This window comes from Ostrea edulis, chromosome 6, assembly GCF_947568905.1.
Source record: "Ostrea edulis chromosome 6, xbOstEdul1.1, whole genome shotgun sequence".
In the NCBI taxonomy this organism is placed as follows: domain Eukaryota; kingdom Metazoa; phylum Mollusca; class Bivalvia; order Ostreida; family Ostreidae; genus Ostrea; species Ostrea edulis.
Window position 1 is genome coordinate 44,780,142 of NC_079169.1, and position 72,089 is coordinate 44,852,230.

Here is a 72,089-nt window from a genome sequence, read left to right on the forward strand (position 1 = left end):
CACTGATCGGTCCGCGGCAACACGAGACATCAGGGAATACGTTTTACCAATTAGAAGCGAAGGCATGCTATTACTAATATTTTGGTGTTTTTTCCCCTGCAGATTCTATAGATTTACACGGGCTTCACTGAGCCATAATAGCCCGCACTGTAAATACCCAGGAAGTTCACAAGTTTACAATTTATAATAATGAACGTAAACGTCTGCTACCAAAATAAAATAAGCATATTTCCTGAGATTCAGACAATAACCTGATAATACCTGTATCGTATAGTACATCATTACAAAGTGCCATGCTAAACAGAATGTGGGTTGGTTTTTTAAATATATGAGACACTACGAAAACCCTTTCAGCTTAATTTTAGTTAGATATATTTCTCGCGTTTAGATATGAAACTGTCGTTTTATATCAGATTACTCATCTATAAATTAATGCAACTTGACTTTGATTTTCTTGTTCAACTGTCCTACAAATAAGGTATTTTTCGTTTACACATATTAGATTTAGACAATTTAATCAGTCAAATGCATATTTTACACAAGAAGTGGATAATTCAGTCAGAAACGGGGCTTCATGTAACTTGCCGATTTCCTGTTTTACCTCAACAATGCTAAGCCTGGGATTTCTGCAGGGATGTATCTCTGATCCCCCCCCCCTTTTTTTTTTAAAGAAAAGAATATTGTATATGATTTGCAAAATTAATTTCGAAATTTAAAGATGAAAAAATGGACACAAATGTAAACTGTATGCTTTCTTGTTTTAAGACAGCTCCATCTTCATGCAACGTCATAAGTTTTCACAAAGTAATCTTTGTGCATTATTTACTGGGTACTACTTGATACTGAATAAAGTTTATATTCTCTATGAATAATTCAATTATCTATATCTAAAGAATAATTGTGAAAGGTAATCACTTCATGCTGGTATTTTCTCTTTTGCGTGCATATCATACTACAGTGACTTCCATGCAATCCTCAATCTGTTGTTTTCCATTTCAACCCGTTTTTATTCATTTTTATCATATTCTTAAATGAAATTATGCTATTTTTCTGATGTTGAAATATGCCTCTATGTATGTCTCACATCTTTTAAAAAAGGGCAACATACATGCTATCTTTAGTTATTGATTACATAAGCTACATTAATTAAGTGGAAATTAATTTTTTTTCTCTACTTTAAATCATTAATATTGATAAGTCACATGAGGGTGGAGCTACCTTAAATGTTTATCAAAATAAAAAGAGCATACAAGAAATATAAGACAATTCATTCCCAGAAAAAATACATTTTCAATTGAGAAAATTAAAGGATATCAGGAAGTTGCCATACGTATGTATACCCTGTAACGAATGACGTATTGCACGGGGCAGTAGGACTGTGAAGCCGTGGTACATATTCCAACATACTGGTGTGATATTGAACATGATGACAAAATAAAGCAAGGTGATTGGATTATATAGAATAGGGAAATCATTTTCATGTTTTCCCCTTGGCGCTATCTGGGGCAATGATAGAAAACTGATATGAAAAAATCCTGTTAAATAGTAGATTTAAGTCTTCTAAAAAGTTTAGCAAAAAGTATACATTTTCTTTCAATTCCTCTCTGACTTTTTCGTTTAAAACATCCAAGAAAAACCATAACGTCAACCTCTGATGGAAATTATGCAATCAATATACGTTGCATTTTATCTCTAAACTCTTCAATTACACGTTCAAACGCGATTTTTTTTCCTCTCATACTATATCGAGTCTAATATAAAATTTCGTAAGGTAATGCAAAATTGAACTTCAAGGTCACAAACTAGGAACACGACACATCGGCTTGAGGAATTTACCCATAAAAGCTTCAAAAGTTGTGTGAACACAAGGTTTAAGATCCATGGTACCCACACATCTGCATGAAATGATCACCGATAAATGTCAAATATCAAGATACAAAAAAAAGTAACATCCCGGACACAATTTATGGCAGGTATCGATACAAATCATTCTCTTGAAGTCTCTAAATATCTTGATTGCCTTTCGTAAGTAGGTAAAGGATGTTAACTCATTCGTTGTTTATGTATCTACACAAAGTAAATACATGTATAGAATTCGTTACTTGATTTCAGATATATTCTCGTCATAATTCAATTAGAATATTAGTTCAAGAATCGTCATATCATTTATTTTCACGGAAAGTTAATCTCAATATATCAAGTAATATGAAGTCCTTTTTCTCCTAACACTTCCTTATATTCATGCGCCATTAATAATTATCAAGTAATATGAAGTCCTTATTCTCCTAACCATTCCTTGTATTCATGCGCGATTAATAATATTATTGTTTCCAATGACTTCATGAGTCTTTCATTAATATTATTTGACTAAATATTGAATATATTTTACCTAGCTTAATAACAAATCTTAAACTCAATGAAAGACATGCAGTGTCTGCTTTCATATCCACAGTCTTATCTTCTCCCAACTGTATTCAGTTGCAGACCTGCTATCGATGCCTGATTCTACAATACTTCCGCGTTCTCTCACAAATAATGCGTGTTTTCCATTGAAATTATTAAGAATTATATGTGCACGACAATGCTTTCATTTAACAAAACAACATACTCTGCCTGTCAACTATATTCAATCGCATATGAGGGTGGTAGTGAAGAGGTAAATCTGCAGGACGGGCCTGATGCCAAGGAGTAGCTCACTAAACTAGTCGACTAAAAAACTTGTGAAATATGCAGCGATCATCTATTTAAGTAATGTACACGTTCGACGTTGTTTATCTTGCGTGATCAAGAAAATACTAGAAAAGTTAGTTCACTAGCGAGGCGGTAGGAGTTCCCTTTATACTATGAACTGTCCGCTACTCTTTTCCCCTCAGGGTATTTCCATCCCGAAGGTTAGCATGAAAGGTTGAATATAACGAACAGTGACCAATCTCATACTCCTATAAGGAATACAAAATAAAGAGTTGAGCAAACATGGATCCCAGGACACACCAGAGGTGGGACCAGGTGCTTAGGAGTAGTAAGTATCCCCTGCCGACCGGTCACACCCCCACGAACCCTATATCTTCCTCAGGTAAACGGAGTAACCCATAGCCAAAATCAATGTGCCAAGAATAGCCTAACAATCGGCTTGAAATGTTGTCAGACAGCATTTGACCCAATGATAGCTTTAAGGTTATATTGGCAAACTAGATCATTATAACAACCGTAGAATTTTCGAAATGCTGACTTTAAATGAGACTGTTGAAATCCCTGTAACATGTTTGTCAGTAGCCTACCTCGATTCAAAAACTGATCATACGCAGAATAAACTCTTGTGTATCGAATCAGTTGAGAGATATAAACACCATATGCAGATAATGGAATATTGCTACATAAATATGGAAAGTTGACGATGGAAAAATCTGAAATCATCCCGTTTGTCATAAAGAGGAGTTGTTAGTTTGCCGTTAATATCCATTTTCAATAAAATATCTAGTACGAAGCAGATGTGGAGGACTCTGTGGTGTCTTTTATCTCGAGTTCACGGGAATATATCGAATCGACATATGAATAAAAATAATTATTGTTAATCGATAAACTATCGTCGATACATCTAAACGAGTTAAAGGCCACAGCAAGATATTTTTTCTTCTCATGTAGAAGCTTTTGAATAAATTCTGTTTCATAAGAATATAAAAACAGGTCAACTAACGAAGGAGCACAATTTGTGTCCATGGGATTTCCAACAGACTGTTGGAAGACCTGATCACCAGAAATTACGAAGATATTGTCAATGAGCAACTCCGGCATATTTCTTATATCAACTTCAGAGTACTTGTGCATGGAATCGGAGTGGTTTTTAGCAAAGCAATGTTTTGGATGACTGATCACTAGATACGAACGGGTTATCCCTGTTTTGTTTGGCACCTTTTCAGCAACGGTTACCGTTCATGCCCGTGCACAGGCAGCAAGTCCCAGAGCGCCGTACAGACTGTCTGAAGCTGGCCTCCCACCAAGCACCAAAGCCACTATTCTGCCACCATTGTAACGTACAGCGGTCATCCATCCAAGAACTAAACATGCTCGCCGTTGCTGAACTTGCGTGAAGAGAGAAACTCTATCACATCACTAGAAAATCTAGCTCACTTGCGAGGCAGTATAAGTTTCCAATATACTGTCCGCTACACTAAAGTTAAAAAAAAAACCCAGCAAATAACCAGTATGTATTATGAAACAAATATTTCTCACATCATTAATTTTACAATTTGATGGGGGGGGGGGAATCCTTTTTTCATATAACTGTTGGGCCATATAATGTTGCCTCTGTACAGTCGACGACAATTTATGCTGTCATTCACTTGCACATGGTACAAATTATCGCTGTGTATGTACACATGCATGTTGCAACATGGTGCAAGACGCTATTAGTATAGTCTTACGTTTGGATACGCTGTTTGATAGATACTTAAAGGTTATTAAAGTTTGCATTATAATTAGCAAATTAGAATATCGTGTTAGATTTTTCCCCCACACAAAAGCATCTGTAAATTCGAAGCGTTAGTTGCAGAAAGAACAGTCCTTCAGAAGAATGCATACCTAATATTTTGTTTTAAGAATCAACGTATTCCTTTCTCTGTGTGTAATTGTGGTTAATTGATACACCGACACTGGGGTGATATACAGGGGTGATAGACAGGTATTTCATGCCTAATATTGGAAAACAGGCAAAACTGTTATCTAGACGTATTGGAGAAGACCTGGAAAACTGTTGAGCGAGGCCGTAGGCCGATGACAACAGTTTCCCGGGTCATCTCCACTACAGAGGGACAACTGTTGACTGTTTCCCAATTAGGCATGGAATACCTGTTTTATTAGATATTCTACTATATATGTAGACACGTTAAAACGATATAGGTAAAATGAATACATTTTGACTTGTAGATTATCACAAACAGAATTAGAAAATCACTGGAAAATAGTTCATTCTATTTCAACCACAGCAAACAAATGAATTGTTTCATTTTGTTAATTTGTTTTGAAAAATGAAACGTACTTATTTCATTTTTGCTAATTAACAATTATTTAAATTTGTTAACATTAGTCTGTATTATTTGTTTTTCTCTTCTAAATCTGGCTTAGACAATGATTCTTTATGGAATACTTTCGCTTTCCCCTCCTTTTTAAGTTTCATCAACATCTCATTAAATATTTTGTTAGCCTTGGTCAACTCCGATGAATTTACTACTGTATATTGATCCCTATCTCCTCATACTGTTTTTATAGTCCATATTGAATTGACAAAAAGAATTTTTTACAAATATAATTCACCTTTTTTCCCATTCTGACGGCAAAGTGAAATGTTCGCAGAAATAATAGAGCACGTAATCGAACAATATTGCGTCACGTGACAAACTTCATAATCGGAAGGAATACGAATTATCAATTTATATAGTAGATTAGGTATTAATATTCTCTGTGTGTAATTGAAGCTAATTGATACACTAACACTGGAAGTGTTATTCAGACTAATTAATTTACGTGCATTTAGAAAATTAACCACGACCAGCCTACCTTATACACTGTGCAAGAGTCTATCGATCTTCGAAAACTTTAAAATCGCTAAGAACTGAAGAACCTGTCCAATCGATGCAGTTCTATATCCTACTAAAATACAAAGAACTCTCGTTTCCTTGAACGCCTATCATTCTCATCTTACGACTTCAGTTGATAATTCTAGCAGGTTGGCTTTTCTTCATAATCCCAGGCTACGAGCATGTCAATATAACTACTATGTGGCCATTACACGTATAGGAGGTCGGCACGCATTAGTTCCACAAGACGCGTAAGTAACGTTTTGCTTTCTTGTTCATAAATTAGTTTTTAAACCCTCTATTTTAAAATTTAAAAAAGATAAGAAATAAACTCTAAATACAACAGTAAATATATTAGTTTATTTGGACATTCAAAAACAAATCCATACAACTGTATTTAGAGTAGACAGTGTGTAACGATCGTAAAATTTTCAATTTTTATTTGCATATTTAAGCTAAAATACATGTACATGGTTTTCGTATACCTAATTCAAATAATTTGAGGAAGGCTTATATGCACTATAAGGTAAGCAATCCTTAAATAAGAGAAATAACTCTTATGTTGATAATTATCACGATACTTGTACGATATAAGAATCTCTGAAAATTGGACTGACAGTATATCAGTATTATTCGAATTGTAATCAAAATGTGATCTTCTTAGAATTTGAATAAATATTATAAGTTTTACCAAATACCCAGTATATGCACAGTGTCGGTATACTAAGTTCTGGGAATGGGAATAACCAGAAAATCTCAGCAAACACCACTTATATAGCGCACATTTTCATTTTTTTTTTTTTTTTTTTTTGCTCCAGAGGTTATATTTGTAATTATGACAATTTTAACATAATTATCCTGTTTTTAAAGCTTAGCGAGAAGCACTCCAAGAACCATGCAAAATACTTTGTCATTTTCAAAAGTTGTCATTCTGTTAATAATTTTCTTTCTAAAAAAAGTCTTTGTAGCCGATGTGTTCATTGTTCACATAATCATGCATGATCTAACAGTGAAAGCTAATTATTATCCGACGTAAAGCTGATTCGCTTCTAAAAGACTTCCACTAAATTCTGATTTTTTTTTAAATCAAGATAATCACAGTACCTATGCATAATGACTTGCTGTAATGTTGTGATAAGAGAAGCATCTTTTTTACATGGTATCACAGGCCTAATGGAATCGATATTGCTATTTTAATACATTTCTCACCCTGTCATCACATCCTTTGCTATTTCTGACAGCTTCACCTCCAATCCATATCACACCCGCCTGTAATTCGAGAGCTATATAAATAATACCTACTTTATCATATCTAAAATGAAAATAAAATCCCCTTTGAACACCATTATTCACACAGATCAATCGGTTGTAGTGGAATATAATGGCGTTGAGTGTTATTGACTTTTCACCTCAGTCAACATGCAGTTTACGATCGGGTTTCTAGGATAATTATACAACTTAAAATAAAATTCCCAATTTTTAATTTTCTTAATCATTCCACCTGAAAACTTTACCATGACCTCCAAATTGAAATCGATTATGCTGAATACAAGATAAGATCAATTTTAATGCCACGGAACTGGTCGGTCTCCACGTGAGTCATTACACGTGTAGTATATACCCATCTGTACTTCCATTTAATATGTAGGTAGAAGTATTAACTATGATATTTTTTTTTATTTAAAAGGTACTGAAAATTCTCCGTAAGAAATAGTATCAAAAATGATTCACTAAAATTTTATTTAAAAACATTCAATCATGTAAATCAAATCACAATCCTAAGTTTTAGTCAAATTTCAAATATCTGTATTCAATTCTAAAATATGGATCACGAAATAATAGTACAAAGGTCGACATACAGAATGACATGTATTTCAATACACACACACACACAGAGAGAGAGAGAGAGAGAGAGAGAGAGAGAGAGAGAGAGAGATTAAATATTTTGTCAGTATTGACCACCAAAAAGAATGCTAATTCATTACGTCGTTGATCGAGTGTTGATCTTTATTTTAACACACAGAAAACAGTTAGTACGTTACATTAGCGGGACAAAGAACAATTCGGGTATACACACAATTACTGATACTTTAATCGTACTCTGAAACCTTGTTGATTCTCGCTCAGTGACGCCAAATTATTTGGGTGGAATTAGTGGGGAAAATAATAAGCACTCGACTAGTATAGTACTAATTTCATTTACAAGCGTGCTTTGACAAAAATTATATGGATTCGTTTTGAGTGTTTGGGATTAAAGGTAACTGTGAAGATGTATGATATAGAAATCTATGTGTTGTTGATTAACACCGTTTCATTAAGCTACATAGTATTCGTTATTTATTTTTTTTTATTTTTTTTTACAGCTGTTTACGATATTTCAACCTTATATAAAACAAGTTTTAATCATTTACTGAAACTCACTAACATCTTACAGGCTATAAAAACCCAGTGGTGCTATTGAATGTTTAAATTGTTTTCATCTTCTGTGCTTATATGTGGGGATCCGGGTTGAAATAGGTCCTCAGTACCCCTTGCTTGTCGTAAGAGGCGATTACATGGGGCGGTCCTTCGGATGAGACCGCAAAACCGAGGTCCCGTATCACAGCAGGTGTGGCACGATAAAGATCCCTCCCTGGTCAAAGGCCATAAGCGCTGAGCATAGGCCTTAATATTACAGCCCTTCACCGGTAATAGTGACGTCTTCACACGAGTGAAAAATTATCGACAGGACTTAAACAATATAAAATCAATCAATCAATCAATAGTTTGTGGACCATAGAAGTTTTTATATTTGTCAACCATAGTGAACTTCGAGGATTTCATAATGATGTTCATATCCTCCAAAAATATCTTTGAATAATTAAAAAAAATATCATCGTTGACGATCAAAAATATCTTGCTTATCTTTTTTTTTTGTCTTCTTGCAAATGCTTGTATATTCATAACCTCTGCTGTGTGACAAATGAAGTTTCCAAATTTATGTATCCTCAAAAATAATTTGTTTACGGTGCTACCAGTGTATGCATAGTAATCCATGACAGGCACGTGGAATCAGAAAATTCCGAAGTTATCCGGATGTGTACGGACAGTTGTCAAAACATCTTGTAACACGAATTTATACATTTCATCTGCCTATTCATTTGATGATTTAGCTTCGCTGTCATCAACAACCATGTCAACAGGTATGAGGTCTATATCAATGAGTGTGTTCAATATGACTGATTGTGAAAATGAATAAAATTCAGGAATATAGTTGTCACTGTTATCAATTCATGGTTATGATGCATAGTTGTTGTTTTTTTATCACGAATTTGAATAATTGAATACTTTGGCCCTTTCAAAATATATTGGTTGAAAATAATCCACAATAATCCTTAAGGACTTTTTTTTTAAATTGAAGTCACGGATGTTTACTCTATGTTTTGCCTAATCATGCATGATTGAAAGAAAAGTACCGACATTGCTGCCACACATATAGTCAATATTTATTTATCAAATTGAATTATATGAAACAATTAGTATATCGTTTTTTATATTGCTTATGTTTTTATACTGGAAATATAAAGTCAGGATGAGACTGACGTATTTTGCGTTTTAACATCACAGTCAGAAGCCGCTTGAAGTCACCTGGATATTTTTTTTTAATTTAACAGTGTGTAATTCCGTAATATGTCATCTATGTGTTGGAAAGCCTAACTAAATGTATCGTTCTTGAACGATAGTCGATAGGGGGAAATTTTGTACGAGTTGAGATGTGTAATGGCGACTTGCATTTAAGTCACGTGACTCGAATGAAATATAGTACATACGTTTCTGCGAAATTTGCGGGATTGAGGTGGCAGGGTACTTTTTTTTGTTTGTTCTAAAACATGTGGGTAGGGGGTATACATCAAAGTCAGATTATGACAGACTAATGAAAAATCATATTTCCCTTTTATGTCAATACTTGTATTTCATATTGGTGTAGTAAATAGCATGACCCTAAATTACATGTAATCTATACATACTGGTGCTGGTGCACGAAACATGCTCTGAGCAGGTGTCCTTTTCTTGCTTTGATTTTCTCTCATTTGGGTTAATCTGCACCACCCCCACAGTACCAAGCGAAGGGATTTAGACACTGTGCATAATCAAGAACCATATCTGCCCTTCTTAAAAGTCTACCTTTCACATGGGACCATCCACCTTCCCTCTCAGCTACAGACCTTTTACTGGAACATGCATGTTTTCACCGGAATTTCTTCAGCAACTGACCACGTGTCTTAGTTTCGTATTTGGACTCGTCATGGTGACACCTACATGTTGTATATCAACATTTTTATGAAGCACTCAGCTACATTTGACATGTATCCTAAAATCATTGTTTACATTTTTACACATGTAATATCACTTCAAATATGGGATATTTCCATTTTCAAAGAAAGTTGCCTATAATGCGAAACTGTCCTCTGCTACCTGATGTGAATGTACTATTGATTTTTATATCAAGACGCATCGACTCGTTCGTGAAGCGGACGAGCGTATGGATGATCGAGACTAAAACAAATGTATTTCTAAATTAATGTAATACTAACTTAATTGAGGGTTGAAATTATTGTTAATATGTATTTTTTTTTTTAAATTGTAGCTGTCACTTTGTATTGCGGTTGTTTCGGGTTCAGTCTATTTTATTTATTACTTTTAACTATTTATTAATTCAAGAAAAGATGAAGATAACGAACATTGATCAATCTCATAACTCCTATAAGCTTAAGGAATACAAAATTAAGAGTTGGGCAAAAAACGGGCCCCTAGACATAACAAAGGTGGAATCAGGCGAAATACAAAAAGGTGTGCAGTGTTTTGTGGATTCAAGACTATTTTGTGGATTCACACAACTAGTAAAATATTCAAGTGGTCTTGGGGTGATAGAGGGAGTTGAGTCCAGACTCCAAACATATGTTAACCTTCTGCGGCCTGCCTGTGTCAAGTTGATTTCTTGTTCTCTCTTGTACACGTGTTACCATTACAGTGGTCCTTCCGCCTGCTCGCTATGAATTGATTGGATTTTGTTATTTATTAATCGACTGAATGGTATATGTTAATGGAAGTCCACAATGGTTTGTCATAGATCAGATTCGATTTGATATCCAATTCCAGGTTGACGGCACAGTAGAGGAATGCCATTCTTCCGGTATAGAATAGCTTTGACGGGCCTTTTCCGGTTGCTTGTTACCGTGCTAGCTGTTTATATTATCACACAGATGTTGGTGTTTTCTTCAGGTAATTGGAGTTTATTTCTAAATTGAAATCAACAATTTCTTGAAATAACTACCACTTTCATGAACTTAAAATTTCCCCACTTTTTATTTCAGTTTCTAGATCATCGACATATAAAAATAAGGTAAATATAACAACATTCTATATGCTTGTATTGGAAACAATAATGCCATGAAATACTTGATGGAGAGTAACACCACATAGAACTTATTGTGTGTTTACAATTTAACTTTCCTTAGATTCGGCAAATATGAATATCACTCAAACACAAGTATAACATTATTTTGTCGGTTAAGCAATGACATCTTTGCCAGCTGGGATTTCTGTTTTACACTTACTTACTAAGGAGATCAAGTCTTGCAATTGTCTAACAATGATGACAGTAAAATTCAATTCTTCAGGCATCCACTAGATTTCTCCAACAATATCCCCCCCGTTCAATTGTTGTCGAGGGGAAGTTTAATCTCCAAGAAGCCCATCTCAATCTGACTGCTAGCGAGGCACATTTGAACACCATGGACCCCCCTATACTGACTCCTAAGCTTCTTAAACTCTCTAGTCATGTCAGACACGAAGACAACGAAGTAGTAGATTTATTGGGTGTCCCTTCTTCCGAGCAAGGTAAGGTCCACTTCACATGAAGAAAATAAATAAATTTGTACATTCTCTATAGTACATGGGAAAAACATTCAAAATAATCCATTTTATATTAATATATTTTAGTCTATCTCACTATTGGGATTCGTCTGAATAGCACAAGTCAAAAAGACGTCAAACTAGCACAAGAAACCTTAAGTTCAGTTCTTAAGAAATCAGGAGTCCAGGACAGACGACATTATGTAATTGTCGTTTCCTTACCTTTCAACAAAGACCGGAAACACATTCTTCTGCAGGAGGTTCTAGACAGACGATACATGGATTTTGTGGACAGCGGAATGATTCAGGTCATCAGCCCTATGACTGATATTTACATTGATGAGTACTTATATACGAGATTACAGAGAACACGTAATCTTATCCCATACAATAATGCTAAATTCAACATCGACGAAGCCTTTATATATCTATACTCTAGAAACCTTTCAAAGTATTTTGTCGAAGTTCGTCCTGGTTCATCTTGCACGCCACATTTTTTCAAGACATTGAGATTTTACATCGATTCTCTAACCACAAAATGGGGCCAAATCCACTTTTCGGAAAATCCCGTGTATGGTAGACTATTTCGCACGGATTCTTTGCAAGAAATGGCAGACGATGCCCTTTACACGTATGACAGGTTTCTTCCAGAGCGACGATTGAACACCTATAAGACATACTTTCAGTATCCCCGACAATCTCTTTTCTCGTACGTGGAGACCGGTGAAAGTACCAACATCTCCTACTACAGCAGACGAGACGTAGTCAGCCAAATACTTCAAGCCAAATCCATCAACCCTGCGGCAAAAATATTTACAGATATGCGTCAATATGAAGACTTTGAACTCAAAAATGTATATGACAGAAACCCTTATACTTTCTTTTGGTCAAATGGATTTGACACAGGAAGTTACATCACTGTCTCCTTTCGCAAACCTCAACATATAAAGAGGATAGTAGTAAACACTGGAAGTTATATCAATACCGACAAATTACAATCCGGAATTCTAGTAGCTGGACAACACTTCGACAATCGAACGAACGCATGTAAAAATTTATCAAAGCAGTGGTTGTTTATTGACGGGTTTTTGGACATCGTTGAAGGCAGTTCCTTTAATGATATCAGTTGTGTATCGATAATCGTACAGTCCAGACAAGCTGATTGGCTGATGTTAAGGGATATTGTTGTTGAAGTTTTTCGGTGATAAGATTTTGTACGTAATAATGGTACTGTCCCTGATAAAATAATTTGATGATGTGATGTGTATACTTACGTGTGTTGTAACGAAAGAATAGGATGTTTAACACATTTTTTACATTCTATATGAATGTATTTATGTCGAACCGAGTAATTCATAAATTAGTCCACCAGTGTACTCTCACCCAAAGACAGGGTTTGCATGTGTAAAGTCATCCACCCGTGTTTACCGGTTGATCCAGGTCTCTAAACTTTTACATGGATACATTGAACTCGTGTGGATCTTATTAAATCAATGATACAATTAGCCTACATATACATGTACATGAAAGGCTGACAATAATAGTGTGTGTGTTCTTAAATTGGGGTAACTTTCAATTTAATCATGGATATTATATTGAATTGTTATATATATGTAGTATACATATTTACATGTATATGCTTCCAACATGACAATGCCTATTTAAAACATAATGAGAGCATTACTTATACTCAACCAAAGCGTGGGGAATTTTTTTCCCATTGAACAGTCAAATAAATGTAAAAACCTTTGTTTACCATTGTTTGAGAGAATGATATAACCCCCCCCCCTCTCTCTCTCTCTCTCTCTCTCTCTCTCTCTCTCTCTCTCTCCACGGTTTTATTTAGCAGAGTACATTGACACAGTTTTTAGGACACCCGAGTTTACTCAGGTGACCTATTGCAATTGGTTGTCGTGCGTTAACAATTTGACATTTTTAACTTCTTCTTGATAACTACCAGTCCCATTCTTTTCAAATTTAGTATGAAGCATCGTTGGGACAAGGGGGACATAAATTGTAAATTTCAGAACTCCAGCACCCCTGGGGCCCTAGGGGCGGGGCAAAATCTGCCTAAAATTTACCAATTTTCAAAAATCTTCTCAAGAACTGCACACGTGTAAGAAAAACTAAATGCATCGTGATGTAGACCAGGAAGACCTCTACCAAAATTGTAAATTTCATGATCCCTGGGGTAGGGGTTCTGACCCCAGGTCGGGGCCAAATTTGGTATATAATGTTTATGTGTAAAACACTTAAATAACATCTTCTTTAGTGCTATTGATACTAAATTGAATTCAATAGATATTTAGAAAAAACAGGTAGTCCTCTACCAAACTGTAAATTTTATGATCCCAGGGGTACGGGTTTGGGTATCAGGGTGGGGCCAAAATGGTCATGCTCGGTTATTAAATGTGTGAACAATAGACATTTTTAACTTCTTCTTGATAACTATCATTCCAATTCTTTTCAAATTTGGTATGAAGCATCTGTGCATGGACAAGGGGGACATAGATTACAGGATTCCTGCACCCCTGAGACCTTAGGGACGGGGCAAAAACTGCCCAAAATTGACCGATTTTCAAAAATGTTCTTCTCTACAACCGCATATGTTTTAGAAAAACTAAATGCCTAGTGATGTAGAGCAGGAAAGCCTCCACCAAAATTGTAAATTTCATGATCATGTTTGTATGCATGGGATGTGTGCCCACTATTCTTTGTATGTGTAGGATGTGTGCCCAATACTGTTTGTATGTATGAGATGTGTGCCCACTACTGTTTGTATGTGTGGAATGTGTGCCCACTACTGTTCGTGTCTGGGATGTGTGTAGTACTCCTACTGTTTGCATCAAAGATTGTATGTCCACTACTGTTTGTATGTGTGGAATGTGTGCCCACTATTTTTTTGTATGTGTAGGATGTGTGCCCAATACTGTTTGTATGTATGAGATATGTGCCCACTATTGTTTATATGTGTGGAATATGTGCCCACTACTGTTTGTATGTATGAGATGTGTGCCCACTATTGTTTGTATGTGTGGAATGTGTGCCCACTACTGTTCGTGTCTGGGATGTGTGTAGTACTCCTACTGTTTGCATCAAAGATTGTATGTCCACTACTGTTTGTATGTGTGGAATGTGTGCCCACTATTTTTTGTATGTGTGGGATATGTGCCCTCTACTGTTTGTGTCTGGGATGTATGTCCACTACTGTTTGGTTATTTCAATTTCTTTTAAAATATATTTGTCTAATTATACTCTTTTCCAAATGATATGTTTCTTGAAGATGTTGGTTGTAGATTTAAAAGATATTGAGAAATAAAGATTATAGTTTTCATAAATATTTTTATTTAAAATATCAGAACGTCTACATGTGTGTCTTCTTTGCATGTTTAATTAGATATTTATATCATTCATCAAATAACAAAGAAATTTGGATTTTGCGAACAAAACACTACCTTTATTATTCCGAAAAGATAAAACGCACCAAATGTCATATAGAATAACAGGCTCGTATCGCTCTTTCGATGGTGAAATCATACTTCATATGAGGTACTTTAACGAGCCCTTTAAAAAATGTTTAAGTATATAGAGCCAAAAACACGTCAGTCTATTATTTTGTACTGACAGTCCAATATTTTCTTTATGAGCCCGATATTTAAATATTGGAATTTGAAAATGGACCATACTGATCAGAAATGAACTCAAATATATTGAAATGATTTTTTCAATCCAAATATACTCAGTGTATCAGAAGAGCACATGTACGGATCGCCAGCAGTGGTACTTCTTCCTGGAAGCGCCACTCCTTTCACCAGTGACACCTTGTTCACCTTAGATTGTACATTGCTCACTCCTTTCATCTATTGCTGTACGTGTGTACGCCCAGACTGCGTTAGATTGTACATTGCTCACTCCTTTCATCTATTGCTGTACGTGTGTACGCCCAGACTGCGTTAGATTGTACATTAGATTGTACATTGCTCACTCCTTTCATCTATTGCTGTACGTGTGTACGCCCAGACTGCGTTAGATTGTACATTAGATTGTACATTGCTCACTCCTTTCATCTATTGCTGTACGTGTGTACGCCCAGACTGCGTTAGATTGTACATTAGATTGTACTTGCTCACTCCTTTCATCTATTGCTGTACGTGTGTACGCCCAGACTGCGTTAGATTGTACATTAGATTGTACATTGCTCACTCCTTTCATCTATTGCTGTACGTGTGTACGCCCAGACTGCGTTAGATTGTACATTAGATTGTACTTGCTCACTCCTTTCATCTATTACTGTACGTGTGTACGCCCAGACTGCGTTAGTTTGTACATTAGATTGTACATTGCTCACTCCTTTCATCTATTGTTGTACGTGTGTACGCCCAGACTGCGTTAGTTTGTACATTAGATTGTACATTGTTCACTCCTTTCATCTATTGTTGTACGTGATTTAACGACGCTTCGCTTCCGTGCCACAGCAGCCATAGGTGATTGATGTCGGTTTCCAAGTTTATGTCGGGACATTGAAGCGAGGCGTCGTTAAAAACCTATTACAGAAATTTATCGAGTCAAAAGAAGCGTTCAGTGAGCTCATGTTTGTCAACAATTACATATCCAAATCCAAACCGTCCCTTAATACCTTCGTGCAGTTCCACATTTTCTGCGATGTTCAGTTCTTTCCGGAGATTCATCTGAGCTGCGTCCTCTGTCATGTCTACAAATGATTTGCCTACACCTGACGACTTCCGCCCTGTTCTTCATGTTCCTCCATCTCAGTCTTGTGTTAACTCCGTAATATCCACAGAATATCTTTGGACGAATTTGGCTCCACTTTTTTGGCACGCTGTTTTTGGCTATATTTAGCTCTAAAACTTCATAGTTATTTCGGATTTCAAACATTTCGGTTGAGCATCACTGAAGAGACATTATTTGTCGAAATGCGCATCTGGTGCATCAAAATTGGTACCGTATAAGTTTTACATGGAAACGTGTTGTTCGGGCTTTCGTGCTTTATGGAATTTGATCACGTGACCAACCCGTATTTATATCCCGATAAATATTTTAAAATGATACCTTATTTCTTAAATAATGCAACATGTGTGTGGTTTACAATCTTTACATTTCACACATTCACAGTATGCCCTGATAATATCACTGCAGATGGAGTAGGTGGAAGGTGGCGTCTGTATGTTCCATCACGCCAATGTCGTTCTGACGAAGTCTGTCTTTCAGCTGCTGAATGTGCTGGTCCCTGCTGGCATTTCCTTTTCTTAGGTCTTACAATACCTCCGGCATCAAGTTGAATCATTTTGGCCTCATTGGCAGCCTGCTCTTTTTTAATTATCTGGATGAAGAGGAAGACATTTGGATGGGTCGTTGAAACATAACATTCAATTTGTAATTTGGACGGTCATCCTTGTTGTCTTCGAAGACCTGGAACCACACATTCTGCATGCTGTTTTCGGGGACCAGGGGAAGAACAGCCGCTCTCCTTACCAGTTGATGAAAATCTTCATCCTCTCTAACCACCAGTCCACTGGATGAAATTTTCTCCTTATGCAATGTGTAAAGTGATGGAAGTTAGCAGGAAACTGGCTCGGACTTCGTAATGAGCGGCAACCTCGAAGTCCAGGATCCAATGTTCTGGTGCCAGCACAAACTGTCTTTCATGGGGTGCATTCTTCAGGAGAGTAAAGAAGCGCTCGTATATGGCCTCAGTCTTGTTTGGCAGCAATCCAAACACAAGACAAAATACAGTTCCATTTACTTTGGCATGGCGAGCGTATAGTGTTGACATTAACATTCACGCATTTTCCTGTTAAGTTATATTTAACAAGTTTTTCCCCCCAAAATCCCATACGCCACACACTTTATCAAATGCAGCTTTAAAGTCAATAAAAGCACAATATAATCTATCAGACTGCCAGTATTGGACAAGTATTTGTCATGTTATCCAAATAAGCAAATTGCAAAGAAATTGTCATTGAAAAATAATCAGCACAATCTTGTTATGATAGAAACACAGCATATAATATCAAAGCACCTCCTTATCATGAAAGAGCCATAGTACAGTGTATAATTTTTAAAAAGCACACCCTTATCATGAAACACACCCACATAAGGCAGTTACGGCGTTCCATACCTTACTATTAAACAGGTGTATTTCAAATCTCAAAGATGTATTTGTATTAACTATACTACATTTTAACACCAAAAACACAACACTAACATACATTGCCTGACAGCCAGCCGTGGTTGCTGGACGCCCGTAATTTATTGTATTCTAAATACACAATTCGCAGAAAAACAAGGCGTTTTCCCATGTACAAAAATTAAGATAACCTTCCAACTCCATATACAAAATATGAGCAATACATAAATATCGATAATTTTAAATATACCTCAAATCCCCTCTATATAGCATCAGGGCCGGCCAGGAAAAAACTAGAAATAAAACGATGAAAATCGCAAAAAACTCTAGAAAACCTGTGTCCGTTGCCAAGTGCCGCTGGATGCAGGGGGTTGTGAACGGACCTCACAACTTATTTGTAAATGTTTAACTTTTGCATGGCATGGATGAAAACATAAGATTTAATTATCCATTAAGTTTCGTCTATCTCGTGACGAACGGCGGCTAGAAGTGAATACCTGAATTGCAGCTCGAAAACCTGTTTTTCTAACTCACATTCTATTGGCTAATAATGGATCATTCCATTCTACCTGTACAATATACTGTACCGTCAATACAACATTTTCCCGCTATTACTAACGAAACGCGGTAAAATAAAAGTATTAACTATACTACATTTTAACACCAAAAACATAACACTAACATACATTGCCTGACAGCCAGCCGTGGTTGCTCTAGAAAATACAAAGGGGTTGGAAAAAAAAACCAACCGACTGTGAAAGAAAAACTCCTATAACTCCAGTGATTTTGACACCAAAAGGCGTTTCCCCAAAGAATCCACTATATAGCCATCTTTGGCAGTGTCACTTTTCCATCTACGGTGCCTTTTCAAACATCTTTCATCAACGTTCGAATTCGCTGCCCTTAAAGAATGAATACCTATATTAACGTGTTCACCAAGTTTAACAAAGACAAAATATTGCTTCTAGCCGCAGTATAACTAAGTTTTTTGTTCTTATAAATTAATTTTCAAACACCTTTAGACCTAAAAATTGGTCTAAATAAGAAACATTGCTTGTCATCAATTGAACCCAGAAGATCTAAATATCTCAAATACATATTGACTGGACATGCAGACGTTGAACCTATAGCGATAAGAACTTCGCTCCTTTGTCTGTCTGATCTGTTTTGGATTTCTTAATAAACAACACTAAGTAATCATCACGTACAATCACATCATTAAATGTTAATGAGCTAACCTCATCGAACCTAGGGAAACCGGCAAAACAAAACAAAATCATTGTAATATTTCTTACAATTAACAAATCACTTTCATCAATAAATGTATCACAAAGTGCAAATAACACATAGGTGATAGGTTCTTTCGTCTGGATACTATGACTGGCTTTTCGTCTTGCAGCTTCTTGTACAGAATTAACAAATGAATTTTTCGTTGGATCAGTTAAACCCGCACAATCATGAGCCCACGTAATAGCGTATACCGCATTGTTCACGGGATGTTGAGATGCCCCCGACTGTAATAAATGTGTCAAATATAATGCTACGTGGATCGGACTTGCCCGCCCTGTGTCCTTGTGTTGTGATGAAAACCTCCCATCTTTTAAAAGCATTGAAGTAAGATTTGATAGTGTTTTACTTTTGCTGCACAAAATCCATTTGCTTAAGAATGAACACATATCTGCCAAATAACTTCCAGGTTCAACGCCATGCTTTTCTGCAGTCTTTTTAATGCTGTTCTGCAGATCTATTCCTGTAAATATATTTTACAATGTAATCAAAATCTAATTTTCAGAAAGAGTCTATTCCTGTAAATATATTTTACAATGTAATCAAAATCTAATTTTCAGAAAGAGCAAGTTAAACAGAAGACCCTTTTTTTTACCAAAGATTCCATTATTTCCTTTACCCCTGCAGATAGCATGCACATTTTGTATTCTCGAAAAATTCTTATTGTAAAATTTGAAATTTCCCTCCATATCGACCAACATTGGCCAATAGGGAGCGGACTTCCATTCCGGTATAACCAACGTGCAACTGCATTTATCATTCTCAATTTTCCTTACTACCTCCGGAATTAACTTTGGCGGTGGTACAATCCAGTTGACATCATATGTCCACACTTGAGAAAACACATCTACAGCGCCTGACCCCTCACACCAATATTTATGTTCCCCAAACAAAGTTTGGGAACATATTGTTTTTACTCTGTTTCTTATTATTATTATTAAGGTCTTCCGTCTCCTGCGGAAGACCTTACTATTATTGTTCGCGTTCTTCTTCTTCATTATTATTATTAAGGTCTTCCGTCTCCTGCGGAAGACCTTACTATTATTGTTCGCGTTCTTCTTCTTCATTATTATTATTAAGGTCTTCCGTCTCCTGCGGAAGACCTTACTATTATTGTTCGCGTTCTTCTTCTTCATTATTATTATTATTATTTTCCTTGGTAGTACACGCGTTTTTCTCAGCCATTTCTCGATCGATTTTCACGAAATTTTCAGGAAAGATGTCTTGTGATGACGAGACTTTGCTTGCAAAATTTCGTGCTTGACGTCACTTCCGGTCAGGAGTTATCTCTCTTTTAGTGACTTTTTGAAGGGCCTTGTTGTCCACGCATCTCCTCCGTTGTGATGACGAGACTTTGCTTGCAAAATTTCGTGCTTGACGTCACTTCCGGTCAGGAGTTATCTCTCTTTTAGTGACTTTTTGAAGGGCCTTGTTGTCCACGCATCTCCTCCGTTAGTTTTGAAGCTAGAGTCTGGAAATTTCTACACAAGATAGAGTAAACATTTTAAAAGATTTGTGGGGAATTCGATTTTACCGGAGGCGATTTGCCTAAACGCTCGCCTAGACCTGAAAAAATGGATGCCAAAATTTTTCGCCGATTTCGGCGATTTTTGACCTTTGATCTCCAATATCTTTTTTCTTGCAAATATTTTGTTAAGACATGTAGAACAAAAGTTGTGCACATTTACGAGATCTTTTCGAAAATATCAAGATTTAGGGGCTAGCCCCTTCAATTAGGGATCTAGAAGGGCTCAAAGTCTACATCAAATATCTCAAAAATCGTTCATATTTTGGTATAAGTCAAAGAACACAAAATGTTCATCTCAACAATCCAAATCTATTCATATAAAAATTTAGGTCATATGTTACGTAATAAGGGATTTTAAGGGCCAAAACCATAATTTTTTTACCCCTTGTATCTCGAAAACGACAAATATTTTGAAAAGCAATAAAGAACATAAGTTGTTCAGAATGATGATCTGAACAATATGCATATTTCGTTTTTACCCTATGTGGCCCCGTTAGGGAGCTACAGTTTGGCCCCTAAAAATTACTTCTAGAAATAACTCGAGAACGGTAAAGAATTTCTAAATACTTGTTGAACAAAAAATGTTTGAAATGTCATGACCTTTCTTACGATATCAAGCAAAAGGGGCTGACCCTTTAAATTAGGGGCCCAGAAGGGTCCAAAGGTTTATGAGAAGATCTCAGAAACTATTAATATTTTGTTATAAGTCATTGAAGCGGAAATGTTCATCTCAACGAGCTTGTTCTTATCAAATCAAAAAGTAGGTCATATGTTACGTAATAAGGGATTTTAAGGGCCAAAATCATAAATAATTGATGCCTCATATCTTGAAAACGACAAATATTTTGAAAAGCATTATTGAACAAAAGTTGTTCAGAATGATAATCTAAACAATATGTACATTTCGTTTTTTCCCTATGTGGCCCCGTTAGGGAGCTACAGTTTGGCCCCTAAATATTTCTTGTAGAGATAACTCGAGAACGGTAAAGAATTTCTAAATACTTGTTGAGCAAAAAATGTTTCAAATGACAAGGCCTTTCTTACGATATCAAGCAAAACGGGCTGGCCCTTTAAATTAGGGGTTCAGAAGGGTCCAAATGTTTTTGAGAATATCTCAGAAACTATTAATATTTTATGATAAGTTGTAGAAGCGGAAATGTTCATCTCAACGAGCTTGATCTTATCAAATCAAAAAGTAGGTCATATGTTACGTAATTAGAGATTTTAAGGGCCAAAATCGTAAATATTTGACGCCTCATATCTTTAAAACGACATATTTTTTGAAAAGCATTATTGAACAAAAGTTGTTCAATGTGTCATAACCTATCGATCAATATCAAAAAATGGGTCTGTGGGCCTCATGGCTCGCCTGTAGAGTCGATTTTTGTCAATATCAGTCGATTTCAAAAACTTGTAACTGGTAAATATTTTGTAAGGACATATTGAACAAAAGTTGTTCAGTTTATCGAGATCTATCGATTGATATCAAGAAATAGGCCTATGGTCCTAATGGCTCGCCTGTAGAGTCGATTTTTTGTCGATATCGGTCGATCTCAATAACTTTTTACAGGTAAATATTTTGTAAAGACATATAGAACTAAAGTTGTTGAGTCTATAGAGGGCTAACAAATGACATCAAGAAATAGGCCCGCGGGCCTTATGGCTCGCCTGGAGAGTCGAATTTCAAACGAATTTCACCGCAACTTTGCTTCAGAAGCTTATGATATGAAAAATTGATTATATCTAAAGTGTCTTAAAGTCGGAAACTAAATTGGGACTCATTTGTCTTTTTTTTTTTTTTTTTTTAACTCCGAGTGCATCAACAAATCGGACGGAAGACCTACTCGTTGCTCGCAACGAGATCGTGTCTAGTTATTATTATTATTTTTCTTTCTTTCTTCTTGGGACTTTTTTGTCCACGAGTGTTCTCAGAAACTACTAAAGGAATCAAGATGAAACCTTTTTAGGATGATAGTATAGTATATGTAGATGTGCGGAACGAATGTCATTTTGTCTGAAAACGCATGCATGTGCATGCACGTGCATTGAATTTTTTGTTGACAAACTTTGGAATGAGTCTAACTTTTTTATTTTTGAATGAAATCGATTGATATTTTTTATCGTAGGTATATCTTGACACTCTTAACTGTTTGGCATTGTCAAAATTTCAATTTTGCACGTGCATGCACGTGTGCTTCAATTTGATTGGATAATACAAAACCGTCTATAACTTTCATGTTAATAAAGAATATCTAATGATATTTACAGCATAGGTAGACATGACAACTACCTACAGATCGATGTGATAAAATTTGCAAACACGCATGCGCACGCACGTGCATTGTCTTTTGAAGGTTCAATTCTTTCAATGACCATAACTTTTTTGTTTTTTGTCAAAATCTTTTCAAACATGTATTGTATATGTATCTTGATATTCTTAACAAAAGTGTATAGTCATAATTACCATCCGGCACGTGCATGCACGTGTGCTAACTTCTGATTGGACGATTTTCAAATGGCCATAACTTTCTTATAAATGATGGAAACAATATGAAATTTATATTGTAAGTATATCTATCAAATGTCTATTGAATGACATCAACATTGATGCTGAGTCATACTCACGTGCGCGTGTATGCACGTGCATAGCTTTTCTTTCATTTTTTGGGTACTAAAATGGTCATAACTATTGAATTAAAAACTGAAATTAATTCAAATTTACCCTGAGGATCTATGATATGAATGTCTGTGAAATGGTGTCAACAAATTTTCCATTATCAAAATCGCGTGCGCGTGAATGCGCGTGCATTGTAATTTTTGACGGCTAAATTTGAGTATTGGTCTATAACATTTTGAGATTGCAATGAATAGGTTTGAAAATTAGGTTGCAGGTATGTTTTGGGCCTGTCAATTTACTAATAGTCTCAAAATCATTTCCCTGCACGCGCATGCACGTGCGCTTAATTCTGATTGGACGATTTTGAAATCCCAATAACTCTCTTATGAGTGAAGCAATCGATACCAAATTCATATAGTAAGTATATTATTCAAATGTCTATTGAATAGTATCAACAAAATTGTTGTGTGGTACTCACACGCACGTGTATGCACGTGCATTGATTTCGGTCTTTGTAGTTTCGAGTTGCCGTTATTTTTGTCGTTTTTCATTGAACAGTTGGAAAACTTCTCTTGTACTCAAATAGTAAGACTTCTAATGTATTGAGATGGTTGAATTATTCATATGCACGTACGTGCATGTGCACAAAACTCTCAGATCTTTATAACTGATTTGAACTAGTATGAAATGGACTGAACGTTATAAGATAGTTATATAATCACATGTTTCACAGTTTGCAATGGTCAAAACCACTTGTACTGAAATAAATGACACCACTTGCTAAATGGGGGATTGTTTGGGGAACATGTGTAACGGTCCCCGTTACAATAAGTACTAGTTATTATTATTTTTTTTTCCCCTTTCGTCTCCGAGACCGTTGGATGGATTTTCCTGAAACTTTCACAGGTTATAGGGAACGATGGTACCTCGAGGCATTTTTTTCATTTTTTCAAAATTCACTTCCGTTCGTCAGATACGTCCGATTTTCCGGTTTTTGAAAGAAACTTTGTCCGGGGGTAAACTTGAAAACCACTAAAGATAATCGAATGAAACTTTCAGGGATGATAGATCTATATTCTCTATGGTGCATGCACGTAATATTTTTTGTCGCCGTCACTTCCGGTCGTCACCGGAAGTGATCAAATAAATCATCAATTTCAAACTTTTTCCTTTCAAATTGAAACCTACTTTGGTTTACTATATCTCGTTCTAATTCTCAAAAAATGTTGACCCCACCGGAAGTTGAATCTCCAACTTCCGGTTATATCAAAGAAAGACTATTCATTCTCTCATTTTTCAGTGCCATAAATCTCGGTCATGAAACTAGTTAATGAGTTGAGTTTTACATATATTATAGTCACTATAAATGTCTAGAGTAACGTCAAATATTTTTGTAAAATTCACTTCCGGTCGGCAAATACGGCTTATGAGCTGTTTTCGTTGTCAATCGTTTTTCTCAGAAACGGTAAAAGATAGAGTCACCAAAATTTCAGAGTTAATAGATCTCACTTTGTAGGGGTGCAGTAGGGGGGTAAGAATGTCGGTCGTCACCGGAAGTGATTAATAAATCATAAATTTCAAACTTTTTTCTTTCAAATTGAAACCTATATCGGTTTATTAGGTCTCGTTCTAATTCTCAAAAACTATTGACCCCAACGGAAGTTGAATCTCCAACTTCCGGTTATATGAAAGAAAAACTATTCATTCTCTCATTTTTCAGTGCCATAAATCTCAGTCATAAAACAAGTTAATGATTTGAATTTTACATATGTTATAGACATTATAAATGTCTAGTGTAAATTTAAATATTTTTGTAAAATTCACTTCCGGTCGTGAGATATGGGGTGGACATATTCAAATCTTGTTTTTTCAGTTTCTCAATAATGAATATAGATAGACGCTTGAAACTTGTAGAGTTGATCAACTAACATTAGTCCATTGTACACATACATTCAATTTTTTCGTCCGTCACTTCCGGTCTATACCGGAAGTATTTGAAAAATGTTGATTTTCCGATTTCTTCGAGTGATTTCTCAGAGATGGTGGATAGATTTTCTTGAAATTTTCAGGTATAATGTCTTATGAAAGGACCTTCCTATAACTATTTTTGTTTTTACAAAATTCACTTCCGGTCGGAAAATATGGCCGATTTTCTGTTTCTCAAAAGTAATTTTCTCCAGCATTTTTCTTGGAAAAGGTAAAATATAGGTTCATCAATTATTCAGGAATTATAAATCTCCGTTTGCAGTCGTGCAGTAGAGGGTTGAACATGTCGACCGTCACTTCCTGTCGTCACCGGAAGTGATTGAAAGAATCGCAAATTTCAAACTTTTTCTTGTAAATTGAAACCTATACTAGTTTATTAAGTCTCTTTGAAAGTGTCAAAAGAATATTGACTCCGTTGGTAGTGAAAACAACTACTTCCGGTTTCTTGATAAAATACATTTTTACTTTTCATCTCTTTGTCACCATAAATCTCGCGTATATTTGAAGTCTTTCATATGATTTTCACATGTCATAATAAAAGTATCAACTTCTAGAGTTTGGATCATTTTGTTTTTCAAAATTGACTTCCGGTCGATAGTAACCTACTACTTTTTCTTTCTTTAGTCTACTTCTTTTTGTTGAGAACTCTTTCAGATAGAGACGTGAAATTTTCAGGGAATATAGACAGTAAAGAGTCGCTGTCATTTATAGGAAAACGCATCATAAAAGTACTTCCGGTCATCACCGGAAGTTACGAGAAATGAGTAAAAAATTCGATAATACATTTCTTATTCATTGTTAAGGCACATTTTCTGATATATTTAAATGGTTTTCGTAGGAACAGAAAGCTCTTTACCGGAAGTGATCTAACGGAAGACCTACTCATTACTAGTAATGAGTTTCTAGTTATTATTATTATTAATCTTTTTCTCCGGTACTTTTTTGTCCGGTAGTGTTCTCAGAAACTACAAAAGGGATCAATATGAAACTTTCCAGGATGATAGTATAGCGTTTGTAGATGTGCATAGTGATAGTCATTTTGTCTGCACGTGCATGCACGCGCACGCACGTGCATTCCAATTTTGGTACAAAAAATGGAAAATCAGAATATTGAAGGAAGCGATATAAAACCTAAATAGGATGATAGTATATCATTTGTACATATGAAAAATAATAGTTATTTTGTCAGCACGCGCACGCATGCGCGTGGACGCGCATTACGAAATTTGTACAGTAACTCTGGAATCAGTCTAACTTTTTTGTTGTTCATTGAAATGGCTTGAAATTCATATGATAGGTAGATATTGAGACCCTTAACTGATTTGCATGGTCAAAATTACCAATTTGCACGCGCATGCACGTGCGCTTCATTTTAATTGGATAATACTAAAACGTTTGTAACTATCTTATCTATGAAGCGAATGAGATGATATTCACAGCATACGTAGAAAATATGTGTATCTATATATTGGTGTAGCAAAAAAATGCTAACGCACACGCGCATGCGCGTGCAACGTTTTTTAAATGTTCAATTTTTAAAGGACGATAACGTTTTTGTTTTTCGTCAATTCTATTGATATTAATGGTTTAGATGTGTCTTGGTACTCCTTACAAATTGCTGTGGTTAGAATTACTGCTCAGCACGTGCATGCACGTGTGCTGAATTCTGATTGGACGATTTTAAAATCGCTATAACTTCCTTATATTTGGTGGAAACGTTATGAAATTCACACTGTGGGTATATGATATACATGGCTGTTGAACGACATCAACAAAAATTCGGAATCATACACGTGTTCGCGTGTATGCACGCGTGCGCGTGTATGCGCGTGAAACACTTTCTTTCATTTTTTGGTACTGAAATGACCATATTGAACGTACTACATGTAATTAAAGGCTAAAATAAAATGATTTTTTGCTATAGATTCACAAGGACATCACTTTTTAATTGGGGGAGGTTTGGGGAACATCTGTAACGGTCCCCGTTACAATTAGAACTAGTTGTAATTAAAATTCTTACACTTACTGTTATAAAAGTTGGCGAATATATCGCACGTGTGTGATCCCCATATAATATCAAAATAATCAAATACACATTGTTTAACTGACCGGTCATCACAATCTGTAATTCTACTTAAAGAATCTGCCTTACGATTTTCTTCTCTGGGTATCCATTTACCTTCTATTTGAATGGCCTTGTCTTTGCACATACTATGCACCGACATTGCAATGTCTTGTAACTTTTTCTTTTTACTTCCCACTCTCAATATATGCGCCACATTTTGATTATCAGAATTGATCTCAACTGACATGCCTTCAACTTTGTCAACTGACTTTGATAATATTCTATTAACTGTCTCAAGCTCTTTCCAATTAGAGCTTTGCTTACTTTCCCATTCATTCCACACTCCATACCACTCTAAATCAGTATGCCCACCCTCTGAGCATAATGTCAAATGACCGCCAAACCCCGTGTCTGAGGCATCACAATAGATTACCACTTTGTTTACATCAGACTCTGTCAACTGACTTAATGAGGTACCATTGTTATTCATTTCTTCCACTGATGTCTCCCAGAATCTAAGTTCACTTACTGCCTCTGTCGACATTATTTTTGAATTCCAACTGGAACGATTCAAAATACATGCATATAAATACATTGTCCTAAGTTTGACCTCATCACCCAGTACTGTCTGCATTAAGATTATTTGTCCAACCACTGCTGCGATATTTCTTACCTCAAACCAAACAACACCAGAATTGTAGCCTTCCAGAACATTTTCTATAGAAACTTTTAAGTTTTTTCACCCTATGCATAGCAACCGATATTTTGTTGTTTACTGTACTCCAAACATACCCTAACCATATCAGTTCCTGCACTGGCTCCCAATGACTTATCTACTGCGATTAGAAACCCGAGTTTCTCCAAATCTTTTTTAAATTTCTAAACTCATCAACTCTGCTTTACGCAAAGTTGAAGCTCCACCCATTCCATCATCTAAATAGATGACAATTTTATAACCTTTGGATCTCCAAAATTTCAACACTTCTCTCATAACCTTAGAAAATATGTAACCTGCTGTACTAAGCCCAAACGGCAACACTTTATACACATAATACTTCTCCATTTAAAACCCAGATATTCCTTGTCTAGTTCATGCATCATAATGTGATGATATGCACTCTTTAATAAAATAAAATGAAAAAATATGATCACCTGCTTGAAATAAGCTTTTTGAAACATAGGCATTTTCATACTCGTGCTTATATTTAAACAAGTGAGGATTCACGTGCCTAGCGTCCAATACTAACCTTTCTTTTATTTTGTTTCCCGCTACCGTCAATGTATTTACAACCCTCGGTTTACTTGAACACACCAATACAATTCTTTCTGAGCAGTTTTTCAATCTCTTGATCTACAAATTCAGCGTTCTCTAACGCAGATCTATTGTTACATAGTTCAACCGGTTTTGGTGTTGTAAACAAAGGCATTTTGTAACCATACTCAATAGTGTCTAAAATATACCCGTTTGCACCAATCGAACGCCATTGACCTATATTTTCTTTTAAACGACCAACAGGTGAAATACACATATTACTTGACTGATTTTTCATTGCATTATCATAATCCTCTCTATTATTTGCGAGTGTATTCAAATAATTTTCTTGATGAACAAATGCACTTATCTAATTTCTCTGTACAATCCTTTCTCCAATGACCCCTTTTGTTACATCGATAACAGTGGCCGGGCTTCCAGGTAGATAAATTGGGCGTTGTCTGAGACGACAACAATGGCTTCGTGTAGGGACTCTTGGCTTCCCTCAGTTCCCTGCGTTGCTTTTTTACGTCTTTTACTTTTCTGTCAGCCCAAAACTGCGCTTTGATGATTTTCCTCTCGTCGTCGGAATCTGATGCGATGGGGTTAATCTGTCGTTGAACTGCTTGGGCGTCCATTTCGTCTATCTCGTTACGAACGGCGGCTAGAAGTGAATACCTGAATTGCAGCTCGAAAACCTGTTTTTCTAACTCACATTCTATTGACTAATAATGGATCATTCCATTCTACCTGTACAATATACTGTACCATCAATACAACATTTTCCCGCTATTACTAACGAAACGCGGGAAAATATAATTATTTCGAAGGTATTAATTCTAAGTAATCAGTATCAAGTTTGTTGAGTATGTGAGTAATTAACTACACTGGATAAGGTCATGATTTTATGCATAACGACACCTTAGTACATGTATATAAAAAATCAAGTGTCCCAAATTCTGACGCTGTAGCACTTTTGTAACGTATTGACTCAAACGTCAGCGCCTACCAGAGCTCGTACCTTGCCAATTCTAGGGATACTATTTGTACATGTATATATTTACAGGCCTTTGTTTTCAATCAATTTGCTTATCATTTATTAAGGAATATTGTTATATCAAATAAATCCTCAAACCCTTGAATTGACAAGGTACGAGCCCTGGTAGGCGCTGACGTCTACGTCAATACGTTACAAAGTGGCAGAAAACACATATAGATTAAAACAGTACACATTGTAAGAGAGTTGTCACAGAAAATCATAAGTTTTTTTTTATCTACGTCAAAAACTAATGAACTGCTTACATCATGCATAGCTTTGAGCTACTATTTTATATCTTGATTTTTTTTATATATATATATTTACAGTTTAGAGTGAAAATAAAGAACTGGAGACAACCACAGTGTGTCTCGTAAAATTAGTATGTCACGGTTTTAATTAGCTCACCTGAACCGAAGGTTCAAGTGAGCTTTTCTGATCGCTTTTTGTCCGTCGTCTGTCTGTCTGTCTGTCTGTCCGTCTGTCTGTTAAACTTTTCACATTTTCGACTTCTTCTCCAGAACCACTGGGTTAATTTCAACCAAACATGGCCAAAAGCATCCTTGGGTGAAGGGCTTTCAAGTTTGTTCAAATGAAGGGCCATGTCCCTTTCAAAGGGGGAGATAATCACAAAAATGCAAAAATAGGGTGGGGTCATTTAAAAATCTTCTTCTCAAGAACCACTGAGTCAGAAAAGCTGAAATTTACCTGAAAGCTTCCTGACATATTGCAGATTCAAGTTTGTTCAAATCATGGCCCCCGGTGGTAGGATGGGGCCACAAGGGGGGATCAAAGTTTTACATACAAATATATAGGGAAAAACTTTAAAAATCTTCTTCTCAAGAACCACTAAGCCAGAAAAGCTGAGATTTACATGTAAGCTTCCTGACATAGTGCAGATTCAAGTTTGTTCAAATCATGGCCCCCGGGGGTAGGATGGGGCCACAAGGGGGATCAAAGTTTTATATACAAATATATAGTTAAAATCTTTTTCTCAAGAACCACTGAGCCAGAAAAGCTGATTTTTACATGAAAACTTTCTGACATAGTGCAGATTCAAGTTTGTTCAAATCATGGCCCCCGGTGGTAGGATGGGGCCACAAGGGGGAATCAAAGTTTTACATACAAATATATAGGGAAAAACTTTAAAAATCTCCTTCTCAAGAACCACTAAGCCAGAAAAGCTGAGATTTACATGAAAGCTTCATGACATAATGCAGATTCAAGTTTGTTCAAATCATGGGCTCCGGGGGTTGGATGCCCGGGGCCACAAGGGGGATCAAAGTTTTACATACAAATATATAGTTAAAATCTTTTTCTCAATAACCACTGAGTCAGAAAAGCTGATATTTACAAGAAAACTTTCTGACATAGTGCAGATTCAAGTTTGTTCAAATCATGGCCCCCGGGGGGGTAGGATGGGGCCACAAGTGGGGGGGGGGGGTCAAAGTTTTACATACAAATATAGGAAAAAGCTTTAAAAATCTTCTTCTCAAGAACCATTGGGCCAAAGAAGTTGACATTTACATGAAAGCTTTCTGACATAGTGTAGATTCAAGTTTGCGAAAGGTAGTTTGGGCCATAATAGGGACTAAGGTTTTACATGCAAATATATATGGAAAGTCTTCAGATATGGGCCAAGGTGACTCAGGTGAGCGATGTGGCCCATGGGCCTCTTGTTATATTTCTACTTATATGTTTTTATTGTACATGTGTAATAGTTTCATTTATTTCTTTGACCAATATTTCGATAAGTATTTTTCTATGCACATCAAATCACGTGTTCACTGTAAATATGTATATATACCTGTAACTGATATGTAACTGCCTGTCAACAGTGTTACCTTTCAATTTAATGACGCAGTGATGTGTTCTCTGTCAAACATGCAATTGAATTTTTTTCTTCATTTTTGCGTGCATGATACTGTCATTAGATTCAATTTTGTTTTTTGTTTTCTAGTTGATGATAACAACAAGGTAAGAAATGTAAAGATTGTTTACAAAAGATATTCAAATAACTGTTAAAGTATGTGCTATAAAAGAAGTTACAAATGAAATGAAAATATTTGCGTTAGCTGAATAGTTAATGTACGATTTGTTTAGTTCAGCTGAACCATCGAGTTAAAAGGTCTTCTCAAAGATAGTCCATCATCTTGTCTGTAGTCGTCAATGTTTAAAATATTTGTTCTCATCTCAATATCCATTTAATCAAACTTCCCTTAATCACCCTTATTCATGCACATGTATACTGATGGAACATCCCTCAAATATATATGCAGACATTGGGTTAGTCATTAAAAAAGTCCAAGAAAAGATTAGAATTAGTAATTCAATGCTTTCAGTAATTTTAAATACTTAGTAGATGATTTAGAGAAATAAGTAATTCTGAGTAATTACAAGTACATGTAATTGTATTTACTTGTTTCAGTCAAATGCTATCAATTTCTCTCAAATCAACAAGGCTACACTTTTACATGACGAATAAGTAGGGAAATTTTTATAACATAATATTTTTATTTATAAAAGGGAACATATTTGTTATCAAACAAAATAATGAATATTCAAGTCCTTAATGTATTATACATTCAAATGTGTTCAAGTGATGCCCATCCCCCACTCCACCAGTTTTAGAGTAGAACAACAGAGACCGGGCCGAAATCCAAAAAACCCTTCCTTTTGTCGGGTAAATATCTAAACTGTCTGAAACGTTGTGTGGCCAATTGTCCCTTAGGGAGTCTTCGCTTGGGGTTAAATAAAGTCCCGATGTTTTTCATTTCTATATTACTAGGAACCAATTGGCTTGCTAGTTCAATAAAGAGTAATTTACAAGATATGCACAAATACTATTACAGTGAATACTCATGATCAATATCAAAGGTATCGCATGCAACACAAGAGGCCTGTGGGTCACAACTCTAACCTGAGTGACCTTGGCTCTACTATTCCCAATACTATGACTCCAGCCTAGCCGCAGGGGATTGCGACTCAACTGAACTTGAATCCACTCAACTTGTGGATGCCTCAAAATCATTATGACTTAAATGACCTCATTGCTGTTTTTGTCCAGAATATGAAGTTTTCTGGGATTATAGTCAATGAAGAGGCGCTATGAATTAGGGGGTAAGAGGTACTTAGAACATCATCGGAAGTGTTGTTCAGGCTTCAGCATGTGACTGTTGTAATAAATTGCTTTTAACATTCAAATTCCCATGCCTTTTTTGTCAAGAACCTTCGTCATAGATGTTTCAATGGTTCTGGTACGGACAGGAAGCAGTGAAACGGAAGACCTACTCATTATTATTAACTTAATGAGTTCCTGATTATTCTTCTTGTTTTCTTCGGCACTTTTTAGTTCTCGGAAGATATACAAAACCTTAATGGATGATAGTATAGTATATGTAGATGTGTAGAACGAATGTGATTTTGTCTTTACGTGCATATACATGTGATTGCACGTGTATATGGATTTTTGGTACACTAACTGTTTGGTACACTAATTTTGGAATGATTCTTAAAATGTTTGGTTTTCAATGAAATTGTTTGAGATTTATGCCTATGAGCGCGTGAATTGTTTTAATTTTGAGGTACTAAATGATTTATAACATTTTAAGATTTCCATGAAACGTTTTGAAATTTATGTTGCAGATGTATTTGAGAACTCTCAACTGATCAGTCATCAAAATCTCTTACACATACAAGCACGAGCTTTCAATTTTTATCAGCTAATATCTAAATACCTGTAACTCTTTTATGAAACGAATATTGGCATGGTAAAAGTTACTGACCAGGACAATGCACAATGGATTGATTTTGATTAAATAATGATATACATGTTACTGGTATAACTCTCCTATAAATACAGAAAATAAGGCATTTTTTCTTTATGATTTGACATTCTGTTAATTTAATGTTTTCTCCACATTCTCCGATATTGAAAAATTATTAAACAATATAGTTCGATGAATAATTATTTAGCACTTTATGAATAAAACTCTTTCAGTTTAGATGTGATTTTTCAAAGATTTCTTTTTCAATCTTCATTCTCTTGAAAATGTTTGACCACATACTGTGGTCCCAATCTAGCTCCAAAGAGTCACGGCATCACCTTTCCCGAATTTGAATTCACCTAACAAGGGTATGCCTCAATACCAAAGACTAACATGAAATTGCTGTTCTGGAGAAAAGGACTTTTTAAAAGATGTTCTTTCCTGTACCTGTGCTTCACATAAAATTTGATCCACCCTAACCCCAGGGTTAATAATTTGAATTTTTTAAAAACTCGAATACATCCAACTTTGGTGCGTTTGCATTTTGATATGATTTAGTGTGGCCCTATTACTCAAGAAAAAAAATTCTAATTGGTTTTCTGTATATGTTGTTGTTATTGAAATGGACGTTAAATGCGTTCCCCAATATATTGCCATATATATATATATATATATATATATATATATATATATATATATATATATATATATATATACAAGTGTATATATATGGGAATATTGGTATATGGATAATATTCTTCTCAAGAACAGCAGGGCCATGATTAGTCACATTGACAGTGTAGTGAAGTTTGTTAAAGTTGTAGTCTCCGGGATTAGGGTGGGGTCACAATTGAGAATCAAAAGTTTATATGGAAATATATTGGGGAACACATTTATATATTATATATTAAAATTTGATCTCGGATTGTGGTACCATCCTACTCCTGGGGATCATGATTTAAACAACCTTGAATGTACACTGTGTCAGGAAGGATTCATATAAACCTAAATTTTCTGGCTCAGTGGTTCTCTAGAAGATGTTTTTAAAATAGACTATTTTTGCCGTTTTCCATTGTCTCTCATTTGAAAAAAAAAGCTGAATTCCCTTTAATCAAGGATGAAGTTTCATTGAAATTGACCCAGTGGTTCTGTAGAAGATGAAATTGTGGAGTTATACGGACATACAGACAGACGGACGAACAAACAAACGAAAGACAGAAGGTGATATAAAGCTCAGGCGAGCTATTAAACCTACTCGTATTTAGATTTACATTGTACATGCAAAGAGGTTATTTTCATATACTGTATAACCATTTAAATTCGTGGGGGCCAATTTTCGTGGATTGCTGAATTTTTACGGGTGTATGGGGACGTAATTTCGTGGATTTATATATTTGTAAGAAATATAACTCTGGAATGTAAGTATGATTCTTTATGTAAATTCGAGAGTGAGGGGTACCCACGAATTCCACGAAAATTGAGCCACCACGAATTCTAATGATTCCACAGTACGTGTACATGTACGATATGATATGAGTCGTGAATAACCTTGGAGATCATACTCGGTTATACTATGTTGCTCATGTGTCCATGGTGTTATCAGGGGCAGATTCAGGAATTGTTGTTAGAGGGGGCGAAGCCCTGATGGGGGTTCAGGGGGCGAAGCACCCGAAAGCTCCTGGATTTACAAATTTTATAGGGCTTGAAATATGTCTCCTATGCTATTTGCTATTTTCTGCTATTTTTAATAAGGTGAAATTAATAAAATGACGCAAATTTTAAGGGGTTTTGGAACAAATGTTAGTTCTCCCAATAAAAGTAATTCAATAAATCAAAAGATTTTGTCATTTACTTCTCCGAAAGTGGAAGAAATTATTGCTTCTTTTATCATATACATTTTTCTAAACAAGAGACCACGATTTACCTTAAATTTGAAAATTTTAGGGGAGGGGGCGGGGGCGGGGGCGGCTGCGCCTCCCCCTTAAATCCGCCACTGGTTATGTAAATACATGTACGACTGTAAACTTTTTGTAATCATTTTCCTGTACTTTACATTACATATATTTTTTATGTTTTGTTAGGGATTTTTGGAAGACAAAGTTATTTATGATATATTGGTCTAGCCGTACTTATGAAGACTTGGCTACTTCAGATAATTTTTACCCTTAGAAACTTCAGCCAGCCTCATTTGAATAATGTTTTAATTGTACTTGCCGAAAAAGTCTCATTCAACAAATAACTTTGACGAACTCCAACTGTCATTGTGAAAAACCATATCATCTCAGACATTTTCAATCTTATCCAGTATTTGGTCTTCCCAATTTGTCTGCAAAGGAAGTTATCCTCCACGCAGTGCAAAGAAAAGAATGCGGTTGAGAAAGCCAGTCTTTATAGAATTCTAGACCATGTGTAGACAAAAAATTGTAAAAATTTGAAAAAGTTTCTAGAACCTGTAATAATTTGCATTTTTCTTATATTTCACCAGCATATTTTTAAAACCAACAAAATGAATGTGGCAACCATGTTCTATGTCGGAGTTATTGTAACAACGATATTGATGTCAGTTGATGCAGATCTTATAAAACACGACCTCTCATCTCAACCCAAATGCAAAGAAGTTACCCGCCGCGCAGTGTTTAGAAAAGAGTGTGGTTGGGAAACCGGTCTCTACAGAAATCTAGACCATTATTACCTTAATGGCAGGATCATTGCCTACAAGATACAATGGTTCAATGGCTCCTGGTCGGGTTGGTACGTTCCGGGCGTCAATGACATCGACGGAAAAGTCAACGTGTATAGACACCGCTGTCGTCATTTTCCATGGAAATTGAATTCCGTAAGGAAGATCTGGTCTTATTTCTACGACCACACACACAAGTACATCCTTTGTGTGGACAGACATTGAGAGAAGGCTGAGGAAACGAGGGGAAGACCCTCGAAATGTAACCTTGTCGTTGTTTATCTATACGTGGCAAGATACAGAATAAAAATATAGTCGTTTTTATGTGTTTTATTTAGTATAGCAAACAAACAAAAAAACAGCAAAAAAACCCAACAAAAAACAAACCCACAACTATATGAATAAAACATTGATAAACCATTTCAAGTTTCTATTGAAAACCTTAACTACAGATAGTTGGATGTTTACATTATAAGAATAATTAATTTAATGTTATGTTCAGTAAGAAGTTGATTTTGAAATATCACACACATTTTCAGACATCATGCTTTGGGAAATTAGTTACTTATTTAAAGAATGTTTCATTATATGTCAGACATTATTAGGATTAGGCAGCAGCCTTAACCTATATAATCCTTCTCCTTTTAGGTACAAAGTAATGTCCACATAATAATGAAATACGCAAGTTCCGAGTTACCCAAAAGTTATTTCCCTTTGTCGAACTCTTTCGCATTTTATGACGTATGGTGGGTACACAATGTATACATTATATCGTAGACTGGCATTGTACATAACGATTACGTACGATTAATGTAATGAAAGCGTAACTTTTGTTTATATCAATCACTGGTAAGCATATTCTGGCCATATCAAGCATAATTTGTTTGAATAAGATCATCAAATTGGCTATTAAATCATTATTCGTTTCCTCTTCTAGATGAGTGACCCTTTTATTAAAGAAAGATGGCAATTAACAATATTTGTTTGAGCCATTTTGTTATCCAATATTCATAAACTCACTATAGTTGCCTTTCCCCTGAGATAGGATGGTCTCAGAAACTCTGGATATTATCTTTAGAAATAATACAACGATAGTAATTAGCAAATGTACCCACTGTCATCATATTTTACGTCATAATTTACGGAAGAGTTCGATAAAGGGAAATAACTGTTGGGGAACTCGGAACTTGTATATAATGATGTCTCAATATGCATGTATTTGAAAAGATTTTAAAAAGAAAAAAAACATTAAAGATATAAAAAGTTTGATTAACAGAATGTTACTTCGAATACAAAGTAAAGTAAACCAAACAGAGAAATGGAAAATAGAGGGGGGTGGGGTGGGTGATGGGAACTAAGAAAAGCTAAACAAAAGGAATGAAAAAGAACCAAAAATGATCAAATGAAAAAAGCGGGTACCGATTCAATGAGAAAGTCAGACAAATACAATTTACAGGTACGTACACTAGAATCGGGGACGCCTGCCCTCCTTTGTTTGAAATATTCATTTTGCGTTATTTTTACACGCAAGTAAGATGTATAGGATGACTAAGTCTATTCTTCTAGTTAATTGTATTGAATAGTAAGAATGTACAAGTATAGGTTTTTGAAAAGCTTGCCTTCTAACTTGAATTATCTCTTTGTTTTCATTATTGAAATGTGCCAAAATGGATACCCTTACAAAAGCAGAATCCTGAGTCCCATTGTATAATATTTTCTTCGCAAGTATGACTTTGAATATGAATGGTATTTGTACCAATCAAAAACCATTGTTCCCCATATCAACACTGATCGAAGCCTCTATATCAAAACAGAAAAAGAGATTTTCAGTGTTAAATAAATTATTCTAATTTTTTAAGACTAGTAATGAAACAAAGCAAACAGGTTTCAAATGCTCAAATATTCATAAAAAATATTCTTGCGCAAGTTGTAAAACTGTGTTGTGAACACGGATAAAAACCTGACAATACTATAATGGTCTTATATATCTAATATACACATAGTGTTCCTTAAAGCATTCAAGCAAATGTTAAAATTTCAGTGTACCTCGAATCAAAATATATAGCTGATTTCCTTAAGCGGGATATCTAAGAATTGATGGCATATTAAAGTGTTGAATATCTCTCATTCAGGTTGCCTTGATTCAAAAGAATAAGTAGCTGACATCCTTAAAGGACACATCGCATGTTTTTAAACTTTTTAATTTTTTCAGCAAAATTAATTCATTTCATGCCTAAAACTACTTTACATGTGTTTTAAAGGAAACAGTTTGCGTAGTTTTCGAGTTTGAAAGCGATGAAATTCAAATCTTGCGATATGCATATTTTCTTCGATATTTTACGCGCCATTATCTGTGACGTCATATGCGACCTCGAGCGAGAAGATTTGAAAACAGTTGTTAGCCATTTCATTAACAGATTAGATTTAATTGACAAACAAACAATTATCACATTAACGGCTTGTAAATAACACTGCATTAGGGTGTTTTGTGCCGTTTAAGGGTGTACTTGCTGTCAGTAGAGAGGCTTTGGGCTGTGTTTTTTTCAATTTTCGAAGGAAGGTATGAGGGACAAGACGTGAATATTTTTTGTCGGCACAACGACTTTGCCATAAAAAACCCAGTAGAATTTGTCCCTGTACTTTTTTAAACAAGCACTTGGACAAAGACGTAGATAAACTGCGAGAAAATGGTTCTATCGAAGCTACCCACTGTTACATATAGGCCTACGGGATGATTTCCGTTCTGCTCTCAATACACACTCGCACCAACTGACCTTCACCTTGTAACACTTCGCTAGCAGTGTCTACCAACTGGTAGTTTTAAAAAAGATATCTGAAAAATTATGGCATATCAAGATATCCATTATTACTCCTCGTCATACGTATCGTCGTAAATTAGCCAGCTATCTGATATAAAAACAGAGTTCAATATGGCATTCACACAGATCTTGAATCTCCCTCATGCATAGCTCTTATCCTTGGACGAATTTGGCTCTAGATTTTTGGCACTCTAGTTTTCCTTTTAGCTCCTACAAGTTTATTGTTACTTCGATTTTCCAAAATTTCGGCTTGAGCATCACTGAAGAGACATTATTTGTCGAAATGCGCATCTGGTGCATCAAAATTGGTACCGTATAAGTTTTACATTGTACCTCTAATCAAAATGCATTAGTAGCTGATTTCCTTAAGCGTGATATCTGAAAATTGGTGGCATATCAAGATACCCCATATCACTCCTCGTCATATGTATCGCCATAAATTAGTCAAATATCTTATATAAATACAGAGTTCCTTTAGATATTTACTTAAATGCTGATATTCCATGGTACCTTAAATCAAAATGTATAAGTACAGTAGCTGATTTCCTTAAGCAAGATATCTGACAATTGATTGCAAATTGAGATACCCAATCTCCTTGTCATATATTTACAGTCGTAAATTCGTCGGATATCTAGCACAAATGTACACAAATGTTGAAATTTCAGGGTATCTTAAATCAAAATGTATAAGTACAATAGCTGATTTCCTTAAGCAAGATATCTGACAATTGATTGCAAATTGAGATACCCAATCTCCTTGTCATATATTTACAGTCGTAAATTCGTCGGATATCTAGCACAAATGTACACAAATGTTGAAATTTCAGGGTATCTTGCACAGGGTTTTGACACAATCTGAGCAAACTGGTATATATAGTATATAGAGTGAAGAGAGCTAACAAAACTGCCATTAAATTCTCAGTTGCTCGCTTCAAACTCTCAAAACTTCGGTATTAATCGTGATGATGCATAAAAAGTTTTCCCAGTTGAAAGCCAGAATATTGTTCTGTTTTGTAGTACATAAATCGTTTACCTGACTTCACAGAAACTTTGAAAAAAATAAGTCCAACTTCCGAGAATTAGGTTGCAATCGTTAAGCCTACACAATTTTCTCCATGCAATTTTAATTCATTACGTTGGATTTTATGCATCCGTCATCCGTTGCAGTCCAACTTAGAATTAACGTTTAAAATATAGCTACAATATTCGAATAAATGTTTCGTTTCGGCAAACGAGTCAATCATATTTAAACTTAAAATTTCCGGTGAAGATCCGCAGCAACATTCTCTCACCAGAGGGCGCGCTACGCAAGCTTCACTTTCACCTCTGTTATCGTCTGATAAATAGTTCGGCTAACCACATGATCTCGCACGGACAAAATGACGTCTTTGACTCCAAGAGAAAGGCACGTTTCTGTTCTTTGTGCAATGTCAGATTTTCATCATTATAATCTCGCTAGTTTTTTTTTTTAATGTAGAGTCCATAGTTACGAAGTGAAAGTGAAATAATACATTTGACAAGACAAAATAGTTCCATAAATATGGAGGTTGCACTAACGTAATACAGCGTTTCGATACCTGCCAATGTGTTTTTAACTCATAAATGTATGTTTTATTTATGAAAATGATGCAGATTTATTTTATTTTCAAAGACGCTTTGTTTTACAAAATTCTTGTAAATTAGACGATAACAGAGGTGTTGTGTAGCCTGGTTCCGGCCGGTGTCGGGTGGTTTCGTCCCGATTACATATTCGCACCGAGTGGATTCGTACCTTTACCTGTACCCAAGTGGATTCGTTCCGAGTGGTTTCGCCCCATTGAGTAGGTAGCAACTGTGGTCGGAACGATTGATCAGTGCATACTCTCCTTTAACGATGAACAATTGAATTGAATTGAAATTAGGGGATGAATGCTATTTATTAATTTACCGACGCCCAAGGTATGTTCATTTTGATCATTATACCAACAATTTTTGGATGTTTATATACGGCAACAGTGGTAGGGACGATTGATCAGAGCATACTCTCTTTAAATGATGAGCAATTGAATTGAAATTAATGAATACGAGTATACAGTATATTAATTTACCGACGTCCAAACTATGTCCATTTCTATCATTATACCAAGAATTTTTGCCATGGCAAGTTGCATATTCATTGTGGAAAATCAGTAAGTAAAAATTATCATATAAAACAGAATTGGCATTATGTAGATAAAATTAGTGTGTCTATTATGTGATTTTATTAATCTTAGGTATATTTATATAAATCTCAAATTGAAGAATTCAATTTAATAGCATAAACGTAAAGCAGCAATGTAGTAAAAGTAGTTGATCATTTTAAGAAAGTGAATTTTGAGATATGTTAAATTGTTATAATTTTAAGATATGTTAAATTGTTATATTATTTTATGAATGTAAGCTCTCTAAAAAGGGATTCTTTAAAGATAATGTTAGAAGCGATAGCAGAAATGAAATAATTAAATATTTCATTGCTTTTTCACCACTTCATATTGTAACATTAAAATTTCGTGTAAGAAATCACAAAGACGTCTACAATAACCAGCTTAATCAGGATTTAGAAGTTCACACAGTCATTTACCATACTTTCATAAACATCACACGGGGCAAAATGAAATGAATGTTAATGTCAACAAAAAAGTATATATATATATATATATATATATATATATATATATATATATATATATATATATATATTAATATACAAAGACACTATCTTGATTACATTTTAAAGTTGTAAAGATACCATTCTAATATTCAGGCACAAAGTTAAAGGTTATATTATCTTAGATGTTGAATCCTATAGATTGTCGACACTACTTTAGAAGATCATGCATTTCTTTACCAAACTTGAAAAATACACAATAAAACCTATTATTTTTTGTCTCATTCATGCTATCAAACTTCATTATGACCTATATTGCAATTGATCTGCGTCCGTCGTCGTCCGTCTTTTTAACTAAGGCGTTTTATTTTCCCCCAAACTTTTGTTTATCTATGATGGTATATTTATACGGTGGTATATTTAGGACATGCATATATTTTTTTTACTTCTTCTTATTTTGTAAGGAAATTATGTCGTTTGCACGAGATAATAAGTCGTGCGAACGACATAATTTCCGTATTTAAAAAAAAAACCCAGTAAGTTTTAAATACCAATCAGTCTATTACTGTAAAGAAATCAAGGAACGTTTTTTTGATAGGTATTGAAATGTGTACATGAAAGGCGAAGATAACGGAAAGTGATCAATCTCATAACTCCTACAAGCAATACAAAATAGATAGTTGAGCAAACACGGACCTCTGGACGCACCCTGTCCCATGTAGTTATTTATTTATTTTCTTTTTTTTCCCTTTGCACCTTCTATATACTTGACTGACCAAAGTCTATGATATTCAGAAGTTGACTTCATTACTTAATATCTAGTGCGAACGACATAATTTCCTTAGAAAATAAGTCGTGCGAACGAGATATTTTTCACAATAAGAAGTACAAAAATTTTAACTATTTCCTACACAGCTGGTAGTACTTAGCCCTAGTTGTAATTATATGCAATTTCATTTAGGTGCGACCCAAACAGCATGCCCTTTGCTGCGATGCATGCAACCGCTGGCAGCATCGACTGTGTGAGACCAGCATCTCACGGTCATTGTACATGGCCACTATGCGAGGAGAGGGGATCGTGCAATGGTATTGTAGGGACTGCACCCAGCCAACCTTCGTAGTTGAAGAGAGTTCCATGGAACAATCCATAGCTCTCCCTATTCTGGAATCTACAAGAATTGATGTAATATATATGTCATATAGTAGAATATAACGTAACACACAGACAGACACACACACACACACACACACACATATATATATATATAGAGAGAGAGAGAGAGAGAGAGAGAAGACACACACACACACACACACACACATATATATATATATATATATAGAGAGAGAGAGAGAGAGAGAGAGAGAGAGAGAGAGAGAGAGAGAGAGATAATAGTTACTTTTCGCAATGATCAGTAAAAGTATAGGTAAAAATTAAACACGAAGACGTTTAGTAAAGCTTTAGCGCTTTCATTTCAAATCTTCTGGCGCCGGATTCAGGACCTTGGTCTTGCACCGACGTACAAGAGGAGAGAAGCAACCCATCGGTACTTAAAACAACTAATGGCCCTTCCATTTTTACCACATCAAGACATTGGACCTGCGTTCCAGACCCTCACTGGCCGGGCTAGTACTGAGGAACTGCGATCATTGGTTGGGTACATGGATAGACAGTGGATGAAGAATCCTCTCTTCCCACCATCTGCTTGGTCAGCCTATCGTGTGCCAGTAAGGACAAACAATGATGTTGAAAGTACTAATAAAATGTTTAGTATTTTATTGCTTTCATTTTTTTTAAGAGTTGAAAGTACTAATAAAATGTTTATTATTTTGTTGCTTTCATTTTTTTCCAGAGGATGCTAAATATACACAACTGTCCTTTTGGTTGTTTTTTGTATTATTTATTTTATTTTTTTATCATTTGTATTTCAGGCTGGCATCATCGCATAAATGGAAAGGCGGGGCACCGAGGATGCGGGTTTTACGTCCTCTGCCCTCTCCTCCTACAAAACGCACGTCTGGTGGAGAGTAGAGTCCACAGCGACAACATCTGTCGCAATGTGAGGAAAAGTTCGACAACGGTGCAAAAGAAACTAGATGCCGCATGGGAGAAATACGATGTTGGCGATGTGAGCGCGGGACACTTTCTCCGCATATGTGGAGCAGTGTATGCCCCAGTGTCCAAGGATTAATGTGTGATGTGAAGAGATGTGAAATGTCAATATGATCTCTGATACAGTGAATGTTGACTAAAATATGTTGTGTATTATTTATATTGTTAAATATGTATGAAAATGTGATAAAAGAACATGTGTACCAATAAAAAGATAACTTGTATTTGATTCTTCTCTTTTCACTAAACAAGGTCACTACAGTACACGTTTGCGATTGAATTGCAATACCGGTAACTTTATATCAAAATCAGTGAAGGATTTGTGATTTTTTAAAATAGTGATAGTGATAGCTGCAGTGCAAATTATCTACTAGGGTCGTTCAACAATATTGTCATACAAAAACTTGGATTACTATATATGCTATCCCAAACGTATATCTATTCTATTATGGATGTAATAATACAGTATATGATTAAAAATACAGTGATATAAATTAATGGGTTTTTTTTTTTTAAGAAATACCCGTAAAAAACAGAAATAAAATATCATTACAAAATTGGGGCGAAACCACTTGACTATAAGGCAATGTTCTACCTTAGGTTATCTGCATTGGAAATGGGACGAAACCACTCGGTGCGAATCCACTCGGTGCGAATATGTAATTGGGACGAAACCACCCGCATTCGTTCCGGCCTACCCATAATGTGCGGAGCATTATGGGTAGGCCGGAACCAGGCTAAGGTGTTGTGGAGCGTAGCGTAACGCCCTCTGGTGAGAGATTGCCGCAGCAAAAGTAGTAATATAATCCAATCGTTTTGCACCTTTTGAACTTGAGTCATTCAGTGCTGAACAACCATAATATGGTGGACTCGTTTGAACTGGGATTCTAATAGCTGGTGAAAACGAATCTGATCTGCCGAAACGGACGATCAACATTCATTCAAATATTGTAAGGGTGTTCACAAGTAGCTATATTTTAAACTGTAGTTCTAAGTTGGACGGCAACGGATGACGGATGCATAATATCCAACGTAGTGAAGGAAAATTGCATGGAGAAAATGATGTAGGCTTAACGACGGCGACCTAATTCTCAGAAGTTAATAGATTATTTTTTCAAAGTTTCTGTGAATTCAGGTTAACGATTTATGTATTACAAAACAGAACGCTTTCAACTGGGGATTTTTTAAAGCATTATCACGATTAATACCGAAGTTTTGAGAGTTGAAACGAGGAACCGAGAATTTAATGGCTGTTTTGTTAGCTCCCTTTACTCTATATACTACATGTATATATACCAGTTTGTTCAGATTGTGTCAAAACCCTGTCAGTGTGGTATCTTGAATCAAAGTGTAAAAGTAGCTGATATCTTGAAATAGATGGTACAACTGTATATGAAATGAATGAAGATCTGAATTCAATCCGTTTCATTTTCAAAGGAAACAATCAACCGGAAAAGTTTATTCGTACAAATTGGGCATGTAATTTGGAATTTCATACACCATCTTTAGAAATAAACCTGATAGATAATCATATTCAAACTCGGTAACCTTTATCTGGTAGCAGCTGGCTACTAGTAGCTAACATTTCTTACTTTAAATAGCTGACTGCTAGTAGCCAACTTTTCTCTTTTTAATTAGCCAGTTACTAGTAGCTGGTTACTAGTAGCTAACTTTACATCTTCGCTAGCCAAGGGTTTTCGGTCCACTCCGCTCCCCATTATGGGAAAACCCTTGGCTAGCGAAGATGCTAACTTTACCGATCTACCATTCTTCCTCATAAATATGTATAAGAAAATCACCGTTATCCTCTTACGTTGGGTAGACCAGTACTTCTTTAATAACCGTACATAATTTGTCGAAATTGTCAAATCAAAATTTTCATAGTTAATCATACAGTAGACATTGTCTGCTTTTTAACATCGAACAAAATACTGTTTAATACGGTATTGTAATTATGGTTATAGCTGATCTATGCAGCTGGCCTAGAGCAAAACAATGTTATGCTATTTTCCTTTAACTTGTGAAGCAATGTGCAGCGTGGACATTGAAAATGTGAATGCATGTTGTTGGAGAGGGAGGACATGTCCTCATTCTGTGTAGTCTCAACGTGAGGAATATAACCTTATCTATCAACAAACATTGTAAATAACGGAAAAAATAACTCGCAATGCTTTTCTCAAATCAACAACATCAAAACGTATGACCATTCCTCACAATAAATCAAAGACTAGACTTTTTGACATTATAGACAGTTGTTTCTCTAACAAAAATGGAAAACGGAAATATTCATCTCTATTGATTAGTCATCCAAAAAATTACTTTCTTAAACATCACTCTGATTCCACATTTGAAATTAGAAATATGCAGGAGTTCCTCATTGACAATATCTTCGTGATCTTCGGTGATCAGGTCTTCCAACAGTCTGTTGGAATTCCCATGGGCACGAATTGTGCTCCTTTGTTAGCTGACCTGCTTTTATATTCATATGAAGCAGAATTTATAAAAAAAAAAAAAATAATTCTACGTGAAAAGAAAAAAGCTCTTGCTGTGGCCTTCAATTCGACATGTAGCTATATCGACGACGTTTTGTCTATTAACTAATTTTTATTCATATGTCGATTCCATATACCCCTGTAAACTCGAAATAAAAGACACCACAGAGTCATCCACTTCTGCTTCATGTGGTGTTTATATATCTCAATTGATTCGATGCGCAAGAGCTTGTTCTGCGTATGATCAGTTTTAAACCGAGGCAGATACCGACAAACCAGTTGATGGTGCGGGGGTTTTGAACAGTCTCGTTTTAAGTCAGCATTTCGCAAATTATATGGTCGTTACAACAATCTAGTTTGCCAATACAACCTATCATTGGGTCAAATGCTGTCTGACTTGTCTCATACCGATTGCTAGGCCGTTCTTGGCACACTAATTTTGACTACGGATAACTCCGTTTACCTGATCAAGATATAGTGCTCAAGGCGGGTGTGACCGGTCGACAGGGGATGCTTACTCTTCCATGGCACCTGATCCCACCTCTGGTATATCCAGGGGTCCGTGTTTGCCCAGCTCTCTATTTCGTATTGCTCATAGGAGTTATGAGATTAAGATTAAGTTCCTTAGAATTTTTTAGAATCCACATTTTATTTAATTTTTTTTTATTAAAATTATTATTATTATCATTATTTATTATTTATTATTTATTTTGATTTTTCTGGCATATGTAGTCGCACAGTACGTTTGAAGTTTCTCCTTCACAGCTGTTAATATTTTCGTGAGGAGCAAAGATTGGTAGAACATTTACTGGATCCAACGATGTATCTTTGTAAGGATTTTTATGAAGTTTAGGAATCCAGTATAGGTACGGTAACTCATATTTATCCGACCCATTTACTGGCAGATTAAATGTGTCTAAAACTGAAGCATGGTTTTGAAGAATTTCGTCTTTTAAAAGTACCGGTACAAGTACACTTACCAAAAGTGGAATTAATGCCAAGTTCGTTTAAAATACAGTTGTAATAACGAGCCTTACAAACAAAGACAATGTTGCTACAAGCTTTGTCAGCTGGAACCAAAACATATTCCTCATGTAACCTATTTAATTCTTTTATCACTTCTGGTTTACTAAACACAGAAGGATAGATGGTACGTACTTTTGTCTTAATATGTCTAATGCGGGATTTTGATATTTCTCTTATACTTTTAATGCATTCTGACAATGTATCAAGTTCTTTTTCATATTTAGCCCATCGTCTGGCATAATCCTCGACAGAAGTCGTGATAGAGATGAAGTTCTGTCACCAATTGAAAGACCGAAGTATTTAGGACCTTTTTGAATAAGTGATTTGAGGTCCTCATTTTCAACTATATCAACATCACTAGTAATGACATATCCAGCTGGACTACTGTTGAAAGAAGATGAAGAACAAGAACACGTTGGTGGATTACGTTTAAGATGGTCTATATCGAGGCACTGCAAAGTTTGTTTATAATCAAAAAGCTTGGATGCAACAGTAGAAGTATATGTGTAGGAAATACTAGGTGTAGACTTGAAATAAGTTGGAATACATGACTGAACTCTTTTATGACGAAGAATGTTGCTTATGTTGACGGCATCTATTCCTTTGTTTGTGAATTTGAGCTTAAGGAACTGGCGGCATGATTTGGAAGGAATATCATCCATGACCCGTGGTGGTTTAAAGAGCCTGTGATTGGCAACATCCATAATCACAGAGTTCAGCCTATATTCAGGTGTTGAAAAATCCAGGTATTAGATTAGCTGTGGCTTCTTGAAATAACGTATGTAAAACTCTCAATGGAACCGAGTAAAGTTTTGTGCGAATATGATGTGGACCGTCTGTTGAAGTAAGGTAAAAGTGAATCGGATGTCACATCATTTATACTTGGTCTTTTATATGAACGATGTCCATGTGTCAATTTAGAATCAGTCGGCAACACCGTCATAAGACCAGTATTGGAATAAATGGTATTCTTTATCAGAATAAACCTGTATGTTTGGTTTTTTTTTAAAGATTTCAAATATTTTGACAACAAATATTGAGCAAATATTTCAAAATTTGCCATAATTATACAGTGGGTTTTTTTTTTCAATTTCAACATTGCAAGTCACACATTATCACAAAACTAACCGCTGGAAGCGGAAACAAGTCTACAATGAATGACATTGATTTGATTTTTAGGAAATGAAAATAAGAAGGCTGAAATAGACATTGCGCCTTCATGTTTTCAAAAAAGAACATTAATAAAAAGAAAAAAAAATTGTTCAATGGAAACACGATGATTGACAAGATTGATCAATGAATATTCATTTCCTGTAAACCAGCTTCTGCACCAATAAGATGAACTCTTATTTTTTCCACACAATCATTAGGTATACGTTTTGAGGTGACAAAATATCTTAGAAAGAGAAAACGAATGCGAATCAGTGTGGCCTGTATGAGTTTTGACATTATATATTTACTATGAACAACAGCAACGATAGCTATCCCCTGGGGTTCGTCAGACGGGGTGAGATCGAGAATGTTTTTCTGGCACTAACATTAGGCATTGTGGCGTTGTTTTCTGTCTTTGGAAATGTTGCTGTGATTATAGCGATTTTCATGAGCCATGTCCTAAGAGAGGAATTACCAAATCGTCTCATCGTCAACCTTGCTATCGCTGACCTCACAAATGGGTTTTTTGTCATGTCCAGCAGTCTCTTGTCTGTGATGGCCGACTGCTGGGAATTTGGAGCGGTGTATTGTGACTTTATGTGTGCTATGAACTACTGTCTCCTCATCACCTCCATGTTGACTCTGTGTTTTATAAGTTGTGACAGATTCCAAGCGATTACCTATCCGCTTCACTACCTGGACAGAATAAAACCCGTACATATCAATGTCATGATTGCCTATTCGTGGTTACAGGGTGTTCTGTTTTCGGTGGTTCCCTCTGCGCTTGATTGGGTGGAGTACGACTATTGGGAGACTGTGTGCGCCATACAGTGGCACAGAGAGCGACAAGCCATATACTATGTAGTATTTGCCTTTATTTTGTGTTTTCTTCTCCCGGGATTCATTCTCATACTCAATTACTATAAGATTATCAAACAGATAAACACCAAAGTAACTTGCTCCACTGCACCCGGTAGTACATACAGCACAAGTTCAAAGGCCATTCGCAGCCTCCTCATCGTTGTTATCGCGTATTTTGTGTGTATGACTCCTTTCAGTGTGACCAAATTGATTAAGGTCTTTATTACCCAAGAGACATTGCTTAACAGTCGTGTGAATTCTGCTGCCAGTGTTGTTGCATTCATGTCTAGTGCTGTAAATCCGTTCATTTACGGAATATTTCGCAAAGACTTCAGACGTGCTTACAAAAGAATAGTTGTATCCATTTTGAATAGAGGCAAAGAAATATGCTTTTAGAATTCAAACATGTTTGCATGTGAAGAGCGAATTGTAACAACTTCAGTAATGGGTCAAGCAAACATCTGTTAACTGCATACGTCGATGGAAAGACTTGTTCACAAGAGAACAATAGTAGGCAATGCATGTCATGGTCAATCCTCTACTTGCATTTTCCAATGTGCTAATTAAGTATTGTCAAAATAAGATAAAATATAATAACATGTATGATTCACGAAACATTGCTACGTGTGTCATGAAATACCGAAAGTCGACCACGGAGATGGTAGTTCCAATGTAAGTGTAACCCCGGCATGACGTCATGGTGTGAGCAAACTTAATCTACTTTACACGAGAGTGCTTACAGATATCCATATGATAAAGTACTTTTGTACGTTGTTCTCGAGTAAATTTTCAAAACTTTTCCCGAAATTTCATTATGTTAAACTTTAAAAACCCTATTGTGGAACCCGTCCAGTCCTAGGGGTGATGCAGCGAACAAATCTAAATGTGCTATACATGAGAAGAAATCAATGTTATCATTTTGACAAACTGTGCTTGTACGATTCTTGAGAAAAATTATTTTAAAAGAATTTTCATTTTTTGGGGATAAAACTCAAACAAATTCAACCCCCATTGTAAACACACTTTCATCTACATGTATATGATATCTTGTATATGTAAATTCAACTGTACCCTTGCGATACATTAGGAGATCAATTAAACCCCATCCTATTTTTAGCTCACCTGAGCTGAAAAGTAAAAATTAATACTTTGTAAAACTGAGTTATGTAGCATTTAAGTAAGGTTTATATTTTTGAATAAATAGTGATTCTTTGGTTTCACGTTCTTTTTCTGTTGTGTCTTTATAGAATTTTTAAATTGGAAAAACGGTAAAAATCGGAGTAATGTTTTGGTGCAATTTCTAATGTGTTCGCTTACATTACTGTTTTCCCGTATTATTTCACGAAGGTTATATTATGAAGTCATAATGAACTCAAATATTAATTAATCAAAATTTCTCGCATATAGATATCAAGATTATTGAATATAAATCAAAATTTTCGCATATAAATACATATATATTGATTTTTGAATATAAATCAAGATTTATCAAATATGAATAACAAAATTATTGAATATACAATGTAAATCAAGATTTTCGCATATAAATAATAAGATTTGTATAATATTGCAACGTTTGACAATAAAACGTATTTTCATAAAATCTTAAAATCGGTCTGTAACTCTCGATTGTTGTAAGTTCCTGTAGCAGATATTTGATTGCGTTGTCTTTAAATGTAATCGCTTTTTGAGAAATGCAGCGTCTAAATGAGGTTCAACGCAACAACGCAGCTGGAAGAAGGTGTGACGTCTCAATTTGCAGTTGCACGAGATTGCGATGTTGCACAACGCACTATATCTCGCCTTCCGAGCAAATATCAACACCATTGTCCAACAAATGATCGTCATAGAGCATGTAAACCACATTTGACATCAGCAGCACAGGATTGCTTCATCCTCGTCAACGATTCACAACACTGTCATTCGCTGAATATCAGATCAGACTGTTCGCAATTGACAACGAGATGCTGGGATTAGAGTACGCAGACCTGTTCGTGGCATTGTTCCAACTCAGAAACATCACCGTAACCGACTTCAATGGTCTCTGACTCATCTGGTATGGCCGCAGCAACGCTGGCGGACAGTTTGATTCAGCGATGAATCTCGATCTTTACTGCAGAGGCCTGATGGAAGACTCGGAGTGTACAGGCGCCAAAATGAACGTTTTTACGCAAAATTGCATCCAGGGGCCTGACCGTTTTGGAGGGGGTGGTGTTATGATGTGGACGGCAATATCCTATTCAGGCAGGACAACATTGGTTCATATACAGGGTCCTTTGACAGCTCAACAGTATATTGATGGAGTCATACAGCCACGAACACCATTCCAATAATGCAGCATCCTAGAGCAATCACATATTCCAACATGGCAACTCCAGACCACAAGTGATAGTCTGCAAAGACCCAATATGCAGGTTCTTTCTTGCCCATCCAGATCACCAGATTTGAACCTTATGCATAGGAGGATCTGGATAGGTGCATCCGCCAAAGACAACCGCAGTCTCATACTCTGCATCTGGCCCAAGCTTTCGGTCTCATACTTTGCATCTGGCCCAAGCTTTGCAGTTAGGGTGGAACAACATCTCTAGACGGTTTTCGAGACTTAATTCCGTATATGGGAAGGCGTTGTCAGGCAGTCATTGGTGGTCGTATAGTGGGACACACTAGATATTGTTTGATTTTTTTCAGAATTAGTATATACCTACATATTGCCCCTTGAGGGCCATTGATTGGAAAATAAAATATGTTCTATGTTATATAATTTCTATGGAAATGAGGGGGTATCTATATTCGGTCTTTCCTACCCCCGTTTCCACAGACATTAACTTACATGTATCTAGCCAGTGTTGATGGTAATGTCGAGTTTAATATTCACACCAAACCCACTGACTCTTATCTACATCTCATGCCTTCAAACTGCCATCCTCCCTATACGTTCAAAGGAGTATCTAAATGTACCCCCAGTCCATCGCATCTGCTCCACTCCTGCACTTTATCAAGGACAGAGCACCAATCAGAAAAAACATCTGTGCAAGAGATGAATTGAAGCCCCAAAAATCCAAATAGCTATTGATGAGATGTTAAAGCACGACAGACAAACCCTACTACAATATGCAGAAAAATGGTAGGTGACAGATTTCCAATGGTAACAATGCACTACCCTGTCTTTAAATTCTTCTCAAAATTCTGAAGCAGCATATATTTCCATTTTCCAGACTAACTCAAGAATGGCCGAGGTCTTCAAAGGTCATTCATGGTGGTGCAAACCAAACTGGAAAAATGCTTTGTCCAATGGGGACTTTAAAACTAATTCTGATGACAGGTGTATTATGTGCAATTATCAAGTGTGTGTGTGTGTAGTCCATCAAGATAAGGCATTAAATATTACTATTAGATGTTAAAAGTAATAAAGATACGGAAATCAATGGTATACCCACTGTGAATTTTTTAAGATCGAGGTCTCAAACGAATATAAATCGTTTGATATATTATTTTCCATTGTATTTTTCTAGAAGTGAACATCTTATACATGTATATGAAACAAGTCCTAGTATTGATTCATTGTTGGAAAATATGCAATTCAGGTTTAGTAAATGTTGTGAAGCCGGAAACGGGGGCGTGGTATTTCCGTACACTGAGTTTCCTGTTGAGTATATTCTCTTCAAATGAGCTCTGACTAATACCAAATGTTAGGTCGTTCTTTAAATACTGCTTTTGACTATTGGTTACTTCGTTTATCTGATCAAAATATAGGGTTCATAGCGAGTGTGACTGGTCAACAGGGAATGTTTCCAGGGATCTGCGTTTGCCCTACCTCAATTTTATATTCTTTTATTGTATTCATTAAATTGTTCACTGTTCGTTATCCTCACTTTTTCATTTATATGTACATTATAATCGCATGCGGATGAATTTTGCGATTAGTTTATTTTAGCAAAATCGCAACAACATGCAAATATTTCCAAGTTTAAGATGATTAAAGCAGCAAACGTTATTGACTAATGTTGTATTGCCTTAACACAAGCCATTGGAATAGCAAACCGCCCTATAACAAACCTACGAACTCAGCGTAAAGTATAAATCGAGGGCAAATCACCTTAAGAACACAAACACTTGAATCTTTTAGGAAGATCATTTCAATGTTAACTCTCCCCTATGAACAATATCTATAGCTTTCCATCTCTTCATTTTAAAATAGTAACATTAATTCAAACTACAATGACGTCACAATGCCATTCTTAACAATAACGTTGAAGAAACCATACATGGCTACTATAATATTCAATTGTTGTTGGAACAACAGGGACATATATTGTAAATTTCAGGACTCTTGCACCCCGGGGCCTTAGGGGCGGGGTAAAAACTGCCAAACATTTGCCAATTTTTTACAATCTTCATCACAACCACACATCTGTAAGGAAAGCGATGTAGAACTACTAGGGCAGGAAGGCCTCTGTCAAAACTGTAATTATATAAACTCCATGACCCCCGGTGTAGAGTTTCTGACTCCGGGGCGGGACCAAACTTTGTATTTATAGTGCATATATGTAAAACAGTTAAATGTATCTTTAATGCTTTTGAAACTTCATGTAAATTATAGATGTATAGAAGGAGTAGGTACATGTAGTCCTTTACCACAATTGTAAATTTCATGATCCTAGGGAGTTTGGGTTTTGGTTCCAGGGTGAGGCCAAAATTATTATAGGGATATTTGAAAGGCTTCTTTATATTTGCTGATACGGTATAAAAACTAAATGTAATATTCAGGAAAAGAAGAGAAAGATAATTACATGTATACCATTTAGGTGAATTTCACATCCCCAGGGTTTTGACTCTAGGATGGGTCCAAATTAGTTATATCATGTTAATGTTACCAGTGATACCTTTAACTAATATTCAGGTGACCGATAGGGCCTCTTGGTTAAAAATATCTAATTTGAAAATTAAAACGTTTTTTTTTAAAGAAATATTTTTCAAATCTACGACTAAAATCTGAAACATGTCAATCGTAGGTGTTTGAGGACAGGGCACAGGACCCCCCCCCCCCTCCCGAATGTTGACTTCAGGGCCTCTTGTGACTTTTTTAAGTCAATCATTCGTTTAAGACATATTTTGGTTCATTCTATGCCACAACTCCGAAAATAAACATACGCAATCACTTCATTCAAAAATACCAAACACGACTTTATAAACAGATTTTTTAAAAACACGATTGATTTCATGTAAACATAAACTTTTCTGGCCCAGTGGTTCTTGAGAAGACTTCTAAAGATTTTCCCTATATATTCACATGTAAAACTTTGATTCCCTATTGTGGCCCCACCCTAGCCGATTTTAACTAACTTCGATCTGCATTATATCAGAAACCTTTCACGTAAATTTAAACTTTTTTGGCCTAGTGGTTCTTGGGAAGATTTTTCCTATATATTTGTATTTAAAACTTTGATTCCCTATTTTGGCCCCACCCTACCCCTGGAGGCTACGATTTTAACAAACTCGATTCTGCACTATGTCAGAAAGCTTTCATTTTAAATTTAAACTTTTCTGGCACAGTGTTTAAAATGACCCCATTCTATTTTTGTATTTTGTTATTATCTCCCCTTTGAAGGGGGCATGGCCCCTCAATTGAACAACTTAAATCCCCTTCACCAATGGTTGATTCGTACCAAGTTTGATTGAAATTGACTCAGTGGTTCTGTAGAAGAAGGTGAAAATGTGAAGTTTATTGTCAGAATTGGACGGACGGACAGAAGACAGAAAAAAGGTGATCAAAATAGCCCACTTGAGCTTTCAGCTCAGGTGAGCTAAAATGTTATCAAGTAATGTTTTCAATTTTCATAAATATTTTCTCTCAGGTCAACTTTTGTGGCAGGTCTTGAACGACACGGCGCCATATCATTCAAAAAGTGCTCAAATTGATCAGTGATTTTGAGAGCCAAGGCACAACATCAATGTTGATTCTACGTTGATCAGTCTCACATTGTCATGCTGGTAGGAGATTCCTGGCGTTCGTTTTAGCAATTCTCTCTTCAAAACAACTTCAAGTGTCAATCGGATATATTAATTCCTCATCAAATCATTCTAATATTTTAAAATCTTAATCTATCTAAACACGAGATCCGTCCGATTATTGGGTGCTATACCAATCCATATTCCGATACTTCCGCTTCCTTATTCCGTCAGTATACACTCTTGTTCTTCCATCAGCAACAAGATAGAAGATTTTCTCACAGGTAGGAAGCAGAAGGTACTTGTGGAGGGCAAGTATTCACAGGAAGCTGACGTTACGTCGGGGGTACCACAAGGAACAGTTCTGGGTCCCATCCTCTTCATTAACGACCTTCCCACTAACCTCAACCCGAGTATCAGGTGCAGACTATCTGCAGACGACTGCTTGGTGTATAGAGATTCACTCACCAGAAGACCAGATCAAACTACAACAGGACCTGGATGCGCTGGGACGATGGAGTTTGCAGTGGGGAATGGCATTTAACGCTCGGAAATGTAACGTCATGACCATAGCTCGCTCCAAGCCCATCACACGCATGTACCAGTTCAACAATACCATCATGGACCAAGTAGATTCCTGCACATACCTGGGTGTGAAAATTGCCAGCAGCCTTAACTGGTCAGAACAGGTCAGCCAGTGTGCCAAAAAATCTAACCCGAGGCGTAGGAACCCCAAGCACTACCCGAAAGAGTTCAAGAGGACAGCATACATCTATATGGTGCGATCCATTATGGAATACGGCTAAGCTGTGTGGGATCCTCACTCAAAGAAGGATGCTAGCGCACTCGAACGAACCCAACGACAAGCAGCTCCATGTAGGTGGATATGCAGGGACTACAGTACCCATTACAGTGTGACAGGAATGCTTGAATCACTAGGGCTGGAGGGATTGGAATTCCGGAGGAAGAAGGCCAGAATCCTGATGATGTACAAGATCTTACACGGACATGTCGCCATCACACCAGAAGACCTTGGACTACAACAGGCTGATGCCAGAACCAGGGCAAACCATTCTCTCAATCTGAAACAACAGAGGTGCAACACAACTGAAAGACTCCACTCATTTATCTCTAGAACCATCACAGAGTGGAATACATTACCTGTCTCAGTAGCAGAGGCTGGCTCTATCAACATCTGCAAGAACCAGCTCGCGCAGCAAGTCAATCTTGACTAGCAGCACCGTCTCATTCGCGGTATTACTCCCTAGGTCTGCGAATTATCCAATAGAACTAGATATTGTCCCACTCCTTGTTCAACAGCCACTGTAATGGGCCCCGACACCTGACATCGAGTATGATTAAGCCCCCCCCCCCCCCCCATACGGACGTCGTGGTCAGTTCTAGTGTCATGGACGGTCCTGGCACTGACCCTTCTGCCCCCGAGCCTCAGAAAGCAGGGGCGGATCCATGAATTTTTAAAATGTTAAATTCAAATTTTAAAATGTTCTACCATTAAGTTTGGTTTTCAAGATAGGGGGGGGGGGGTCCACCTTCAAAATGCGTTATTAATACCGTTCTTTTGCAAAAGGTCCAACCCCCGGATCCGTCAATGGAGTGAACCGTTTCTTGCAAGTGAGAAATCGCCATTAAGGCGCTTACATCCCATACAGTTACTTCACTAACGGCCACATCTGCCCGCAGCATGCTTATGCGTACTCCAACATTTCTAACCGAGGCATCATTTTAGACTTTCTAGAGAACTTTGATATAACCGATGTTAAAGGGACATGGACACGATTTGAGCTGAAAATTTTCCAATTTTATAATGCTTAAATGAAGTATTTCTAATCGTCAACCAAAATTTTAATATCAGTTGTTGAGTTACAAGTGAGATACAGCACTCACAATTCCTTGTTATGTAAACAAGGCTCTGCCATGTTTTGTTTACATATTGATTGCTCAATAGAAAAAAAATCATGTTTAAAACAAAATGAGAAGTATCAAACACTACAAACTGTTTCGATGTGAGTTCTGCATCTCCCATGTACCTCGACAACTGACATTCACATTTTTGCTGACCATTAGCAATACCTTATCGAAGCATTCTAAACATTAAGAATTGAAAAACAAAAAATTTTCATCTCAAATCGTGTCCATGCCCCTTCAAGGATATCTAGTGGCACTAAATCTTCATCCTAAAATTAGTCAGTAGAGCGAGGCAGTACCCGTGGCATTTACCACACGAATGCTTCACTCATTATTTCTGGTACCTTGGTTTTATACATTAATTATCAAGAATTTTTTTTTGTAAATTTTTTTTAGAATGCTTTCTTTCTTTTGTCCCTCACTATAGTTTTAGGTCAGACTGCATTTTTTGAATTGACTGGAAATTGATTTTCTGGTAAATCCTTTATTTCACCTTTCCTTAAAGGGACTGGTTCATGATTTTTGACAAAAATATTTCATTTTTGATGTTAAACATTAAACTCATTTAATGTTGACAGCCAAAATTTTGACCTTCTGAATGCAAGAATAAAAGCAATATTTTCGCCTTTAATCTGCGATATGTAAAGAAAGACTCGAGTATTTTTATGTATACAAACAAACCAGTGAAATATTAATTTTGTAATATAAAGCATCTTAATTTTGCAGTCGCAAATTTTTATTTTAGATGACACATTTTACCCAAAGTATACTTGAAATGTGATAGATATAATAAACTTAGATCGATATCCATTTCTTTTGAAAAATTTGTTAACAATAACATACCGCAATCAAATAATAAACTCTCTAAAATGAGGTCCTTTTACCTTAATTTTATGTGAACTCTTTTAAACACATTAGACAGTAGATTTTGATAATTAAATGTGAAAAACAAAATTTGGAGGAATTCGCGAGTCAGTCCCTTTAAACTCAGCTTCCTAATTTTCTTTCAATAAATACAAAGTCAACTTTATTCATACAAAATGTGATTTATTCAAAATATAGTGATAACAAAATCTACACAGTAGAATTTCTTTTAAAACATGAAATGTTAGGACAAGTGGCTCCACAGGCCTAATGCACAATTTTTCCATTTTAAACTCAACAATATAGCCCTGGAATATATAAAGCCTGATGTTCGTCATTTCAAAGATTAATCTCTAACTAAGTGTTCAAAAACCCTTGACTGTTTAGAAATTAGATACAAACAAAATGCCAGACGAAAGTAACTGAAACTGCTAAGCTGGGACAAATCCACATATTCATTGATATGGCGAAACAATACATCCTACTTTGCTTTTCAAAAATAAAAAATCTAGAAATTACATCGAAAACACTAACCGAATTTTCATTTTATTTCATATTTCACTTGTTATTCACTAATCAAATAAAACGACACTGCGAGTCTGTATGCGGCTCAATATATCAATAAGATAATCTCTTCAACACCTCTTCTTGACTACAATAATGATCCTTTGAGACAAAAGAAATGAATGGAAAAAGATGTGTTTGTGAAACACTGATGCCCCCTGATTACTACAAAGTGGAACTGCAAGAGGTAGTTTTTTTTTTTTAAATTTCCAAAAACTAGGTCAATGTCAACAAATCTGGTATTGTTAAAAATGTCTTCTCCTAAAATGCTTAATATAAAAACAGTACCTCTTACGATTTGAAAGACATGGCTTATATTCGAATTTTCTAAAAGTAGGTCCAAGGTAGGTTAAGGTCATCAGGTCAAAGATTTTGGTGTCAATAGAAATGTCTTGACATACACATACCAAATATGAACGATCTACCTGTTATGGTGTAAAAGATATGGCCAAGGTTAAAGTTTTTTGCAACAGACAGACAGGCCAAAAACCATATGCCCCTGAATCTTCTATTAATGGAGCATAAAAATCCCTTGGCAAAATAAAGAATGTATATATAAATAATTCCATCTTGTCTAATTACTCATAGTTTATACATGTAAAATAGATATTCACATGAAAACAGCTCTAAGGTGAATCGCTATAACATTTTAATGGGCATCCAACATTATTAGCACTCTAAACTACAGCAGTCAAAGCTACATCTTTTTATTTAGCAGGTATCTTGTATTGACTGTGTCTGATGTGTTCTACATACAACAAGCAAAATCAAAATGGCTCTGGAAACTAAGAGGCAGATTACGTAGATTTGGCACATAACTATTGTTAAAATGTACAACCTATCAATGACCAATAATAAGCACTGTCAAAAGGATTGATTTCAACGCTATCAATTATTAATGCACACAAGGAAATTTTCATCTCGTATTACAGACATTGACACATTTAGAAAATGTTTTGTCCAGTTCTATATTCACTCACATCCATTTTTATTTTGGGCTACTTTAGAATCATGAGTGAATTCAAATTTGTTAGATACTTGCCCTATTTAGGCAAGCACAAAATCAAAATTTGGTGAAAATTGTCCTGCATTTACAATATTTCAATTTTTGGGAGTTGAAAAATGAACATAGATTTCACAAAGATGAGATAGCATTCATTACAGTTTGATTAATACCCTATTCATTCTGCAGAATTGTACAATCAAATGCATGTAAATGGTCCCTGATATACTTATTCTACTGCAGTACAAACTTCATCCCACAACCCATAGAAGCTAAATGTCACACATTTTTGTTCTGTTTTACATTTTGGTCTGTATAATATCAAATATCTTTGTAAATAAAAGATATATATATATATATATATATATATATTTGACCCAATTTGTTTTGACCTAGGTAGTGAAGGTGCCAAAAATTGTCTAGCACATCTGAAAAAAAAAAAGGGTTTCATGCAAATCTAAATCATTAACCCAAACAAATATACTGGAATACTGTGTTAACATGGAAGCATAAAAAGTACATGTACCCAGTGTTAGGGGGTCCAAGGTATGTAGAATAACACAGTAATGCCCCATACAGACACTAGGTCAGCTGTGAAGTTCACAGTCACATTGATACCAATGGAAGCATCTTACACTGAGGGTACAGAAATTATGTCATCAATCATTTGTGGTCTGTATATAAAACTATTCTATTCGTAACATAAGTTTACAATAAATATGGAAAAGAATATTGTGGTGGTCGATGTATTTCTGTCAGGTGCTATCATTCAGAAACAAAAGAAGAAAAAAAAGAAAGAAAAAAAGAAGCAAAACATGTCCTTCAAGTTTTGTTTTGTGAAGTCTATGGAATACATAAAGCTAATATTTGAAGTGAATTATGCAGCATTATGCTTGTATTGCACATATGATATAAACACAATGATATCAAAAAATATTCAGTACACCAATATATTTCAAACACAACACATCCTTTCTCTTTCTTTGTTGCGTTTCAATTGAAGCATTCTAGCTATTGTCTAAAAGATGAGTGAAGGCCCCATGAAGATGCTCAAAACTACTATAAAATTTGGATAATGGGAAAATAAGAAAATGACCATATCATTGGGGGTGATGATCGTGACGATAGAAATTTTATCTGAGATCATTTACAGTTTGATAAAAACTGTTCATAAAACTCAATACATTACAACCCAAAGGAAAATACTTTCTCCTGTGATATCCATTTAAGCACATTCAAACTTCATCTGCTGCAATTAAAGCATCATTTGAACCTTAAATCACTGTCGCTTCTCTTGCTGACATCAGATTATCCATAGGATTCCACTGATACAAAAAGACTAACAAATGGAACAGTGACAGATCTGTATAATATAGCATTCTGACACCATTAACAACAGTGACAGATCTGTATAATATAGCATTCTGACACCATTAACAACAGTGACAGATCTGTATAATATAGCATTCTGACACCATTAACAACAGTGACAGATCCGTATAATATAGCATTCTGACACCATTAACAACAGTGACAGATCTGTATAATATAGTATTCTGACACCATTAACAACAGTGACAGATCTGTATAATATAGCATTCTGACACCATTAACAACAGTGACAGATCTGTATAATATAGCATTCTGACACCACTAATTGCAGTTCTCTTCATACTCATCCTGTTTATGAATGCAATCAAATAAATAAATGCATGTCCAGTAAATTTTTCTAAAGACCTAAGACAAATAAAAATAGTACAAATATTTTTTCAACGGTATTCATGAATTCAATATCCATACTGCCATAAATTAAACCATAAAAGGTATGTTTATAAATACACTCGGTATCACAATCAAACGAGATACAACATATACATACATCACCATATGCAATTTTAAAATAATTACTTGAAAATAATTAAAAACCGTATTTCACAAATTTGACAATGATTAAAAAATTGTTGTCATAAATCTTTTACACAAAGAAGATACAATACTTATTAGAATTTCTAGGGCGATACTTATTGTCATATAACTTCTAGTTGGTGGTACTTTTTCCTCAAGTTGGAAACTGGATCTTTCCATAACACGGGGTCCATTCTTGACTTGGAGCGTACTAGAGGCATGTACCCAAATATCTGGGCCAACGTTGCAACACACGATTGTCGTTGTTTGAAGCGGACTTGACTGTTGGACCAGCTGGTAACAGCTTTGCTTGGCAGCATTGTTTCCTTGGCAACCTTACGGTGAGTGACTTTGATTGGTGGTAGCTTTGTGATATCACTGACAATGAAGTTCATTAGAATATCCTCACAATTCTGTAGTTGTTCCACCACTTGTAAGGCAGCAGGACGCAAGGTGTTGGTGTACAGGAAATTATAATATCTGGACAAAAATAAAAAATTCACATCTACTCTAACTTGATGTAAAGATAACAAGAGACCTATGGGTCACATTACTTACCTGAGAAGTTATTTTCAACAACGCATAATACAAATCCCAATAATGGTCCTGCTCTGACCTTAGAAGTCATGGTGAGAAACAAGAGGCCCATGAGCCACATTACTCACTTGAGTCACTTAGGTGCTGCCATTGTTAAGCTGTTGTGATTTTAAAAGATTTATTTTTCAAAATTTATTCCCAAAAGGAAAACTTTTGACCCCATCCTAGCCCCAAAGGGTCAAGACAAAACTGAACATGAATTCCCACAACATGGTGATGCCTCAAAACATGACCTTGCTTTTCTGGAGGTCAAAGATCATGGTATGAAATTAAAGGTCTTGCCATAAAATATTGATATACAAAATATGAAAGCTCTACCATAAATAGATCAGGAGACATTGAATAGGCAAGATATTTTATAATTTAGGTCAAACTCCATGCACAAAGTCAAACACCATGGTATCACAAGGTCTTAAAATGAAAAGTTTTAACAAAAGAAATATAACTCATTTAGAATTGACAACAAAAATTTTGACTTTAAAGCATCTTAATTTTGTACAATCACAAATTTAACTTTCAAATGACACATTTTACTTAAAGTATACTTAAAATGTGATATATATACTAAACTTAAGATCGATATCCATTTATTTTAAAAACTTCGTAAACACAATCTTTGTTTTCAAAACAAATAATAAATTCTCTATAATGAGTTTCTGTCATGATAAATAACCTTATTTTTTTTTTTTGGCGAAACCCTTTAGACGTATTAGATTGTAGATTTGATCATTTAAAATGAACAAACAAAATTTGGGGAAAATTGTGAATCAGTCCCTTTAACACACTGTCCGGCATTTTTCACTCCTAGTCCTATTGAGACATCACCAGTTATAGATATAGATGAAGTACCACACATTTAGACCTCAGAGCTCAGGGCCAGAGCAGTGAAGGCCCACACATTTAGACCTCAGGGCCATAGCAGTGAAGGCCCACACATTTAGACCTCAGAGCTCAGGGCCAGAGCAGTGAAGGCCCAAACATTTAGACCTCAGGGCCATAGCAGTGAAGGCCCACACATTTAGACCTCAGAGCTCAGGGCCATAGCAGTGAAGGCTCTTTAATGTGCCAATACCTGTTGTCAGTGCTCGAGCTGGGCTTCGCCATTTTCGCCAATGGCGAATTTTTTTCAAAAATGGCGAAAAAAAATTGAAAGTGGCGAAAATCCCTTTTTGCAATAAATTGTATTTTAAATCCTTTGTCAGTGAAGCATTATCGCCTGTTTGTTTATGCAGTCAAAATCTGTTTATTCAGTCAACGCGTGCGACTGGAAATCTCGCGTCGCTCCAGTGCACACAGCCTCAGGTAATTTATGGCTGCAAAAAAGTCGGTGATTATGTAATAAAGTACATCGGACAGCTGTTTACCCTGCTGTGGTCAATTGTTTAACATTTAAAGTCTTATTCATTATCGTGTTATCATCTCCACATTAATGTCGATTCTTAACCAGAGAACCGACCGGTAATTAAATTGGCCGTATTATTGTGTATAATGTATATATCAATACATCAATTGTTTGTTTTTGCGGCCAAACTCGTTGATTACAAGATTTTGATGTGTTTGATTTTAGTTCGAATATTTCATAAACAATGCGGTCGGTCACCATTGATATGGACATAGCAATTTTAATAAATGATTTTCTTTGAAGTTCGGTGCGCAACAGTATAAAAATGCTAATCTCATAAGACTATGCACCCCATTCTATTTTGACACTAAACTTGTAGCTTCTGACCCTAGTCAGTCTAAAATTAAAAAAATATTTATGTTTGGCTTTACAGTCAACCCCACCTGCTCAAACATCTGATTCTGTCCAAATTGCAAAATCTTCCATACAAAAACGGAAATTTAATAGGGAATGGTTGAGATACGACTCTAAATTGGGCTTGATGTTTTGTGACATCTGCATTTCGGGCAATGTACACAATGTTTTCACTGAGGGGTGTAGCATCATGAAGTTTATATTTATATGATTTATTATCTGAATTTTGATTTCCATAATAGAATTCATCAAACAAATCAACTTCTTATTATTTCAGAAAGAAGTGTTTAGGTATGGTAGCTGGATATGATTAAGTAACGTAACTGATTCAAAATGCTAAAATAAGTGTAATGAATAAAATAATATATAATATTATGGAAATAACTGTAAAGCATGTGCTTATTTGTGTCACGCCGCTCACCGAAAAAGTGGCGAAAGGGAATTCTGGTCCAGTGGGAGCACTGCCTGTTGTGACATGGGACCTCCATTTTTGAGGTCATATACAAAGATGACCATTCTTGGTAGCCCTTAGTTAAGAGTGCCAACTTTAAACAACTCAGACAATGTGCCTTATTGAGACTTGCTATGTTTATTTCTCTTTCATCCTGTGTATCTTCTCTCTAACAAACTTTTTATAATGTCAGGACATAGTTTTAGAACACAGTATCAGAGAGCAGTCAGCAAACATTTGTAAAACAACTTAACATAGAGACTTGAACTAGACTACGCCTTATTCAAAGACAGAATATGAAGTAGCCATAACTGCATTTAAACTGATAACATTTTGATTACAAGGTTTACACACACAAACCCTTAATTACCTATTATAAATAGCACCACTTGTCAGAATGATGGAGTACTCATTCAACCACTTCGATGTGTAACTCCAGGCATTCTTAGCCTCATCCCAATAATGGTTCCTCGCAGGATATCCCACAATCCTCTCAGGAAATTCTTTCCACACTTTAAAGGCAAAATTTATCTACAAAAAATGGATGTATTTGTCTATTTCATATCCATTGTACGAATGTATTCCTTGATTACTAATGGACAATCCATATCAGTAACTGAAAAGTCATAGTCTCACCTCATCTGTTGTAAGGAGAGAATCCTCATCTAAACTGAACACAGCATCTGTCTCAATCTCCTCATACGGATAAAATCGAGAGCTGACAGACTGCAAATACACGAATAAAATCGAGAACTGACAGACTGTAAATATACAGATAAAATCAAGAACTGACAGACTGCAAATATATGGATAACATACAGAACTGACAGACTGTAAATATACAGATAAAATCCAGAACTGACAGACTGTAAATATATGGATAAAATACAGAACTGACAGACTATAAATATACAGATAAAATCAAGAACTGACAGACTGTAAATATATGGATAACATACAGAACTGACAGACTGTAAATATACAGATAAAATCAAGAACTGACAGACTGTAAATATATGGATAACATACAGAACTGACAGACTGTAAATATATGGATAAAATCAAGAACTGACAGATTGCAAATATATGACAACCTGGCCAATCTAACTGATTTTCAATGCAACTACATTTTTGCAACCTGCTAACCCCATCCCCCATACATTACATATCAAATGTATTTAACATTCACATTTTAATTCAATTAATACCAATGTTTTTGCCTTTAATATCTTTACAAATTGTAATAATAGCCATTTTCTCATAAATGCATTGCAGTAAACAATGTGTACATGAAATATGTCTATTTTAACGGATGGGAATTATGACAGAAATGAAAGCAGAATGTAAATATAAGAAACAAACTTTATTTTTGAAAACACACGAGGGTATGAACCGCAACACATCACCCCAGCATAACTTTCTAACGTGCTTCAAGAAGTATGCCAGCGTGAAGCATTGCATTGCAGTTCATACCCTCATATATTTTCAAAAATGAAGTTTATTTCTTAAATAACCTTGCCAGTGTATATCTATATTCATGTGGTAAAAAATACAAGAGGCATACACTCCATATGAGGACTCAAGCTACTAACTTTGAAAATACGCAGTAGCCATAGAATTTATATAGATGAGAATATAAATCTTCCACGGTGTGTGTGCTTTACCTTCTGGACTTTAGTTTTGACTAGTATAAGAATACCCAGGTCTGCTGGCCACTGGTACGATGGGGGAGGTGGGCTGTCACAGTTCCAGATGACCAAAATCTGTAAAACAATGTCCATAACTTACACCAATTTCAAATATCATAATGCAGAAATGTCACATTCAACAAGGGAGGCAACTGTGTCACTCAATTAAAAAGATCTTGCAAGAAACACTAGAAAATGGTGGTTGTTTCAATTTTGACCCTGCTATTACTACTTCAGTTAATAACAAGATACAAAAGTACACAGTCAACATGCTAAGGAAATGACATATAATGAGACTTAAATAGCATTGAACAAGTCTGATACAATGACATTGGCCAGTTTTCCCCAATTCCAGCTGCAAAATTAGTGAGAACAAATTACTTTTCCTTCAATTTAAATGGAATGTTCCTTCGGCAAAAGAAGAAATAAATGGATTTCAATCTCCCATGGTGACTTAATTGATGGCAAATTACTATGGTCAAGTAAAGTACAGCCCTATTGAGTCTTCTCTGTACATGTCTTTATAGGTCTCACAAGAATTTATTTCCTCACAGTTGTGTCTCTCATTCTATCCTTCCTTTTTATGATGGAAGAGGATAATTAGGGATCTTATTTTATAGCTGTTTCTTTACTTCCACATGCTCAATTGACTAACAATTAACAGTTCAGAAAAAAGAACGACTGGTTGATCGCTGAAGTTCATGTGTACAGCAATATTAGTCTTGCTCATTTCTTTTTGTTCTTTCCCATGTTTTTGATAACATTTCACATGATGTATGATCAGAAAAAAAATGAGTATTCTAGTTTAAAAGCATGTAGACTTAATTACAATTACAACAACGTCATTAATGTTGAGCAACTGCATGCAAAATAACAGACTATATAATACTCTAAAACAGCAACAACAACAAAAAAAGAAGAAAAAGAAAAAAAAGAGGCCCATGGGCCACATCGCTCACCTTGGTCCAATTATTTAAACATTTTCCGTATATATTCACATGTGAAACTTTGATCCCTATTGTGGCCCCAACCTTCTTCCGGGGGCCATGATTTTTACAAACTTGAATCTGCACTATGTCAGGAAGCTTTCGTGCAAATGTAACCTTCTTTGGCCTAATGGTTCTTGAGAAGATTTTTAAAGAGTTTCCCTGTATATTTGTATGTAAAGACTTTGATCCCCCATTGTGGCCCCATCCTACCCCCAGAGGCCATGATTTTATCAAACTTTAATCTGCACTATGTCAGAAAGCATTCATGTAAATTTCAGCTCTTCTGGCCCAGTGGTTCTTGAGAAGATTTTTAAATGACCCCACCCTATTTTTGCATTTTTGAAGGGGGCATGGCCCTTCATTTGAACAAACTTGAAAGCCCTTCACCCAAGTATTCTTTTGGCTAAGTTTGGTTATAATTGGCCCAGTGGTTCTGGAGAAGAAGTCGAAAATGTAAAAAGTTTACAGACAGATAGATGATGGACAACATGCGATCAGAAAAGCTCACTTGAGTTTTCAGCTCAGGTGAGCTAAAAATGATCATATCTGTGTTGTTTGTTGACTTTTAAGCAAACACTTAGTATGATCAAGATAACTTGCTTTTATATCACGAGCTTGCTTTCTCAGCAATCATAAACCCATTCCGTGCATTTACTTTCAATATTACACATCATTCTACTTCCGATTATGTGGCCTATCAAATGGTTGAGCAATCATAGCTCAGAAAAAGAGAGAGTTGAAAACGTGAATACAGATGCTTGTTAACATGATTGCATATAAAAATATATTTATAGAATTAATATAACCATTCACTTCGGTGGCGGTAGAGCCAATTTTCATCAGTTTTATGAAAAATAGATGTAATAGATCACAAAAATGTTGGCCTGGTTTATATTGTGTAGTTTGAAGGAAATTTAATGCAAGACTGAGTGAGTGAACGACTACATCACAGGATACTCAACTTAGCTGTATCAAGTTTTCCATGGGGGCATCTACTTTTAATAATTTTTGAAGCTATTTTGAAGATATATCAATGGTGCTAAAATGGGCAAAATTTATGCTTATTGGCGCATATGCATACCGGTATTAGTAAAACGAGTACTTAAGCGAAAATGGTCATATTTGTTCAATAAATACTTTTTGTAAACTTTTTGTACAAACTACAACAAAATTTATAAGAAATATAGAGAACTGTGAAATGCAAGTTAATGTTTTGAACTGTCACAGTTTGAAAATAAAAGAAGTTGAAATAAAATATCAGGTTTTTTTTTAAATTCTGTCTGAATTTATTTTAACTTGTCTGGTAGATTTTCTAAATTATCTCTAATCTACAGGACATAATGTCTGGTAGTTTTATACACTCTTTCGTTAACTCTGCTGAAAAGCTAAATGCATTATAAGTCTTAAATGACCTATATGTCTTAAAATGCTTGGATATTTTGATGTACATATACTTTAACTGCTACTGTTAAACATTCCTCTAGGAAATCTTTGGATCTCCTTATACTGTAGGCCCATTCATTCCTAGGAATCAAAATTCAAATAAATATGTACTTATAGATCCTAGAATATTTTATAACTTTGCAACTGATGTGAAGTTTTTTTTTCATTTCTATACATATAAACCTTTATTGCATTCTTGTTGTGGGCCATCATCTGCCTAAGGGAAAGGGGAGAGAGGCATGGTTTACACAAAATCCAATCTTTGTTACATAAAGTGCATGCATATTACTTACTTAATAAAATTGTGGCCTTGTTGTTTATTGCAAAATCTTTAAACAATCTGATTAAAATCAGCTCTTCGATCCGCTCCTCTTTTTTTCTTAATGAAGCAACATTCAATGAAAAAAGAGGAGCTGATTTGAATCACATTAAGATTCACTTTAAGGTTTTTTTGTTGCATATAATCTTTAGTAATCTTAAACTGATTAAACAAACTGACTGTACTTTTTTCTGAAATGAATGCTTGTCTATTGTTTGTTTGACAAATTGTAGCCTTGTTACATCTCATTGTAGATTTTTAGAGACTTTCTTCTCATGAAGTCCTTTGTAAAACTTTTAACCCCTTGTGTGGCCCCATTCTGAACAAACATGCATCTACACTATTTAAGGAAACTATCTAAAGTTTTGTCATTTTCAACCCATGTGAAGATTTTCAAATGACCCACCCTATTTTCAAAACAATGCATACTTATCTCACCTTGGGAAGAATTACGACCCTTAAATTCATCTGAACAAATTTGAATCTCCTTGACTAAACAATACATTATATCAAGTTTGGTTGAAATTGGTTCTGGAGAGGGAGTGAAAAATATGTGAAAATTACAGATGGAAAAACCCAGATAACAAACAGACCAAGAGACAAGGAACAAATTTTGACTTGATCAGAAAATCTCAGTCACAGAGCCTTCAGCACGGAGCTAAATATACATTGGGGTAAAACCTGGTGATCAATTCCTTTGTGTATACTGCAGAATCGTTATCGTCGTGAGGGCTCAATGTTCGTAGATATCGTGGATATACCGTTTACCCATGAATTTAGGTCCCCACGAACCAGTGATTCTTTGCAATATCTGCTACAGTAATATGATTTATATTTTCCAAATGACATTAACCCTTGAAATTCCATCCCCACGAACTAATGAATATTTGGCCACCCGCGAACACTGGCCCGCTCGAACCTTAATGATTCCACAGTACCAACCATCCATTTATGGTAATATTACATTTTACATTACATACCAAGCAGTTTCACTTTCCTATTTTCTGTTTATTATTTTACCTTTTGTACATATGTAGATTTGGCCACTGTCCGGATCAACCGGAACAGTGGTGCAGATGACAAGAGCACCGGGGAAGTGGCGTAAACAACTGCCGTAAACTGGTTTTTGGACTTGTACCCATACTGCTTGTAAAATGAGGGATATGAATGAAGCACATCAGAGTATTCAGGAAGAAGGCTTAAAGCACCAGGGAAATTGTTCCACTGAACAGAATTCCGAGAAAAGTAGCTTTTCACTCGGTCTTTCACAATCTACAAATATAAACAAAACATACTAGTAAAATGCTACGAGTTTTTTCACTCTCCTCTGATTAGCCCTTTAACCCTGGATTTAACAATATGTGTTTCAAGATAATTTCTTTTCTTCAGTGGTGTTGATGATAAGCATTAACCTCAGAGAATGGATGTCAAGCAGACTGATAAGTTTTAAAATAAGTGTTAATATTTGGAAATATCTATCACAATTAAATATCAATTTCATATTGAAGAAAATCTTTATTTTACTGAGATGTTATGTTCATGCAATATGGAAGTTTCGGGATGTGCCAGAACGACCGATTAGACTTGACGTTTATATATCGCGGTCACGTGATAGTAAGCAATTGTAGGGCAAAGTTGACATCAACGCAACTGGTGTTTCGCTAATAGACGGTCCGTAAAGAGCTATGCACAGTCTCACGATGATGATCCAAGTCACTATTGGTGCTTAGTACCTGGGTGTAAATGAAATGGAAGGGAAAAGGCGCATTTAGACGCATATCCTTGGATGGAAGTTGTGAACTTTTCCCAAGATATTCCTTAGATTTGTTTTCCTCACCAATACACCTAATTTAATCAAATGCATTTTCTTACAAATGGTTGTAGTGGTTTCTTTCTTTGAAAAATAGCATTTTAATACAGTAAAATGATAGCATTTGAAGAATTTCATGCTTGTTTACTTAGTTGTTATTGTAATCTGGAAGTGACATGCCCTACAAGTTACGTTCAATGCGCGAAAAAAGTCAGAGTGGATTCGTATCTCGAAAGTCCCGTATTAAAATAAATCTCTCTCTTTCTCAATATTTCAGTACACACACTAATTCAACTTTATTGTATAATTCGAATCATTGTTGTCAATTATTCACTAAATAGGGCAGGAAATTTTCAGTTTGAGATAGCCCCTTTATAGCTTACCATTTTAAATTCCCATGGCTCAACAATCCAATCAGACTAGCTAGTCAAACAAGAAAGATTTATTATACAAATGATAAACTATAATCTAAAATCTAGCAAGAATTTTATTTTTAATTCATGACTTTATCTTACTCTAATCCCTTATCTGACTTGTTAACATTATTTGTAATACTATATACCTCCACACAAAAACATATGGAGAAAAAACCTCTATGTTGCTCAAAATTTACACAGCAGGTGATTTGAAAGAGATAACAAATATCAATTCTATAGCTTTTAAATTAGCATTTGGGAAAGCCAAGGTGTTCCACAGCCTGTGTAAGTCAATGTGGGGTTGTTACTGCTGCCAAATACAACATGACCTTAAATGTCACATAATACGCCTCTAATCATCCAGACTGGAAACCCGAGAGACAGGACATATTTACTATTTCTGGATGACTGTCTGGTATTTCATTAACAGATCATGAATGTAATACTGAAATGACACTAAATGGCCAATCATGCCTCATTTATTAACTGACAAACCCTTCTAAATGATTTTTTATAGAATTACTTAAAATTTCTGCTAGGAGGTGGCCATTGTGTGCGAGTTTTTTTCCCCCTAGATCAAAGCTGAATTAATGCTTGCATGCTTGCAAGCAGTCTGCCGTATGGAGTTTATAAAGATTATAGAAGCAATCATAGTCCAAACTTCACACAATGTTGTACACACTTGCCATACCTCAAGAACAGTATTGATGATCTTGTCCATAGAGGAGAAGTACGCCTCCCACAGGAACTGTGTCTGCTGCCGCATGGCAAAGATGGTGGGCTGTGACAGGCGGTGGACCAAGGAGGGGACCTGTATAAAAAGGAACATATTCAACTTCAAACACACACTCAAAGTATTTTGAATTTTTAAAATAAAAATTTAGTTCTTGCAATATTTTCTAATGCATATCACTCATGACAAAGTTACTTTCCATTTAAAATCTAATGTCTTGCAAAACTTTCTATTTACAGTAGGCCTATGTCCTCCTAAGTTAAGTGTCAGCAAAATAATCTTAATCATTAGTTTAAAAAGTACAAATGACTTGGGTGAAATTATATTTTCATCTTTAAAGAACAATGTATATATTATAGTTCCTTCATCTTCAAATCTGACCGAACAAAGCAAAGTACAATCACTTAAAACAAAGAGATACTATCCTCCAAGCTTCATACTAAATGTACTTCAACATTCCTTAGTACTCCTTCGAACATCAAACTTATCATGAAAGAGTGGACCCTAATTATCAAGAGCATGCAACTTTGAATCTCAGGTTACAATCAAAGTACACAGTATTTGCCCTATAATGACATATAATTTAAGAAGCAACAAGATGTGTTTGTGATGCCCCTGTATGGCAGCAAAATAATTCTGGTACCCAAAGAAAGCTCTTGTCACAAGGAATACACATGTGAAATATGAAAACCCTATCACCAACCATTCAAAAGTTATGACCAAGGTTAAAGTTTTTCAAATGTATGTCAAACTCAA

General features: G+C 35.6%; 4 protein-coding genes, 1 long non-coding RNA gene and 1 pseudogene across 5 annotated transcripts in view; 4 read left to right on the forward strand and 2 right to left on the reverse strand.

Annotated features, from left to right (window-relative positions):
- Positions 1–5,640: 5,640 nt before the first annotated feature.
- LOC125646402 (alpha-1,3-mannosyl-glycoprotein 4-beta-N-acetylglucosaminyltransferase C-like) lies at positions 5,641–14,795 on the forward strand. The gene is made up of 5 exons (XM_048872649.2): positions 5,641–5,824; positions 10,713–10,835; positions 10,928–10,956; positions 11,234–11,453; positions 11,556–14,795. The coding sequence occupies exons 2-5, from the start codon at positions 10,733–10,735 to the stop codon at positions 12,671–12,673; spliced, it is 1,470 nt and encodes a 489-aa protein (XP_048728606.2). The 5' UTR covers positions 5,641–5,824; positions 10,713–10,732; the 3' UTR covers positions 12,674–14,795.
- Positions 14,796–17,695: 2,900 nt separating this feature from the next.
- Positions 17,696–29,017, reverse strand: LOC125648163 (uncharacterized; annotated as a pseudogene).
- A 2,215-nt stretch (positions 29,018–31,232) lies between these two features.
- Positions 31,233–36,154, forward strand: LOC130046800 (uncharacterized). The gene is made up of 2 exons (XR_008795809.1): positions 31,233–31,364; positions 35,640–36,154. It is a non-coding gene; the product is annotated as an uncharacterized LOC130046800 (long non-coding RNA).
- Positions 36,155–40,489: 4,335 nt separating this feature from the next.
- LOC125647555 (uncharacterized) lies at positions 40,490–43,845 on the forward strand. Its single transcript, XM_048874264.2, has 3 exons — positions 40,490–40,591; positions 42,241–43,029; positions 43,209–43,845. Exons 2-3 carry the CDS (start codon positions 42,840–42,842, stop codon positions 43,466–43,468), a joined length of 450 nt encoding a protein of 149 aa, XP_048730221.2. The 5' UTR covers positions 40,490–40,591; positions 42,241–42,839; the 3' UTR covers positions 43,469–43,845.
- Positions 43,846–48,368: 4,523 nt separating this feature from the next.
- Positions 48,369–49,316, forward strand: LOC125647198 (5-hydroxytryptamine receptor 4-like). The gene has a single exon (XM_048873893.2). It carries the CDS (start codon positions 48,369–48,371, stop codon positions 49,314–49,316), a length of 948 nt encoding a protein of 315 aa, XP_048729850.1.
- An 8,505-nt stretch (positions 49,317–57,821) lies between these two features.
- Positions 57,822–72,089, reverse strand: part of LOC125683894 (exostosin-1a-like) — a 39,504-nt gene continuing 25,236 nt past the window's right edge. The window contains exons 4-9 of the mRNA XM_048925421.2: positions 71,292–71,411; positions 69,395–69,646; positions 65,600–65,698; positions 64,572–64,661; positions 64,306–64,466; positions 57,822–61,611 (exon numbers count right to left, since the gene is read on the reverse strand). Coding sequence (XP_048781378.2) covers positions 61,254–61,611; positions 64,306–64,466; positions 64,572–64,661; positions 65,600–65,698; positions 69,395–69,646; positions 71,292–71,411 — 1,080 coding nt within the window. The 3' untranslated portion in view covers positions 57,822–61,253. The remainder of the gene's footprint in view (positions 61,612–64,305; positions 64,467–64,571; positions 64,662–65,599; positions 65,699–69,394; positions 69,647–71,291; positions 71,412–72,089) is intronic.

What these genes read in the sequence shown, in the direction of transcription:
- LOC125647198 (XM_048873893.2), top strand. Translation starts at nt 48,369, where the DNA reads ATGAACAACAGCAACGATAGCTATCCCCTGGGGTTCGTCAGACGGGGT.
- LOC125647555 (XM_048874264.2), top strand. Translation starts at nt 42,840, where the DNA reads ATGGCCCTTCCATTTTTACCACATCAAGACATTGGACCTGCGTTCCAG. An exon ending in GACAAACAATGATGTTGAAA is followed by an intron (nt 43,030 to 43,208) that starts GTACTAATAAAA and finishes TTTGTATTTCAG; the next exon opens with GCTGGCATCATCGCATAAAT.
- LOC125646402 (XM_048872649.2), top strand. Translation starts at nt 10,733, where the DNA reads ATGCCATTCTTCCGGTATAGAATAGCTTTGACGGGCCTTTTCCGGTTG. An exon ending in GATGTTGGTGTTTTCTTCAG is followed by an intron (nt 10,836 to 10,927) that starts GTAATTGGAGTT and finishes TTTTTATTTCAG; the next exon opens with TTTCTAGATCATCGACATAT. An exon ending in CATCGACATATAAAAATAAG is followed by an intron (nt 10,957 to 11,233) that starts GTAAATATAACA and finishes TCAATTCTTCAG; the next exon opens with GCATCCACTAGATTTCTCCA.